Source organism: Schistocerca cancellata, chromosome 2 (assembly GCF_023864275.1).
Source record: "Schistocerca cancellata isolate TAMUIC-IGC-003103 chromosome 2, iqSchCanc2.1, whole genome shotgun sequence".
In the NCBI taxonomy this organism is placed as follows: domain Eukaryota; kingdom Metazoa; phylum Arthropoda; class Insecta; order Orthoptera; family Acrididae; genus Schistocerca; species Schistocerca cancellata.
Window position 1 is genome coordinate 343,637,484 of NC_064627.1, and position 72,089 is coordinate 343,709,572.

Sequence of the window (72,089 nt, forward strand, 5' to 3'; positions counted from 1 at the left end):
CAGCGAGGTCATCGGTCTCATCGGATCAGGGAAGGATGGGGAAGGAAGTCGGCCGTGCCCTTTCAGAGGAACCATCCCGGCATTTGCCTGGAGTGATTTAGGGAAATCACGGACAACCTAAATCAGGATGGCCGGACGCGGGATTGAACCGTCGTCCTCCCGAATGCGAGTCCAGTGTCTAACCACTGCGCCACCTCGCTCGGTTCGACACGCCGAGCGCGCTTCAGTAGTCTTCTGCTCGAAGATCCTCGGACCAGCGTGCCTGATCGGACACCAGAGAGGCACTGCTGTCCGCGAAACCTGCACGCATGACTCATTGAGCCTGGCCTGTTTGTTGAGGAATCTCTTCCCTATTCTGCACAGTCCCTGGGTGGCCATGGGAGATGTGTGATATTCGTATATGATACTAATGGAAATCATGGTTCCGATTCAAATGTTGCGCCGTGTCGAACGCACAGCTGTTTTCCTCGGTGTCAGCGACACTGTTCTTTGTTGTGTGGCACTGCTGATGCCTGCGTGCGGCTCCAGCAAGACATGTGACTGGCGGGGACGCCGTCGTGACTGTGCTGGACAGGCCCAGACGGTGGCGAACAGTCAGGTGGGCTGAAGTAGAACAGACACATCTACCGGAAGCGAGAACTGAGTCTGTGGTAAGGCCAGTGGCACGCTAGTGACAGTTAATGTGGAGCGCAGAGAGCTGTGGCAATGGCCGAGCCTGGAGGCTCGGTCTGTGCTTAGAAATGGACAATCACGAGGAGTTGCTGGAGAGACACAAAGGTAAAAAATCCGCGGGAAGCTAAATCCAAGAGAGTCACAGCGATGGCGTGGGGATCGACACCGGACGGACACAGAACGGGTTGCGCTGTCCTGTGGACAACAACCTGCTGGAGTGGGTGCTGATTCCTCCGGTTGCACTCACGGTATTGCAGGAAGGCGAGGAACGGCTTTAGCAGACTGAAAGATCACAACCAGATGTTGGTATCCTGGTTGTCTTTTTTTAAAGCCGGGTCACAGTATTATACGCAAAGTTGCATTAAATGAAGTCAATTATAGCTCACTTGGGCGGAAGTTTTAAGTATTAAGTTATGGCTTGATGTGGCAATTGCATTCAGGGCCTTGGTAAGGAATATCGTGTCATGAAGGAACCCAATTACTATCAGTACGCGTATGGTATGTGGTTCTGCAAAAATTAAACGTAATTTAAAACGTTGATAGAACTTTGGATTTGTTCCCTACTCTGGGATTTTTATTTTGCTTCAGTATGGATCTTGTTATTAAACTAAACTGGTGGTTCATTAATGTGTACTGCAATTTTCTATAACGTCTTATGTGAATTAATTCTTTATGCAGTGTGTCTGCTTTAACTTGTGACACCCGAATGCCTTCAAAACGACTCATTGCAAAAAACAAAGAAAAACAAAAAAAAGACATGTTCTAGGTGGAAAGGGGAGATCTCTCTGTACTACAACTGGTCACCTCCCAATGCCCCCGCCAGCGTGTGCGGCTCAACATCGTTCTTTCAAATGCTAACCCCACCCCCACATTTTATTGCATAAAATACATACGATTTATTCAAACCATTGTTTTCCATTCGCGACAGATGGCAATTTAATCGACGAATTTCAAGTGTGCCTGTTTTTGCAGTTAAGAAACGACGCATTAGATTCTACATTTCATTTATGATGTAAATGTAAATATTTATGTTTGACCATTTATTGTGAATCACAGTCATGGTAAGAGACAACGAGACTGACCGATATCGAGCAACCCGATGGGAACAGAAAACTATTACATTTGTGTCGTCGTTCCAGGATTGCACTTAACATAGTTCCTAAACAGAAACTGAAATGGCTAACCATACTGTCCTGTACAATCATGTTTGAAACATTAAGGTAAATTTCAAACATAAACATCAACCATTAGAACATAAAGACTTACATTTACATCGTAAATGAAATGTAGAATCAGATGCGTCGATTTTTAGTTTCAAAAACAGGCACACTTGATATTTTTCGATTACAGCGCCATCTACCACAAGTGGAAAGCAATGGTTTATTCGAGAAAGAATAGGCAGCCTCAGTTCCAAATGGTTTTTCAATTTGTGGCGCGTTTCACTCACACAGGAGCATCATCAGACAACTGGGGGATAAACAAGTTTCCTCAGTACAAATTTGTGAGCCAGGCATCAGCTATAACGCTACATTGTCAGTTAAGCAACTCGGAAACCAAGACCCGAGTTACGAAAAGAGTGTAACGAAAGTCAAACCCACCGGCTAAAAAAACTCGACGACCGCTGGCAAGCGTACAGAACGTCCCGCAGTCACCAAAAATGACACGTCATCCAATAAAATATACAGGGCACATCCACCTACGAAAATAATAAGAATATGTTTCAAGGCGAAGAGCGGTAAGCGGGACTAAACATAAGAAACCACGTAAATAAGGGTGGAGATACGGAAACTAACATCGTGGGCTAAGAGACGCTGGCTCACAGATTATGTGAGTAACGTAGGGAATAAAATCGTACAAGAGTCACATGTTACCTGTGTTTACGTGTGCTCGCTCTTAACACAACGCAGAGCATGTTTATAACATTGGCCAGGTGTATAAAGCGTCCTTGTGTCACACGTTTACAGCTCCTACTTTTTTTGAGTCATCTGTCTTCTGGCCGGTTTGATGTGGCCCGCCACGAATTCCTCTCCTGTACCAACTTCTTCATCTCAGAGTAGCACTTGCAACCTGCGTCCTCAAGTTTTGTTGGATGTATTCCAATCTCTGTCTTTCTCTACAGATTTTTGCCCTCTGCAGCTCCCTCTAGTACCATGGAAGTCATTCCCTGATGTCTTAATAGATGTACTATCATTCTGTCCCTTCGCCTTGTCATCGTTTTACAGGTACTGATTTCCTCTCTTATTATACGCAGAACCTCCTCATTCCTTACCCTATTAGTCCATCTAATTTTCAACATTCGTCTGTAGCACCACATCTCAAGTGCTTCGATTCTCTTCTGTTCCATGTTTCACTGCCATACAATGCTGTGCTCCAAACATATTCCTAGAAATTTCTTCCTCAAATTAAGGCCTATGTTTGATACCAGCAGACTTCATTCCTGCTGATGATGATGATGATGAGCGTTTGGCGTCATTGGCCGGGAGGCCCCCCGCGGGGCAGGTCCGGCCGCCTTGGCGCAGGTCTTATTACATTCGGCGCCACATTGGGCGACCTGCACGCCGGATGGGGATGAAATGATGATGAACACAACACAACACCCAGTCCCTGAGCGGAGAAAATCTCCGACCCAGCCGGGAATCGAACCCGGGCCCGGAGGACGGCAATCCGTCACGCTGACCACTCAGCTACTAGGGCGGACTTCATTCCTGCTACAGAGCTATGAACCAAAGTGACTTGATACCGTGCTAACTGGATCCGCCAGGCGAGAAAACAGAGATTGTGTGTACAGAGTAATGATAAATTTAGATCGATAAAAACAAGCAAGCACAACTAAACAACATCAGTGTATAAACCAAAGCTACTTGTGCATAAAAAGTAGCATCACAACCTCGAAGTAACCCTGGTTATGGAAGGTAAGTTCATAGAGCAGGACTGGGCTCTTAAAATACGCTCTTTTCGAAACTTCAAATTCTTCAAGGATGCTCATCTTCTTGCCTTTTTATACAACATGCAAAATATCGAGATCATTTATGGATTGTGGGCGGTGGCTAGAAGTTTTGAAATGTTGCGCGATGGGAGAATATTTTTTAAGTTGCACTTTCTTTCAAAGATGCTCGTTGAAACGGGCTATAAAGAATATTGTGTGCGTCACAATCAAGACAATTTTACATAATCCCTGTCTACAGAAGGGGAAAGACTTAGGTTTCTCGGTGTGAGAAAGCGGGAACTTCGTCCATACATTTCTAGAGAACACAATTTCCTAAACAGTTTGACTAACTTGTAACGAAAGGGGATAGCTAAACGCACATCAGTGTCAACCGTTTGTGGTTTTGAACTTGTGGCCCTAAGTTCCACTCGTTCCTGGTATTCATTTTATAAACGACGCAACAAAGACGCTCTAAGATTATTTTCATGTGCTATATACGAAAGGTTTCTAATTTCAGCCCACCCAAGGCAGTACAAGTTAAGATTTCTTAGGTCGGCGATTTCTCCATGTTTGAAGTTCCCCTCACCTTGGAATCTATTGAAAAAGAATTCAGCAACGTTTCGTAGCACATGAAAACGGTTTTAGAGCGTCTTTGGTCAGTCGTTGTCTCAAGTTAAATCAGACACCCTGTGCATGTAATCGGTTACTGATCTCTTCGACAAGTAGTTGGATAGTGTAGTGGTAGTTGATGTCTAAGCGTGGTTGGTCGATTACAAGGGGACTTACATTACTACTGTCTTAGTAATTCGGTTAGTTAGTAGGAGCCAGGAAATTAGTAAATAGTTCTGATTTTACTCATTTTTCTGTTATAGATAAGTGAATATTTTCCGGTACAGTTACTTATTGGCATAACTACCAAATGCCATACACAGTAAACTGTTAAGTTTTCGTTTTGCTTCCCTGTGTGGGGCCAGATCAAATTATTTTGTATTAATTATTGTTTTGATTTCAAAAAGATATTGTATCTTGTTCAAGCCCTGTTCAAGTTTATTCGAGCCACAAAGAATCTTTAGTTTTTTTAACAGTATTTTCTTTCTTATTAAATTGCTTTTTACATGACAAATGTGTCCCACGCCTGCACGACCCCCCCCCCCCCCCCCCAGCTCGAGCACCACTCCACCCAAATCCCACGGTATGGTGTTCCCTTGGTCATATTTTCACACGCAGTAAACGTATGGGAGAGAATTTCACTGGTGTTGGTAACAGATGTCTACAGGGCGCACTGTTCATGAGGAGACGCTTCCATCTGTCTGGGTCCACAAAGCCTCCCCAGTTGCCTCCAAAACGACAGCTCGCAGATGTGTTGCATTCTACGCGTCATCAGTTGTAGTTACTGGCTAAGCAAGCGATCAGAATGAGGCAAACCTTCATGTTTTGTGTCTCGCGATAGGGTTTGAATGTCCGAAAGACGTCACTATTATGTATGCCAGCTCGGCGGGCAACTTCCCACGATGCAACCCTTCTTGCTTAAAGTGAACTTACGTCGGGGTATAGGGGCACAGAGTAGCGTACATACGCTTCTTTGTCCCGTTAGAAAATGGGGACACAATGGGTTTTAGCCATTGTGCTGAGAAGCAGATTCACTTCCTTTACACAGGTGACTGGACGGAGGCTTTCCTAAGCTCAAATAGTATTAATATGGAGGTTTCTGATTTAAAAAAGAAAAGCAAAACAGTCGGGAAAGTGGTGCAAAATTTATTTGAGCAGTTTACTTGAAGTCCCCCTTATCCTGGAGGTCATTAGAAATAGAGCAACAGGCCAGTTCAGGAAGGATGCAGCAAAGGTGAGGCAGTGACTTTCATTCAGAAACAATGCCGACATACGACAGCACGGGATTAGAGAAAAAGACAGATGGATAGTGGGGATTTGAAAACAGCCTCTCCAGAATGCGAGAGAGTTTGCTACATTAATTAGTAATTTCTAATTTTGTATGTGAATCATTCAAGACTGAACAGTAAAGTCATACAGTTCTATCCTCTGATGTAAGTTAATAACTTAGCAATCATGTCACGAAGTAATTACTCACTTACAGCAATGCATTTGTGCTGATACATGTTGTGTTGATACATTATACAATGTGCACATGTGAGACTGCATCTAGCACCAATCACCCTCAGTAAAGCAACACTGTAAAAAACTGAGAGTCCAGATTATGGGAGAGTCGAACATACAGGACGTTTGGGTCGTAAGTGCAGATATTTTAGTTGCTGACAGGGGACACTGTTCTGTACAAAAATACCTCTGTAATTACTTCACTTACAGAATAATAATTATAGATATTAGAAGTATTATGATTTTATGTTGGTTAGTACCTCCAAGTATATGTGACAAGGGCGATTTGTTAGTGCTTATTTCCCCTGGACAGCAGATCACATGAAATGTAGATGCATGGACACAGAACGGTTAGCCTATACCGACAGGCGCAGTGTACTTGATGGTGTGCTGATACGATTGTGCAGAAAACATCAGGCAGGAAATTATGTGACGTGTTTGTGGGAAGATTGTTAGAAACAGAGAAAAATCAACTAACACACTGAAGTGGATACATATTAAGGTACTAATTATTGCACTATTTTCACTTATACCCCTAACAATCCCTACACAGGGTGAAGAAAAATTCACCCACTCGGACCTCACATCGCGATTGCTGACATACTGGCAATACAAAAATGTCTGTCACAAAATTTCGTCTTGTGCATATTTCGGGCAGTAAATCGACGTTAAGGATTTGCAATCTGGCAACACTGTAATCACATACGGTAGCTACCTCTGTCAGCAGATAGAGCAATGCTGTGCAGCTGATGCAGTGGATAGCGTTTTGAGTTAGCATTCAGGAGGTCGAGGGTTCGATTCTAGGTTGATCCTTATTTGTTTTTATTTGCTAAAAGTAGGGTGGTACGGTATCTGGCGTCTTAATCGCCAGACAGCGATTGCAGTGGATCGTCTACAACACGTTTGCAGTTATGTACTACGAATACAGAAATGTAAGTACAATCGTTTTAATTGGTCAGCTTTTAAAAAGGCCTTTTGCACATGGTGGAGGCGCATTGTTTCGTGCCACTGCATCTACTAGATTCCAACCCTGTTTTCTGTGTATCCTCCCCCAATGGTCCTATCGAAATTGTTTGCAAAGCACGTTGCTAGTCCTACTGGTGACGTACGGCCCTAAAGAAATGTAATGGACCTAAACGTGGCAAGAATAATAGTTTGTATTAATCGATGGGACCACTGGGGGAGGGTACGCACAAAACAAGTTTGGAATGTAGTGGATGCTGCGGTGCAAAACAATTCGCGTTCACGACTTGCAAAAGGTTTCACATGCAAACGGTTTCTTTAAAAGATGAGCAATGAATACGATTGTATTTCCATTTCTGTGTTTGTAGTATGTAACTGCAGAAGTTTTGTAGAAGACCAACTGTTCTCGCTGTATGACGATTAAGACGCCAGATACAGTATCACGCAGACTGCTTTTAGGAAATAAAAACAAATAAGCCTCAATCCATGTTCGAATCCTCAACCTCCTGCATGCTAATCCAAAACGCTACCCACTGCACCAATTGCACAGCACTGCTGACATATGCCGTACACGTGATTGCCAGATCTCCAATCCTTAACGTCCATTTGCTGCCCGAAATAGGCACCGAATGAAATTTTGTGACAGACATTTCTGTTTCTGTATTGCTAGTATGTGAGGAATCGCACTGCGAAAACAGAGTGCGCAAATTTTTTTTTTCACCATGTATACCGCAGAAATGCTAGCACGGTATATGATGAAACCACAGTCTTTGACAAAAATCTTGGCTGCTGCCTAAACTCCGCTATAACAAGGTCAAAGCTGACCTTTCACGCGACAGTAGCTTGAAAATTTTCAGAATTCTACGTACAGTAATCTGCGTAAGCTGACAATACCGTAGCCAGTGACATTTGAAGGAGCAAATTCTTTCTTTTCGCTAGCTCTATAAGCCAGTAATTTATTTTTCGTCTGACAACAGATTTGTCATTATTCTTGCAAGTCATAGCTAGATCTCTGTCTTTGATGTGATTGTTGACGATGAGACATTCGTCTTATTTCAATCTTTGGTAGCTATGGAACATTAATGCCCCTCTCTTCTCTTCGTCATTTGCTATGAGTGAAACAAATCTCTAAATGTGATGATCCTTAAAAGCAGTTCAGAAACAGGCCAAACAGAAAAATGTGGATTAATTGACTTTAAGGAAAATATGTTGCAAGTGCAATTCAGTACAGGCAATGCATTAATATTCAGAACTCCAACTGTACCTTATTAAATAATATTTGAAAATCGCACTGTGTCTCCACTCTTTGGAGCTGGTTGTATTCATTATGTGACCTGCACACAGTATGGTCCATCGTATCATATACTGCTCCTAAGAATGGGCACGTGTCTGAGAAGCTTCTTGCAGTTGTCTTCCGGGAAACACCCTGAGAAATCCCTGTAAAGATGCAAAAAACTCATTTTAAAAAGTTATTAAAGAACCAGACAAACAAAGTTATGCACAGAAATACGGAAAAGTTTTCCTGGATTGTAATTTTAAGGCCCGTGGTAACCATTCCAAAATTTCCGCGGAGTGCAATATCGCATATTTTCCTCTCCACCTCGAGGCAGCTTCTTTCCGCCTTTCACTTCCTAGCTCGTCCAGACGAAACGAAGTTAAAGTCTTTCTGTCCCTCAGTATTTCAACTTGTGCTCGTTCATAAAAGAGTTAATCGCCTTTGAAATGAAGTGCGAGTGGAAGTTTGCTGTTTTGTGAGGGTATTCCTCGCCGCGCTGGGCGCTTACGTCTGCATTCACCAACAGCTTAAATGTAAACCTTGTTACAGTTAGGGCGTGTTTAACACTAGTTATACGACGAGCTGTATTTTTCTGTTAATGTGACAATTTTGTTTTCGTTTAAAGCTCTATATTGACGAGTTGAAAAAAGTGCTGCAACCTAAAACTTTGGCTGTCGGGGACAGTTCTCTTACCAGCGGAGACATCCGATTATGCCTATCGCCGCAGGGCTTCAATGTGTCCGCAAAAGGAGAAAAGCTGCGCTTAATTCCTGATGTAACACAACAGTATAGTCTGTTCAGAAGTTACAATGGTTCAAATGGCTCTGAGCACTATGGGACTTAACATCAGTCCCCCAGAACTTAGAACTACTTAAACCTAACTAACCTAAGGATATTACACATCCATGCCCGACGCAGGATTCGAACCTGCGACCTTAGCGGTCGCGCGGTTCCAGACTGAAGCGCCTAGAACCGCTCGGCCACAAAGACCGGCTCAGAAGTTATATTGCGGTCAAACTCCGCTACAGTATGAAGGATTATTGTTTGGGTAACTCGTCGATGTTTCTGCTCATTTGATGCTGTCCTTGTGACAAACTTTTTCAAAAGGGATTGTGTTTCTAATGACGCCACAACTTTACAGACATTCGTCATTTTTCATGAAACTGAAAGTGATCATGCCCATCGGGAATTTATAAATCTAGTACTTAGCTGATTGTATATTAACTTCGTTATCTCCTTCAGGATATGACTGTTGTCTCAGGTTTATCCTGTATAAAGAAATATGGAACTTTCCAAATCGTTAACCATCAACTTCGGAAGTAATAGTTTCCATCGTCTCTAATAACTTACAATGTTCCAACTACTCGCTACGAGTACACAAACATGGTCGACGTTACATAGTCTGTTCTCGACAAGCGGGAGAGATCAGAGATACTGAAATTATAGACAAAGAAGTTAATTATTCACACTAACGACAATGGAAGTGCTTAAATTGACTTTGCACATATATTTTACGCAAATAATGCAACATTTAATGAAAACATTGTTGTAAAAAATTATTAAAACTTATTGTCATTTTATTGCTAATTAACTTGAAAATTGGGTGCTAGTTCTGGATCAGAGTCGAAGAGCGTAAATGCTATGCTCATTATAAAACCACTCTTTGATCGTACAAGACAATCGAGTGCAATACCTGTATTTTCCTTTTCTCTACGTTCTTAATATAACTGATCGTTGAGTATGGCCACCGTGCGTAACGATGGTAAGTCGCATGACAAAGCTGTAGATTAATTATTATTTATTCATTCTAACGACTGAAAGTAATCACAATAAAAGTGAACACAGAACAGAGCTCTCTAAAATCCAAATCAAATTGCAAAATTATGCTGGAAACTGAGGGAGGTACCAAAAAGTGTGGAAGACTATGGAGGAAGTTGACCAAGCTCTGCTCATCCGAGCAGCTTGTAAAATCATAGTTGAAGATACAACAAGATGCCACAAATTATAACCAAATGAAGCAACACAAGGTGCTTGGAAAAGTAAACAAGAAAAGAGCTTCTCAGAATTCAGAAGAGGTGTTCATGTTACCACAACTGCAACACTTACATTTCCCCAAAATCAACACCAGATTCTGGAGCGAAAGAACTGGACCTTCCCATGCTGATCTAGTGGCATCTTCGTGTCTCGTCCTTTGACGTTCGAGCGGAACAGACGAAAACGTCGTGATCAAAAAATGGCTCTGAGCACTATGGGACTTAACGTCTGAGGTCATCAGTCACCTAGACTTAGAACTACTTAAACCTAACTAACCTAAGAACATCACACACATCATGCCCGAGGCAGGATTCGAACAGAGACCGGCGTAGTGATCAACTATTCCCTGGGAATGGCAGTGGCAGCAAGGCACCATCCATTCAGGGCTAGGAAAGGCACAGACTCTGCTTTACGTCTGTGAAAAATGGCGCAGCGCCCAGAAGACCTATGCCCTTCCTAATGGAATACATTGACCATCTCCTGCTGACAGAAAGGACTCAGAGACGACACCCAGAGAACAACTTTACAGTGAGAAAGACGTAAAGCTATCCTCCTATCAAATGTGCCCAGTGCACTCTAAATAAAATTAGCCACGAAATGGTAACAAAAATGAATCAGTATCACTTAGCGGTATGTGACAGTTATGTCACAGACTCCAAAATAATTGTTCTATTTATATCGAATGAAAGCAATAGTTTGTAATGTACATTGTTTTCGTACAATGAAGTGATAAAAGTCATGGGATACCTCCTAGTATAGTGTTGGAGTTTTGTTCTGCATAGTACAGCAGCTCAACGTGGCATGGACGTAACAAGTCGTTGAAGGTCACATGCTTACTTTACAGCCGTCCTCATTTACGAAAGTGTTGCCTGTGCAGAACTTCGTGCAGGAACTGACTTGTTGATTATGTCCCACAACTATTCGATGACATGAATGTCGGATGATTAGGGCGGCCAAACCTTTCACTCCAGTCGTCCAGAACGTTCTTCAAACCAGTCGAGAACAATTGTCTCCCAGTGAAATGGTGCATTCCATAAAACTTCCATCGTTACATGGGAACGTGAAGTCCATGAATGGCTACAATGGTCTCCGAACATGGACCAGAGGACTCAGTCCATTCCTCGTAAACGCAGCGTACACCATTATGGCGCCTCCACTATTTTGCACAGTGCCTTATTTACAGTTTGGATCCATGGCTTCATAGGGTCTGTAAATCCTACCATCAGCTCCTACCAACTGAAATCGGAACTAACCTGACCAGGCGACTATTTTACAGTCGCCTAGGGTCCAACAGATATGGTTATGCGCACAGGAGAGGCGCTGCAGGTGACACTCGCGTCGGTCGTCTGCTGCCATAGCTTGTTAACGCCAAATTTTGCCGCACTTTCCTAATGGATACGTTCGTCGTAAACCGCACTTTTATTTTTCCCTTTATTTCACGCAGCGTTGCTTGTCTGTTAGTACTGACAACTCAACACGAACACCGCTGCTCTCAGTCGTAAAGTGAAGGCCGTCGGCCACTGCGTTGTCCGAGGTGAGAGGTAACGCCTGAAATCTGGTATTCTCGACAGCCTCAAGACACTGTGGGTTTCGGACTATTGAATTCTTAACGATTTCCGAAATGGAATGTCCCTTGTGTCTAGATCCAAGTACCACTCCGCATTCAAAGTCTGTTAATTCCCATCGTGCAGTCACAATCGAATCAAATATATTTTTACACGAATCATCTATTTCAAAATGACAGCTATGGCAATATACTGCCCTTTTACACTCTGTGTATGCGATACTGCGGCCATCTGTGTATGTGCATTTCTCTATCCTTTCAATCAAAAATTCGACTTACACAGTGTTATAATTTTTTTTTACAAGTAAAGTCATCGATATCCACTGGCATGGAATGGTTCTTAATATAGATCAGGCTTGATTACATGGCTGCCTTCACTTTTTCCTCTCTTGTGCTAATCTTTTTATTGCTACATAACTGTCACATCCAACTTTCTCTGCAATCTTTCCAGGCTTTGTCCACCCCTGCTATTCTCACCTTGCCTGCCCCTTCCAGCGCCAAGTTAACTATTCCTCGATGGGGTGACAGATGTCGCTCTAACCAATCTCTTCTCCAGACGAGTGTCTCTCACAGACTCCTTTCCTTACCTGTTTTTTGTAGTACTGCTTCATTTCGTACTTACACAGTCCATCTAATTTTAGCGTGGCACCGTATTTCAAATGCTTCCAGTTTTTTCTTATCCACATTTTCGATGGTCCACATTACCCACCCATGCAGTTATTTGCTCTAGACTTGCACTTTTAAGAACAAATGGTTCAAATGGCTCTGAGCACTATGGGACTTAACATCTATGGTCATCAGTCCCCTAGAACTTAGAACTACTTACATCTAACTAACCTAAGGACATCACACACACCCATGCCCGAGGCAGATTCGAACCTGCGACCGTAGCAGTCGCGCGGCTCCGGACTGACCGCCTAGAACCGCTAGACCACCGCGGCCGGCTTTTAAGAACAACTTTCTCGTATCCACAAGAAAGAGCTGCTGCTTTTGACTATCGCTTTGTTAGTCAGCATTGATTTACGTGAGATATATTCGTTGCTTCGGACATCCTGTGTCCTTTTTCTTCTTAGACTTGATAGTTACTTTACTTCAACCACTGTCACGTCATCGCGAAATTTGATGGCAACCCTTTCACTCCCGCTGGGACGTTTTATCCCACAACAAGTTACTAGAAAACCAGTCGGAACTTTCTGTATTTTTTTTGCTTTTTACCGTGTGTAAAATTGCTTTTTAACTGTTTCACTTTGTATTACAAGTAGGGGGATCCCATTGACAGTCACAAGAGACACTCATATTTGCATGTAACAATAAAGAGCTTGTCATTTGGAATAATCTACCGTAATGTCAAATATTCGTTTTCTTCTTCCACCAGTTTAGGCCTTACGGCCCGTTCTGGGCGCACATTGTCTCCCCAGACCTTCAGACATCCAGTTTCTCAGTAGGAATGAATTCCATCGCTCGCTGAGGTATCCTTGCTTTCGCTGGACCATTTTTTCGTTAAATGGCTGTACCCCAGTTCTTTCCTTATTTTTCAGTTTTTATTTTTTATTCTCTTGTGTAACCTTTCACAGGTCTAAGGAATTCCTTTCTGATGTTTCAAGCTGTATTAGGTATTTTGATCTTAATATCAAACTTTCTGCACCATAGGTAGTGCAAAGATTTTATGAATTTTCATTTGGCGTTCTCTTGGTGTTGATTTTCTTATTTATGTCTTTCTAGTCTTAAGATGTTATGTCACTCCTAGATACAAGAAATGAGACGCTTGTTCTCTTATTAAGTTACAACTGATTATCTTAGTTGTTATGAGATACTCTCCTAAAAAGGTAGTTTTTTATTTTTGATGTTGATGTATTCAGACAATAATTTCGGTTTATATTTTTTAATTATGATGTAATTATTCTTCACTGCCATGTACGTCAAGTATTTGTAAGCATAAATAAGATCCAAGTGTTCATCCGAAAACATATACCATAAATCAAAATACAGGATAATCATTCATTTCATTACCACTGGACATACACGTCTTACTTGAAAGTACCAGTGTGACAAGTACGAGAGCGTATCAAAAAGTTTCGATACTGGCTCTGTAATATGTCAACAGATGCAACATATGCATGAGGATCGTCTTAGAACAATCCACAACATTGCTGTCATTGACAATGTGTCTTACGGAACACGCATGATTTCGGCGCGTTGCTGCCAAGTTCGTCTCCAAGCTGCTGCCTCTGGAGCAGAAGGAACTTCGTGTTTAAGTCTCTAGACCGCCAGCGTGCCGTGGATGACTCGTCCTTCATTCCAAGGATCATTACGGGCAACGAAACGTCAAAGGTCACCTGTTTTCCACCACTGCGGCGATCCAGGAAAATCGCAGAAGGTGCTTGACACACTTCGAAAAGAGGGCTGTCACGACATATCTTAGAAGTGGCAGAAACGCTGGGCACATTGTATTGCTGTATTTGAAGATGATTGTGTGTACTTTCTTGTGAGTAAGCTAGTACTGAAACTTTTTGATACTTCTTCTTATGTCCAACCCCTACTCGCATGGTACACGGAACGGCGGGAATATTCTTTTCGTATTGTTATTTCTGACTACAACATTTAAGAAAACATATAAGTTAACGTCTTTTACTCAAAAAAATGATGGGGAAAGGTTAAAAGTTGCGCGGGATTAGCCGAGCGGTCTTAGGGCGCTGCAGTCATGGACTGTGCGGCTGGTCCCGGCGGAGGTTCGAGTCCTCCCTCGGTCATGGGTGTGTGTGTGTGTGTGTGTGTGTGTGTGTTGGTCCTTAGGATAATTTAGGTTAAGTAGTGTGTGAGCTTAGGGACTGATGACCTTAGCAGTTAAGTCCCATACGATGTCACACACATTTGAACATTTTTTTTTTGGTTAAAAGTTATTTCTATTATTACAGTTTTCATCCTCTGTTTGATTATAATTAAGCCATATTTTGTCCCAAGCATGCTGTCCAGTCCTTTTCGCAGATCCCTACCTTCGTCAGCGAACCTTACCATTGATATCTGTCGCCCTTGCAGTCTTATTCCTCCTCCGAAAATGTTTCACACCTTCCACTGCTTCTACGATGTACAAGCTGAATAACTGTGGTGGTAATTTGTAAAGCTGTTGTACACCCTTCTTAACAAAAACTTGTTTCTTAGAACTTTACGCTTTTGTTATTCCCACTTGGGTTTCGTGCTTCGGTCACGGCGTTGTAAGGACTGTGAACGTTTTATTCCACATTAGACTGCTGAAGTCGTTGTCTTGGTTAATTATGCAAGGAAGGTATCCTGATTAATTTCTCTGTTCCTTCCAGTAGACAGACCATCGGCAGCGCTGCATCTCTGGTAGTATTCACCTTCCGGAAACCAGACCTTCGGCCTGACGTTTTCTGTTCTAGATACACGTGAGCCAACACGTGCCACTGCCCACGGCGAGGCTGAACGCCGTCTGATTGTGTTGCGCAGGTGACGCAGTAAGAAAATATATTAGCGGACCAGAGACGTATAGGACAACATTCTAGCGACAATACGGGCCGCAAATGGGGAAATGGGAAATACCGTGTGGCTAGGGTCTCCCGTCGGGTAGACCGCTCGCCTGGTGCAAGTCTTTCGAACTGACGCCACTTCGGCGACTTGCATGTCGATGGGGATGAAATTATGATGATAAGGACAAACAACACCAACTCCCTGAGCGGAGAAAATCTCCGACCCAGCCGGGAATCGAACCCGGGCCGTTAGGTATGACATTCCGTCGCGCTGACCACTCAGCTACCAGGGGCGGACGCAAATGCGGAGACCCACTGCTATAACCAAATTTGTCAAAGAGGTGAGTGTTATGGCCAGGCGGCAGAAACTACGGAATTTGCGACCATCGTGAACATCCATAAAGTGGTTGAGTTACGACGAAACCAAGCATAGCGGACAAGGCATTGGACGTCCACCATCATTACAGAAGGCATGGCCGCTCTGTAAAAGAGAACAGGCGGCGGTCTGTGGCAGATCACACTACAGAATACACCGCTGATGCTGGCACTAGTTAACATTAGAAAGACCCAGCTATAGTAAGATACATTTATGATGTCACGCCCTGTTTAGTTCAGTGGTCATCATCAGGTGACACTAATTCTCTCATAACTGTGCCGATATCGTGAATCAGGAATTGATATCGACACAATTCTCTGAGAGTTTGTTACGATGACTATTGTCAGTGTAACCTGACATATCTTAACACAGCTGTGGTGGTTTTTTTTAATACTAACAGGGGTGGAGAATAAGGTGATAAAGATTATTTGCAGGCACAAATATTTCGGAGCAGCTCTGCAGCAGACAACCCAACGACATCGGCAGTTAAGACTTCATTTGGCTCGGGATCCACTAGATTGTGGATAAGATGGAAACTTCTCGCTTGGTCGTATAAATAATGTTTCCTTTTACATTATGTCAATGGTTGCTTCCCGCTATACCGCCATCCAGGTAAGCGGCCACTCGAAACAACCTCCACGCCGCGGACCCAGGCCGATGAAGGAAGCATTATGCTACGAAGGACATTCGTCTTGGCTTCCCACGAGACATCTGGTGCTAATAGAAGGCACCATGAAAGCTGTGGACTAAGTGGACATTACTGCGAACCAGCTAGCTTGATGCCTTCCCCAACGGGGACGGCATCTTCCAGAAGGAGAACTGTGTCACAAGGCCATAATCATGCTACAGTAGTTTGAGCAGCATGATGGTTAACCACGTTCATGTCTTAGCCACAAAATTAGCCTGATCTAAACACGATGGAACCCATCAAGGATGCTATTGGCGTTAAGCCCCACGTCCAGACGCCACCGCCCCGTAATTTACCGGAATTTCATGATAACTGCGTAGACATCTGGTGCCGAATACTTCCGGAAAACTACGAAGGCCTTGTTGAATCCACACCATGCAGAATCTCTGCTACACTGCGCTTGAGAGATGGAGTTAGACACTATTGATAAGGTGGTAATAACGTTTCAGCTCATCAGTGTGTACTTCCCTGGTCAGCAGCGTACAAGCATGACGTGTCTGAAGAAAATAACTATAATTAACACATTTTTGCGCATTTCCCTCCGCCGGCAATGTAATGACACTTTCTAGAATTCTAATGGTGGGATTAATTTGTAAGACTGAAATATTCGAGATTCTGAAAACTGAACACATTTCAACACCTCATAGAGGGGACTATACGATATCACTTTCGAGAGTATTATAGCGTAAACAGTAACTTGCAGAATTATTTAAGCGCTGCCATCCACAACAGTAGGATATTCTTCTTGATATGGAAACTGATTTAAACAATGGAAACTCTGAGAAAAATACATCCACTCTACTTAATTTTTTAAACATCCGCAAATGGTGCAATTTAGGAACGTGGTTCCCTATATTGTATCATTACGTGACTTATTGCACTATTCTTATGAATTATGTCCCTGAGCTTAGAAATATGTATTATTCTAACGAAATATTTCATATTTTAGTTGCACCGCAATTTTTTCATTTCTTTCTCTACATCTGCACAGTTTGTATGATTCCACATTTTGCGTTGCAAAAATCTGGTCATTTCTACCTTCGTTTCACGAATGAGTTGCTGTTTTTTTTCATGGTCCGCTCGTCATCTCAAATGTCCCTGGGCTAGTCCTTGAGTTCTTGGTTCAAATGGCTCTGAGCACTATGGGACTCAACTTCTGAGGTCATTAGTCCCCTAGAACTTAGAACTAGTGAAACCTAACTAACCTAAGGACATCACACACATCCATGCCCGAGGCAGGATTCGAACCTGCGACCGTAGCGGTCTCGCGGTTCCAGACTGCAGCGCCTAGAACCACACGGCCACGTCGGCCGGCCTCGAGCTATTGCTTGAAGTTTACACTGAGGTGACAAAAATCAGTGGACAGCGATGTGCACATACGGATGACGGTAGTATCGCGTACATAAGATATAAAGTGCGTAGGCGGAACTGTCATTTGTATTCGGGCGATTTATGTGAAAAGGTTTCTGACATGATTATAGCTGCACGATGGCAATTAACAGATTTCGAACCCGGAATAGCAGTTGGAGCTAGACGCATGGTACATTCAACTTTGGAGATCGTTAGGGAATCTCACCACGGATAACGCAGTGAACGACGACCTTCACTTAACGACAGAGAGCAGCAGTCAGTGCTAACAGACAAGCAACACTTCGTAACGTATCCGTTAGGACAGTGCGGAGAAATTTCGGGTTAACGACCTACAGCGAGTGCAATTTTCTAACAACCAATAGGACATCGCCTGCAGCGTCTGTCCAGGGGAAGTGACCATATCAGTTGGACCCAAGACGATTGGAAATTCGTGGTACGATCAGATATGCCCAGGTTCCAGTTGTAAGAGCTGATGGTAGGGTTCGAGTGTGGCGCAGACTCCTCGAAGCCATGGAAGGCATTTTGCAAGCTGGTGGTGGCTCCATAATGGTGTGGGCTAAGTTTATGTGGAATATACTGGATTCTCTGGTCCAACTGAACCGATCATTCGATGGGAATGGTTATGTTCGGCTACTTCACCTGCAGCAATTCATGGATTTCATGTTCTCAAACAACGCTGGAATTTCTATGGATGACAGTGCGCCTTATGAACGGACCACAGTTGCTCGCCATTGGTTTGAATGGCATTCTGGAGAGTTCGAGTTACTGGCTTCGCCACCCAGATCGTCCGACATGAATCCCATCTAACATTTAGGAGACATAATCGAGAGGTCAGTTCGTGCACAAAATCCTGCTCCGGCAGCACTTTCGCAATTATGGACGGCACAGAGGCAGCGAGGCTCAATATTTCTGCAGGGGACTTCAGTCCGTGCCATGACGAGTTGCTGCACTATGCTGAGTAAAAGGTAATCCGATACGGTATTAGTAGGTGTCACATGACTTTCGTCACCTTCGTATGTATCATGGATTCGACGGTATTTCTTGGATGGCTCTTTCAGCCCACTTTTTGCCTGTTATGGCTTCTCCCCCACTGAAATTACGTCGCAATCTATTCAGTTCTGCAGTGTCGAGCGCAAGTTTTCTTACGTCCGACAAGCTGAAACCGGACACCATCTCTTCAAGTTTAAACATATACGTATTCTTCCTTTTCATTTTTAACTTTCTTGGAAAACACTTTACTGCGGTCAAAAATTCTCATGTCCATTTTTGGGTTATTGTTTTTACTTTCTGAGTACTTCTTAAATTTTGGCTTAGGCGCATTTTGTAAGCATGCATATTCATTAAATCCATAACACCAATTTAGATACATGTAACAATAAACTGAAACGTCATTTGTAAATATTAAGTCGCACTAAAGTTGCTAAACGCCATTCTTAAAGATCAGTATGTGAGGTTATCGGAAGCATATGGGGGCACATTACAAACAATGTCGTCATTTTTCCTTCTTCTGTTCCCTAACAACCAATCACAACGAATACAGATTCATGACTGAAAACTAAGATTATTTCATGAGACTCTTTCATGTATACTAATCCATAAATAAAACTGTCTTGCCACTTACCTTCGGGCCGGCCGGAGTGGCCGAGCGGTTCTAGGCGTTACAGTCTGGAGCCGAGCGATCGCTACGGTCGCAGGTTCGAATTCTGCCTCGGGCATGGATGTGCGTGATGTCCTTAGGTTAGTTAGGTTTAATTAGTTCTAAGTTCTAGGTGACTGATGACCTCAGAAGTTAAGTCGCATAGTGCTGAGAGCCATTTAGCCACTTACCTTCTAACAGTAATTCTCATCGTCACGTACGCATAAATTTGGATGGGAACTGTAACAAAATCAATGCTCTCTTCAGACGCTCTGTTCCTCAACACACAGTACTGATAGCTGACGATATAATTCCATGTAGTTCACACTGATTTCACAAAATGTCGGATGGTACAACAGCCATGAATCTTATAGTAGTGTAGGAGCCGATATAATAAAGGAAACTTCCCCTATTCGTGGTAGTAAGCTTACACACACTTTCCCTGCAATTATTTCCCCTACAGACATTCTTCTGTATCAACGTTTGCCGCTGCAAATGTGTCTAACATGTCAACGTGAAGAGGTGAGAGAACACCACTATTTCCCTGAACTGACTGTGATGCCAGTTCGCCGCGCTGTTATGTCAGTCATCGCCAGCGTTAGGAATTATCGCGTGGTTGACAGCCACTCTGCAGGCACTGGGGGCTGGCATTTGGCCCTGTCAGCCGCGGCACGATTCTCTGTACACAATACACGGGCTGACGGGCATAGAACAGCGGCGCACTTGTGCCGCTGTTTCTGAGGGTCTAAGAGGTCCGAGCAGATGTAATTTTATGTAAGAGGTCCGAGCAGATGTAATTTCGATGTATTGCTCATGCGCTGCCTGCGATATGCAAAGTATAAGAGAATCGCTGACCAGAGAGCAGTGTTGACTGAGTAGGAACTGTGTAGCTGTAGCAGCTAGTGGTTGGTTGTCAGCGCTTGTCTGCAGTCTGCTCTGGTCTGCTATTGTGTATCATGTTGGCTGGGCCGGTCGCGGTGCAGCGATGCCGGAGCCTGAGTATTATTGAATAAGGTAAGAAGCAGCCTCGCGCATATCTAGTAATGTTATGTGAACTCCCATGTAAATCTTTTAAAATGTCCTAATAATAATCTTTGTCATATAAAGTAATTTCTAACAAACATTCATTTCAATTTAAAGAATTTACTAATTTCTTCAATCCATGATAATTCCTATTGTTGCAAAAGATAAATCAGTTGCTTCATTTCATAAATGACAAATCTATCGGCCAGCATTGCACAGGGTTGTGCCGGAAAAATTTTTAGGTAAGAGCAGATATATTCGCCGTTCTTATTGAGGTAAGAATTTTTGCTTTTTTATTCAGAATGATCTTACAGGGCCATGACGCAGCACTGCTGTCGTCCAAAATTTACCAGGTTACTGAATTTATTTTTTATTACGAGGTTTAGGAATTTTTCTGTTTCAAGCTTACATTAGATGAGAAAAGAATTTTGTGGGTACGTTAAATGTGAATGCATTTCTGTACGGAGGTTATAAATGGGAACCAATTTTGTTCTGAGGTTACACCAAAATTACAATCATATTATTATTTAATGAATTTTCTTCTCAGGTTACACAAAAATTAGAATCAGTATTCATATTATTATTTATACTATGTTTTGTGGGGAGGTTACAAGGGTTCCTTTCTTCCGTGTGTAGTTCACAGCAAGGGACGCTGTGTGACGGCATCTGAATACTACCTGGTCCGGTATGAAAATGGTGCGTTCGATGACGATTACATACTTTGCATCATTATGAACAAAGAGTGCCCGGTCTTTACGTACAATTACGTGGAAGCTAACTTCAAACAGGTGTGTATAAGCTGTCAGATGGTAAGAAAAGGGTTTAGCGGACACTTAAAACATAAACAATTTTTGTCACTCGAGAATATAAAGCAATGTTCGTGTCCACATGTTATTTCCCAGAGCAAGCGTCGAAAGTGGTCACAGAAAAATGAAGTGATCCACAGATGATACGGCTTTCGTTACGATTATTAACTTTATTGTCGATAGCTGTGTAAGAAGTGAGAATAGCGATGCAAGGTAAGATGGAAAAGCTGTTATAATGGTGAATGTTGCTGTTTTTGTAGGAAGAAAAGGAAGAAAAGAGATACTACACGCAGAGATTAAGTAACTGAAGAGTGATTAATTGGTGTTTTTTTATATTATAAATTTTATACAACACAGTTACATGACCACTTCACAATATTACAACCGGTTTCGAAAGCCAGTGGCCGTCTTCAGACAGTAAATAGATGTAAAGTGGAGATAAAGATACATTACAGAATCTGTAATATTTACCAGTCTTTCCTGATTTTATTTATCGTTATAATTATTCGCTGCCTACTACCAAGAACGTATTGACAACCCCACTGTCAGAATTCCAAGCTTTCTTCATCCTAGGGAGTTGTGGATACGGTTTGACAGATAGCGGACTCTAGAAGGTACGTCCACAAATGTCGCTTTTGCACTGATAGTACATTTGACTGTGGTGATGTTCAGACAACAAGCCACATTGTAAACGAGTGTCCTAACAAGCGTTTCCGTGGTGGGATCGAGAGTCTACATCCGACGAGACGCTCCACTGAACTGGGTGTTCAGACATGCGTGAGGTGTCTGCGTCCATTAATTTTTATTTAGTGCAAATAGCTGCACATGTGTATTGCTTTGAAATGTGTATTGGACTTTTTTAACTGCGTACGATTGTAATAAATGATCTATTGACATCTGGCCTCACGATGTAGGGGTAAAAAGCCTGAATGGAAGCGAGAGTTCGTTGGATCTAATACGAGTGAGATTACTTTGCTTTAAGTGTGCGTTTTAGCCTAGCCTTCACCTCTGTCAAGTGAAGACGCACAGGACTCGACACGAGGATCTCATTCCACTTAAACTGCAGGCCCCCTTTTACCAACAGTGTTACTGGGTTAGATCCAATTGAAAGACTTGCACTAAGCCGCAGAGCCACGCTGAATTTTTTATCAACTGACGGTCTGAAAACCCCCACTTGCTGACCGAAACTTAATACGACTTTGATGATGAGTAAAGATACAAGTCTACTTACAAGGGAACTTCCCCATCGCTCCCCCCTCAGATTTAGTTATATGTTGCCACAGTGGATAGACCTTGAAAAACTGAACACAGATCAATAGAGAAAACAGGAAGAAGTTGTGTGGAACAATGAAAAAAAATAAGCAAAACATACAAACTAAGTAGTCCATTCCCAAGATAGGCAACATCTCGGGTAAAGTAAGCTCAGATGCGCCGTGGTCCCGTGGTTAGCGTGAGCAGCTGCGGAACGAGAGGTCCTTTATTCAAGTGTTCCCTAGAGTGAAAAGTTTAACTTTTTATTTTCAGTTTATGTGACAAACTCTTATGTTTTCATCACTTTTTTGGGAGTAATTATCATATCCACAAGAAAACTTAAATCGGGCAAGGTATAAGAATCTTTTTACCCATTAGCCAAGTGTACAAGTTAGGTGGGTCGACAACATATTCCTGTCATGTGACGCACATGCCGTCACCAGTGTCGCATAGAATATATCAGACGTGTTTTCCTGTGGAGGAATCGGTTGACCTATGACCTTGCGATCAAATGTTTTCGGTTCCCATTGGAGAGGCACGTCCTTTCGTCTACTAATTGCAAGGTTTTGCGGTGCGATCGCAAAACACAAACTTATTACAGTGAACAGAGACGTCAATGAAGGAACGGAGATATCATAACTTTGCGAAAATAAAGAAAGTAAACTTTTCACCCGAGAGAAGAGCTGAACACAGGACCTCTCGTTCTGCAGTTGCTCACGATAACCACGGGACCACGGCGCTCCTGAGCTTACACTAACCTTGATGTTGCCTATCTTGCGCATGGACTACTCAGTTTGTGTGTTTTGCTTATTTTTTTCATAACTAAATCTGAGGGGGGGGGGTGCGATGGGGAGGTTCCCTTGTTAGAAATATTTATCACGGTGATTTGATGATTACCCGAAGGAAAATGAGAATAATAGTACAGTAATATCGGACGGTATGAAACAGGTTAATATCACATAACGGGGAATGGTTTGAACTGGGTGTAAACGATAACTGTTCACTAAGTACCGCATGTGAAGTAGGGAAAGTCGAGACGAACAGTTCGTTAGACTTGTGGTCTATTAAACTCTGAAATAATCTTAAATACATCTACAAAAACCAACTACGCTACAGTGCATGGCCCCGCCCGAGTTTTTTGATACCGCGCAGCTCTCTCACGCCAGCGGCTTAGTTGTGTACTTCCAATTGTAAAATTAAAGTTTGTGTAAATTTTACCTCACCATTTTGTTAATTTTAGCCTAGTCTGTCCGTCTTACTATGAGGCAACTATGCTTATAAGGGCTACGTTTCGATCGAGTTAGAAGCCGAATTAGTTTTTGTTCCGTTACCCTCAGGACAAAGGTGAGCATATTGATATTAACGAAAGCTGGTAGCATAAGAAGGCGAGTGGATATTAAAAATATCGCGTCGTGTTGTAGGCGCATTTGAGGTAGTTCCACGGCTTGATAGACCACAGTAGTCTTACATCAAAACTTTTCGTATTGACTCCCTGTACACTACTGTGGTAGGCTCAGTACCTTTCAAAGAAAAAGATAGTAACTAGCCATTACTGATAATGCTGCTTATTTAAGTAACTGGCGCCGTAACCGATTTCAAACCGACGGGTTCATCTTCAGACGGCTGTTCATAAGACGCACATTTGCTGGAAGTTTACATACGTTTTTTGCTCTTTAATCTTGAGAAAGTGGTGCCCTACGTTAAAAATCGATGTTTGAAACGGCCTACTTAACGTAACTATGCTTCACAACGATAAAACACAATGTAAACAAATATTGGTTGCTGTCTTTTTCTTTGAAAGTATCAATCTAAATTTTATACACAGCCGCAGTCTCGCAATGTCAGTTTTCGGCAAAACAGCGTTCAATTATCATCTACACGCGGTATATTCTCGCTCTATCATTATTGCCGATACACTTGCTGATACATGACACATCCATGTTCTTTCAAATCCATCGAGACTAGTAAAATAAATAAATACAACGTTTCAATACAAAATAATAACAGAAGAGAATAAACAGATGTTAATATCCGATGTGAAATATTTACTAGCTGACGTCCCTATTGCCGGCCGGAGTGGCCGAGCGGTTCTAGGCGCTACAGTCTGGAACCGCGCGACCGCTACGGTCGCAGGTTCTAATCCTGCCTCTGGCATGGATGTGTGTGATGTCCTTAGGTTAGTTAAGTTTAAGTAGTTCTAAGTTCTATGGGACTGATGACTTCAGAAGTTAAGTCCCATAGTGGTCAGAGCCATTTGAACCATTTTGACGTCCCCATTTCTTCCGTGTTACGCAAGCAACAATCTCATCATTATAGCTCATGATCGAGTTGGTGTTTTAGATAAGAATAAATTATTTGTAATGGGCTGATGACGTTAATTACCTATTCCACAATGTGTAATTTGTTTATGATATCGCCATAAACTGCTATCAATATGTATGTGATCAAAACCACTGGTGAAAATTTAACGCCAGGAGTCCAAGAAACTGCTAGCATTTTTCTTTTCTTTTAATTTTAGTGAGATATTATATTCAATCAAAGTTCATTTATATAAAGTTTACAGATTCTGCGTCATAATGAAATGTCATTAACATCTCAGTAATGCCCGATAGTTCTAATGATTGAAGTGTTAAAGCCACCAGCTGGGGGGGGGGGGGGGGGGGATAAATTATGTTACAATCAAGAAACTGGTTTTGTTACAAATAATGCACATACAGAGTCTAATGAATGAGCTCCACCTGAATACATCTGCAGTAAGTACTGAACGAGGTGGAACGAGGTGGGTCAACTGCAGGAACGTAATGACGTTATAACAGTTTCAATTTTCCTAAGAACCAATTATTCAAGGACCAAACTTAATCTCATAGTTGTTACTCTCTACATCATTTCCTAACACATGACCTTGAATCGCGTACACAAAGGCAGTATCATCCTCCCGTCAAAAACGAAGATGTAAAATTTTATCCCTAGTGTGATAATAATAGACTTACTTCTTACTTGATAAAAGGATAACGTTGGCATGTAGTCTGGTCTTACGTTATAGTGTGTTGATGTATCTCATTTCACAACAGCGAACGGCGCGTCGTTGACGTTGACTACACGTTAATCTTAGGCCACATGTGGAAGAAGGCAGCACTCTTACAATGGCGTGCGTGCGCTACAGTCACGACTGATTCGACCAGCTACCTATTCGAGGTGTACACATTCCGCTTTTGACCTGCCCGTGCTTGCCTGTTAGCCAGGCAAGCAAACTGCTGCACGTTACCAGCAGAACTGGCGGGCTGCTTCACTCACGTCCAAGCAAAGCTATTCCGAACCCTACCACGCTGAAAGAGGCATGCTTGCCTGACGTTTCCCGCGACAGTGCTGTACGCTTTCATTGTAGTGTAACGAGTAGGGTTCGGAAATTAATGAAAAGTCTTTTTTATCGAAGTATGACGAGACGAGGCTCAATGAAATATTCATTTTGCGTCATTGTAGGCCATGAAACTATGGATTTTATTCGTCCTAGGTAGTAGTTCCGTATGACATGTAATACTGGTCCATGATATTTTGATTGTAATTTATGCTGTCGCAATCTATGGAGGTTTCCTCTCATTCTGAAGAAGACTGGTTTAAATCCGTTGAAACCACGGTTAAAATTAACTGAATATCACCTACGTTTAATAGCGTACTCACGCACTGGCGATTATGTGCTGGAAGATATATTAACCTGCTTACTGTCATTATGCTTGCAGTAACGTACTTATGCACATAAATAATTATTTTCGTACGATTATGTACTGATGGTCCTTTAAGTGTCTCGATGTATGTCAGTATATTTTATTTTGTATTTGTCATTTTCAACATTTTGTTCTACACTTATTTATTCTCATGGTGTCTTTCTGTAATAATTCTGTCAGTAATTTCAATGTGCTTACGTTTATTGGCTGTTTATGTCACCAAGCGTACTTGTTGACCGTCGCTTGCTCCTTGGAATTTGTTTTCCTGGTATCCATGTTCGCCACTCTTCTTCAGCCGGCATGTAGCTCTTAATGTGCTCTGGCATTTTATGTGACTGATTTTGCTGATGTGACAAGTCCTTGATTTTATGGGCCTTAACTCTACAAATGGATGTACAGCTCGGTGCCGACACACTTCATGTGTAGATGTTAGATCGTTTTACTGACTGACTGTCTGCTAATGTGAAGTTTGTAAGTGCTATTTTTCGTATGTTGGTATTCATCATGTCGTTTCTGACACGCCTACACTTGTTGTAGGCAGTAGTTTCTGCATGACACGTAATACTGGACCATGATGTTTTGATTGTAATTTATGCTGTCGCATTATATGCACTTTTCTTGTGCTTCTGAAGAAGACAGGTTTAAATCTGTTGAAACCATGGTTTAGGTTAATTGAATACCATCACTTATTGCAACTGGTTGGTTGTCTTATTCACCTGCTATCATATTTTACGGATGGTCTGAAGACATGATTCGCCGTTACAAATATTTTAGCATATAAAAATAAATGTTAGTAACATAATCCTTAGGATTCAAGATTCGCACGAAAGGTTTCCATACACGTGAAGTATGTTCTCTGACTGTTTCTTACAAAACCGTGTATGTATTTTACTATCTCTCTTCTCTTTGACACTTTCAGTGGTAGGCCTATTTCATTGTGATAGGAATTTGCTGATGACATTGTGGTTCTGCTAGGAACACCAAAGGCTTGTGACATCAGCTGAACGGACTGGGTAGTATTTTGAATTAGATGAAAACCAATAAGAGTGATACAAGTCGGTGGAATGTGGTCAGCTTAAATCAGGCGATTCTGAAAGAATTACGAGGGGACTTCAATTTCACATTATTAGATCAGGTCAAGTAAACTTTATTGAAAGAAGAGCCACGGTTCAAAGTGACAAATATAAATGCTATTTTTCAGCATAGTCATCAACTCTCCGAAGACAACAGTCGGAACGTTCTGCCAATTATTCGATTCATTAATTTAGACAACTTTGTCCGTGGAGCGCAGCCCTCTGATTATATTTTGGTTAAAAAAACAGTCGAGATCACAGTAACATTTGTCTATTATGACCGGTTTCGGCTTACGTTGAAGCCATCCGCAGATGTTTTTTGGTTCCCTATGGCTGGTGCTAGCGGCTTTCTCCCGCGATAAATTGGTTCAGATGGCTCTGAGCACTATGGAACTTGCCATCCGAGGTCATCAGTCCCCTAGACTTAGAAGTACTTAAACCCAACTAACATAAGGACAGCACACACATCCATGCCCGAGGCAGGACTCGAACCTGCGACCCTAGCAGCACCGCTCGGCCACAACGGCACGCTCTCCTGCGATACCACGATTGTACACCGACTAATAAGCTGAAACCGGCCACAATAAAGAAATGTTATTGCGATATCGATTGTTGTTATTAACTAATTGTACAGTTCCTCGACAAGTGAAATCCATTCCCTAGTTACGGAAACATTCGAGAACCGCTATCTGAACGTCCTCATCGTTGGAAAATCTAAGGTTGCTGCGAACCAGTTCTCTGATTGTCTGGAAATTATCGTGTATGGTCGATGTCGATGGCTTTCCGATCAGGGTTGGTCAACTTGATAGCACCATTTCACCACTGCTGGACACGACATTACATCTGATCCACACATCACCAGGATTTCACTTTCATCAGTGTGCAACTTAGGCGCTTTTCGCACATGAATCGTACTGTCCTGCGTACTTCAAATGTGGAATACGTTCCTAGTTGCTTCACGGATTTATTCGCAAACTATGATGCACCAGGAAACCCAGAACATGTACTCTGACCTGACAATACGCCATTCTTGTTGCGTAATGCTCTTAGCGTCGGACGACGTGAGTAAATTACTTTCTCAATTCTCCACGTACATTAGGAAACTGAGGCACTAAAGGTAGTTCATGAGTATTGCCATTTGAGTGGAAAAATTGGGGACGATGGTAGAAGTAGGTATAAAATGCAGACTGACAATAGCAAGGAAATGTTGACTGCAATAAGAGATGTGAGAGTGAAAATGGACGATAAATAGTACCGGCAAGAAAGATATAGACACATGAAATACAAAGTAAGAACGCTGAATATCGCGTGGGTGGACAGGATAACCAATGAAGAGGTACTGAATAGAGTCGGGGAGAAAAGACATCTAAGACACAAACTGACCCAATAAGAGGTCCGTTCATATGACAAATCCAGAGTAATCAAGGGATAGTTAGTTTCGTAATGTAGAGAACTGTGCGCGACGGGAGTGAGTGTATAAATTGTAACCTATACGAAGCAGATTCAAATGAATGTAGTCTGCAATAGTGACCCCTGGAGTTGCTGCATTTGAAATGGAATAGTCACATATGGACATACGCAGACTGAAGCGACGAGTGAAAAATTATAACAAGGCTGGGATTCGAATCCCGGTATCCTGCTCACTAGGGCCGGCCGGGTGACCGAGCAGTTCTAGGCGCTACAGTCTGGAATCGCGCGACTGCTACGGTCGCAGGTTCGAATCCTGCCTCGGGCATGGATGTGTGTGATGTCCTTAGGTTAGTTAGGTTTAAGTAGTTCTAAGTTCTAGGGGACTGATGACCACAGATGTTAAGTCCCATAGTGCTCAGAGCCATTTGAACTATTTTATTCCGTGATAAACATCGATAGTTATATTGCCCTCATAAACATTCAATTGATTTGTGGAACGACATGTCATAATTACTTGCAAGGCCAAAAAATGGGATGTAGCTTATGGGAAGAACGTAGGAATTTTGTCATGCAGGGAAAATGCTGGGATAGACTCTTTATTTTGAATGGAAGACGTAGTATGCAGTTAGCACGAAAATGCTATGAGACGAGGCGGCAATTTGGGTGCGCCTTAATAACTTCCAGATACTTTGAGCACACGTTAATTCCAAAATCGCCTTTAGAGTTTCGACGTTGCGTCAATTTCGATGGTTTTAAATACAATACAAAACTACACTGGTATCTAAAGATGTTTTAATATTTTACGTTTCACCATTGATTAGTGACATAGCTTAATGAGTACAATATGATTATCTAGCTTACTAAAGCTATGTCAATCATACAGAATTGTTCCACGGATAGACATTCGTAGACATTCTCAATCACAAGAAAAGTGCAACTACTACCAAGGAAGAAATTAGAAACCTAGTCGACTAAACAGCTAGGCGGTGCTGGATACGTGGTCCATGCTTCGTTTGTTTGTTCGCAACTACAGTTGGTGGTGGTTGTAAGTTCCTATGGGTTCAAACTGCTGAATTCATCGCCGGCCAGTTTAGCTGAGCGGTTTTAGGCGCTTCAGTCTGGAACCACGCGACCGCTACGGTCGCAGGTTCGAATCCTGCCTCGGGCATGGATGTGTGTGATGTCCTTAGGTTAGTTAGGTTTAAGTAGTTCTAAGTTCTTGGGGACTGATGACCTCAGATGTTAAGTCCCATAGTGCTCAGACCTTTTTTTTTTTTTTTTTTTTTTTTTTTTTTTTTTTTTTTTTTTTTTTTTTTTGCTGAATTCATCGGTCCCTAGGCTTACACACTATTTAATCTAACTTAAACTAACTTACGGTAAGGACAACACACGCACACGCACACGCACACACACACGCACATGTCCGAGGGGGGACTCGAACCTCCCACGGGGAGAGCCACGCGAACCGTGGCAAGGCGCCTGTGACCGCGCGGCTCGGCTCGTAACTACATTTTTTCATCGTTACGTCGTATAAGAGAGTTTCATCAGTAAATAATTCATGGAAATCTCTTTACAATGTTTTACAAAAAGGGATGTTTGTACAAAACACTGCGTAACAGATCTTTTGATTAGTCGAAAATAACACATTGGAAGTGGTAGAAGCTTCCACTTGTATCTTGATTGAGGATATTTACGAGATACAACACATGTATTGAAGAATTTACATGACTGACAGCATTGGTAAACCTGAAAACAAATACTCATTGTATCATGTCTCTAATCAATGATGAAATGTAACATATCTTCAAATCTTTTGATACCAGTTTTATTTTGTATTACATTTAAAATATTTGAAAATGACAGAATTTGGAAAAGCATAAGGCAATTTTGGAAATAATGAGAAGTGTGGTCAAGAGATCTGAAAGTTATTACATACGAATAATTTCCGAATTTTAAGGGAGGTGCTGCAGTTATCACAAGAAAGGAGATGACCTTTGTGGAGATATAAGTAATTTCGGATGTCTTAATAGAGACGCCCATCTAGCCATAGTTCTCATGAACGGGGGATACAGGGGGGCAGTGAGATTCGCTTTTAGATAAGCCATACCTCTGGCGCAGGTGTTCCAGGTCTTTGAGACATGGGAATCCCATGAGCTGTCACAGGGTAATCTGATACGGAAAGTGAGGAGGAACAGAAAAAGTTGAAGGATTTGGGAAGAGTGTTAATAATTAGAGCAGGTGGAGTACAATGTTTGCTCTGCATGCGATACGGTTTTAAAACCTCGATTTGTTCGTACCCATGTAGAGAACAGTGTTCCTGCAGTACAGTGGGTCTCTGTCTGAAGATAACATATTACATTCCGTAGACGATGAACACGCAGATTAAAATCAACAGCAGTGCCAAAGAGAGAAGCTCTCCAACATTTCTCTGCCTCGTGATGACTGGGTGTTGTGTGAGGTCCTTAGGTTACTTAGGTTTAAGTAGTTCTAAGTTCTAGGGGACTCATGACCATAGATGTTAAGTCCCATAGTGCTCAGAGCCATTTGAACCATTTGAAGCTATCCAACAGTTCATAGGTTACTGACCGAAATGAGTCACGAATGCGGGAGATAGCTGCTTTGAAACAGTGAACTTTTCCTCGGGACCAAAACTGGCATTCTTCATACAGCGAGGCAGCAGAGCGGCGGCAGTCCGCATTCAGCAGGCTGGGAGAGTGCGCATTATTTGCCGCTGCATAGCAGAGCCAACATTTAAATGCCTCTCCACCGGCCGATTAGCCTCGCGTATTCCGAGCTCGTGGCTGCCGCGGCCCGTGCGCCAGCGCACGGAACCTCTGCCGCGTGCCAAATTGCAGCTCGTCGGCGCTCACGGCCTCGCGCTCACCCAAAAGTGCACTGCTGTTTATCTGTACTATCAGCTCTAACCATTCCCATTCTCACATCAGGAGCCCCCTACCTCTCCCACTCTTCAATCTTTCCTTACGTCTTCATTCATTTCTTGGGCCCACAGTCTTAGTGTTTACTCTATTTCTGTTACCTGCGATCCAACCCCCGGCCTCTCCATACCTGCTACCTATCTTCACACTGCAACCCGCCCTAGTCTCGTGGGTTACACTCCTGTTACACTACAGTACCGTGAAATGTTACCTTCCTTCTTGATTTCACTTCTTTTATAACGGTTTTGTTTTGGCCGTAAAACACTCTGGGGTTCGAACTAAGCAAAAGATGAGAAAAACACTCTCAGCGATTTCACGCCTTCAAAAAATTTATTCATTCATACAGAGTATAACAATCAAATCTTTCCTCTGAAAAGTCATCAGATTGCTCTCTGTGCGGGTGCCTGCATTGCATAGGATCGCCGGTACAATGAAAACACAGCTTAAAATATACAGCTATGGCTTAACTTACTTTTAACATCTTCAGTAATGATTCGTCGCCTATTAAAAGTCTTGAAGCCGAGCTAAATAGGTTGAACGGATCACTTTTAATTAATTTACAGGGCACGATCGATCTGCGATCAGGAGAGCCTTCCAGCAGAACTGCAGCACGTAGAAACAATGTTTCGGAAAAATGGGTACAACCAGAAGCAAATAAAAACGCACTCAGACAGACTGCGCCAAGAGAACAAGAAGAAGAAACAGAAGAACACAAGGCATTGGTGTGCATTCCGTTTGTCGGAAACACCTCAAGGAAAATCGGCACAATCCTGGGAAAGCACAATGTAAATGTGTATTCCGACCCCCTGCGAAAACCTTGACTCTACTGGGTTCAGTGAATGTTGACCTAGACCTTCGAAAACCTTTCAGTGCTGAAAATCATACATTGGGGAGACAGTCCGCACTGTAGAAGAGAGGTGCCGCGAGCACAAGCGCCATACTGAATTACGCCAGGCCACTAAATCAGCCGTGGCTGACTTTTGTATATGACTCGCCATACTATGGACTATGAAAAAACAAAAATACTCTGTCAATCCTCCTACTTCTGGGACCACAGGACGATCTAATTAATAAAGACAGCGGCCTTCAGCTTAGTCAGGCTTGGAACTCTGCACTCAGCCTGGAGAGAAAGATGCGGTCCCAGAGATAGAGCACCGCCCCCGACGGCGGCAGCAGGGAGACTGCAGACCCCACCACCTCCAGTAGCCACCGCACCGAGTGCACCAAAGATACCAGGAGAGGAACGGTGGAGCGGGTAACGGCTAGTATATATAGGGCGCCGAGAGGAACAGCACAGCATTCGTCAGGAACCACCTGAAGATGGCAGCGTGTACGTCTGCCGAAATATTGTGGAGAAATTACGACGCTACCCGGTCGGATACACGAGAACTGTTCAAATTGGAAATACGCCGGGAAAACGTCAGATCGGAATTTAATTTCGTTGTTGTAGAGTACACAATATACTCTGAGGTCAGTGATACTCATAAAAATAGAATTTGTTGTGAAAATAGTATATTAAGGAAAGTTGCGGTGAACTAAAAATCGTGGAATCTTAACTATCCACGGAATGCTAAAAGAGAGTTAAACTTGGGTGTGCGACATCGTTTAACTGGTTACTGACAGTCTTCACAGAAAAGACGGATTTTTTAAATCAATTATTTATGAGAAACTGAAACTAGTAACGAGGTAGATACCTAGCGCACGTGCAGATTGCTTTCCAATAGGGCTGAGCAGCTCACAAGTGCAATTGAAGTGTTGAATACTAAACCCAACTCTTAATTAATACGAATGCATCACAAGTTGCAATTTAAAGGACACGCAAGTTGCGAGTTGATCGGAAGCAGGACTGCACAGCTAAGAAATTGGGACCCTTACTCAAACAGGAAATCCGTCACCTAAGGCTGCAGGCCAACGTCTCGGCGATTGGAAATCGGACCTCGCGGACCCACACTCGCTCTACGCCCTCGCTATAACCACACACACTCTCTCTCACCCTCGGGAGAAGCCTATCACGATTATCACCCTGACAACGCACGATTTCTCTTTCCAGCACAAATCACAGAGGAGAAACTGCTACAATTCTTGAATAGTGCCCACTTTGAATTCCTTAGCTGTCTGAAGGTTGGCACAGCGACTGCTATCTCGCCGCTCATTGGGCAAACAAACATAGTGGTGGGTGGCTGCTGGAGCTCACAGAATACGAAAAGTTCTCATCCTGTGGAAGCTGAAAATGGCAGAGTCGCGTATGTAAGTGCCCAGCAGAGGGAGCAGGTTCGTCACGCTTGCAAACACTTCCTGGACCCAATGGGACTTCCTGACTTCAAAGGGCACGCTCTGTCTTACCGACAAACAAGAACGGCCACAGGCATCCTGAGCGTTCTTAGAATTTCGTGGCCCTTGACAAGCTTAGGGAAAGAGTCCTGCATTCTCAAGCTATCAGTCCTCCCAGGCACTATGCTGAGTCGCCTGTGCTGTTTAACGGAAGAGAAAATTGTAAATTGGCTCCCACAATAACCACATGTCTCCTTTCTCCCAACACAGTTAAAGAAACACAGATATTTTCAGATATAATAAAGATGACGTACGATATCCAACAGATCAGTTATGTTACAACCATTAACCTCACCTAACCTCAGTATACCATTTCCCAGTTGTGAGCATATAGTGTTCACAATATTCATTTTTTTCTTTCTTTATTGTTGCTGATACAGTTGAGCGAACGTCCATGCAACGACTGTGCTCATGTCCGTAGTCATTAACCTTTCAGGCCCCCAGTGAATAAGTATTCGAATGCGTTACTGGACACATGGTCATTAAAACTTACTTTACTTGTTTCGACGAGTGCTGCCATCCCTCAACATCTACGTCTACGTGATTACTCTACTATTCACAATAAAATGCCTGACAGAGGGTTCAATGAACCACCTTCAAGATGTCTCTCTACCGTCCCACTCTCGAACGGCGCGCGGGAGAAACGAGCACTTGAATTTTCTGTACGAGCCCTTATTTCTCTTTTTTATCGTGATGATCATTTCTCCCTATGTAGGTGGGTACCGACAGACTGTTTTCGCAATCGAAGGAGAAAAAAAAAATTGGTTCAAATGGCTCTGAGCACTATGGGACTTAACTTCTTTGCTCATCAGTCCCCTAGAACTTAGAACTACTTAAACCTAACTAACCTAAGGACATCACAAACATCCATGCCCGAGGCAGGATTCGAACCTGCGGCCGTAGCGGTCACGCGGTTCCAGACTGTAGCACCTAGAACCGCTTGGCCACTCCGGCCGGCTCGAAGGAGAAAACTGGTATTTGAAATTTCATGAGAAGATCCCGGCGCAACGAAAAACGTCTTTGTTTTAATGATTGCCTCTCGAATTCACGTATCATGTCTGTGGTAAACTTTTTTGGCACCCCTGTTTAATTATGGGAACTGAAACAGTTGTTCTTTTTAATGACCAGACATGTTTCAGCATGTTCCTGCTATCATCCTTGAGTATTTTTATTTAGTTATGCAAAATTTATACTTATTTTAATGTAACAGTAACAGGTCTAGAATATTTTATGTCTGTCATGATCACTGTCTTACTTCCTAGAATCTTTGGTTCTGCAGAACATTTTTTTATTATTGTGTAGCATTTCATCTGCAGCTGAATGATGTTCATGTGAGTTTGATAGGGGAGTTAACAAATCACTTTGTCTACAAACAAAATTTTGTTGTGCGAAAATACGTCACGACTGGATTTTGCTGTTACTGATGGTTACTCCATTCGCACGGTCATCTGTTTCAGAAGTACACGAATAAACAAGATACACGTTTTTCAAGAACCACAGTCACAAGTTACCATTCTGAACTCCACAAAACGCATAGTTTATGTTTCTGCTGTGTGCTTTGTCCCTGTTGATTTTCAGTTTTTTCTGTGCTCTGTCTAGCATATGATTTAAACTTTTCTCTCCCTCAATCCATGCCTCCCTCAATCTCTGTCTCTTCTCCCTCTCTCCCTCCCTCCCTCGTTCCCCCCCCCCTCTCTCTCTCTCTCTCTCTCTCTCTCTCTCTCTCTCTGTGTGTGTGTGTGTGTGTGTGTGTGTGTGTGTGTGTGTGTGTGTGTGTGTGTGTGTGTGCGTGCGTGCGTTCATTTTAAGGTACCACGTAAGTTCAGATTCAACCACACACGTCCCTTTTTTTTTAAAAAATAGTTTTTGTGTTGCATCTACAGACCCAGATGACGTGGCTTGGGCACCGTGTCATCGACACCATCATCATTCAAAAATGTTCAAATGTATGTGAAATCTTATGGGACTTTACTGCTAAGGTCATCAGTCCCTAAGCTTACACACTACTTAACCTAAATTAACCTAAGGGCAAACACACACACACCCATGCCGAAGGGACGACTCGAACCTCCGCCGGGACCAGCCGCACAGTCCACGACTGCAGCGCCTGAGACTGCCCGGCTAATCCCGCGCGGCCCCATCATCATTACCATCTAAGTCCACCCCTACGTGACTACCCTGCTCTTAACATATAAGTGCTTGGCGAAAGGGTCATCAAACCACTTTCAGCGAGTTCTGATTTTTCTTATTGAATTGCGATTTTCATTTCTTCGTATGTGTGAAGGTGGGGGTGGGGGGGGGGGGTGGGGGGAGCGAGAGAACTGGTGATCGTGGTGATCGTGGAAAATTCTCGCCGAAACGAAAAAATATTTCATACCTTAATTTCTGTGAAATATTCTTCGCTGCGGCTTTCTAAATGCAATGCGGCTGTGCATCTGTCTGGCTGAACTTTTTAAATGCAATGTTTTAAATGTAATTTCGAATGCAATCTAGGAACTGTGAATGAAAACATTGTAGCTGTAATTTTCTCATACGAATTACCGCTGATTATTATTTTCTTGCTGTAATATGTAAAATTCCTGTACTGGAAGTAGCACTGCATAGCTTTGTTTGCCAGTTATGTGACGGATTGTGACGGCATTTTTCAATCTGCTCCCTTATTTTAGGAATTGTTGATTTCATCATGACAAGTAATTACGTGAAAGACGGCAGTCAACAACTTGCTCATCAGCAAGCAAAACTGTACGATATTAACTGAAGTATAGGAAAGCCATGTGCTGTTCCTGATACTAACATGAACTGGATAAATATTCACTGCTGCCCAAGCACAACAAAGAATTGTCTGTTATGGCCCTAAAATTGAAGCCTTACCTGGACAGCGGAAGATTTGTTCTGCTCTGCGTAGCCTCAGGTGGATCTGAAAATAAATAACGCTCCTTTTGAGGTGCGCTGCTATGCAATGCCCCTTACATGAATCACGCTAAGTGTAAAGCGTGCATAATTGTTGATGAACAAATCACGCGGTTATGCGGTGAATATCCTGATTGGCAAGAGGATTTGTGGGACTTCGACAAAAAGTAAATCACAACCTATTTCAAAATTATGCTTATACTTTAGCCAAGAGAAAATAGTTAATCAGCTAGCCGGCCGCTGTGGCCGAGCGGTTCTAGGCGCTTCAGTCTGGAACCGCGCTGCTGCTTCGGTCGCAGCTTCGAATCCTGCCTCAGGCATGTATGTATGTGTGTGATGTCGTTAGGTTAGTTAGGTTTAAGTAGTTCTAAGTCTAGGGGATTAATGGCCTCACATGTTAAGCCCCATAGTGCTTAGAGAAATTGGAACCATTTGAGTTAATATTTGATTGCAAATACATGCATTTCTTATACGGCAGTGTAGTTGACAATTGGATGCAAGCAAGGAGAGAAAACGCTATCCTTGTATTACTTCAGTTTTGTTAAGAGGGAAGTAAGTTCTTTGATGCCATATATATAAATTGTGATATAACACAACAGATGACTGGCAATCGTGAGATACCGACGAAATCAAAGGTTGACTAGTCATGAATTTAGTCTCCAAATAACAACTCGCGATATAAATAATTAATTTACCCTAAGAATGTTACCCGACCATTAGTTACCGCAGCAAAGGAAGCAGTTTTGTTGCATGTTATCTTAGCGTATACGATATCGAGATACGGCGCCCGGGAAACCAGTCTGCTCACAATATAATAGCCAACGCTACAATTATGTAACTGTCTTAGTTGGCAAGAAGAAACTGACATCATCTGCATATAATATTAACTCTGGTTGCCAAAGAAATTTACTCCGTCCAAGTATTCAGGACCAAAACTCCGGTGGCAAGAATCACAAAGCTACAGCCATGTCTCATAATACACGCACCTTGCAGGATGACCTCTCACTTTTTATATTGGTGTTACGTGGGTAACAGCGTCTCGTCCCTCTCCGGTGAGCCAAAAGTCAAAAGTCGGAACTAGTGTTAAACGCTCTACAGTAGTGAGGCTTCTGGAAATGTAGAAATATAGAATCATTATAAATGGAATCATCGTAACCGTGATCGACCTATCGGGTGTAGGATAGGTGAAGTAGGCGCCTGTCTGCTCGGCGACTGCGGTGGCTGCTGGAGCGGGTGGTGGCTGCGCCAGCAGGGGGCGTGGGAGGGCCCCGCCCTCTGCGGGTCGACCTTGTCGGCGTCGCTGTCGCCGCGGCTGCAGCTGCCGCGGAACCCGAAAAGTGCGCCAAGGCCGGCGGCCGGCGACCGGCGGGTGCGCATCATTTGCATTGGCACCGCGCCGTGGCCCGCCGCAGCCGTCACCCACCGGCTCGGGGATTAACGGCGTGCCCTGTTCTGCTCACTACAAGTGTACGCTCTCACAGTCATGGGCCATAGGACTAACGCACTCACTAAATTCGATGTTCGCCTGACACCAGAACTGATTTAAAGTACGGTTCTCGCTACCAGCTGTGTTCAGGCCTTCGTGTGTCTGGCGTTGCAGGAGGCGAACAGTACTGAAACACCAACAACAGAATATACTTCCATGTCTAACACGATAAGGTTGACATCGAAAGAGCTTCTGTTGCCTTGGAATGGATACGTACATGTCCTGTACGGTTTTCAAGTGTACCTGAATCCCTCATTACTGAAAAATAGTTTCAAGTTCAGGTAATGACGGCAGACATGGGTAATGATCCAAAATCGACTACAAAGTCTCAACAATACTGCGGGTAGTTGACTGTGCCGGCTAGGTGAGATGCGACAGTTCATCCTCGTGCTCGACATTCTTGGGCGATTCAGGTTGTGTCAACAAGAGCCTGCCATCTTGGAACACAGCATTACCATTGCGGAACAAACAATGTACCGGAATATGGCTGACAAGAGCGTCACAGAACCCCCGCCATGTTCCACTCTTGGGACGTAAACTCGGGCAGAAGTTGGAAACAGTATGAAACAAGGTTCGCCGAAAAACGCTCTTCCATTGCACTATAGGCCAGGTTTTACGGCTTCAGCACTACTTTTTCCTGTTACGATCATTTTCATCACTGATGGATAGTTTCCGAATTCCAGCTCGCCCTGCAGTTCCAAGGAGTATCCTTGGTGTGCGAGTGCGACATTCAGTTCTGCTGTGACTTCTGCACCTGCCGTCTTTTTATTTTTCGTCACAGTCCTCTCCAATGACCGTCTGTCACGATTGTACGACGTACACTTTCACCCTCGTTGTGACTTAGCAGTTGATGTTTTCCCCTCTTTCCCTGTATGCAGTGTAAATATTCGATACGGTACCTCCTGAAACACCACAGACTTGAACTACCTTGGCTACAGAACCACACACTATACGAGCAACAACAATTTTCCCGCGTTCGCATTGACTTAGCTCCGACGTAATGCACTCGCAACCTCACAGGAGGTCGTTCTGATCATGACTGTCACTTTCAACGTATTGAGTAGACTGCAACGTGTTGTTGTGGTCTTCAGTCCTGAGACTGGTTTGCTGCAGATCTCCATGCTACTCTATCCTGTGCATGCTTCTTCATCTCCCAGTAACTACTGCAACCTACATCCTTCTCAATCTGCTTGGTGTATTCATCTCTTGGTCTCCCTCTACGATTTTCACCCTCCGCACTGCCCTCCAATACTAAATTGGTGATCTCTTGATCCCTCAGAACATGTCCTACCAACCGATCCCATCTTCTTGTCAAGTTGTGCCACAAACTCCAGTTCTATTCAGTACCTCCTCATTAGTTATGTGATCTACCCATCTAATCTTCAGCATTCTTCTGTAGCACCACATTTCGAAAGCTTCTATTCCCTTCTCGTCCAAACTATTTATCGTCCATGTTTCACTTCCATACATGGCTACACTCCATACAAATACTTTCAGAAACGACTTCCTGACACTTCAATCTATACTCTATGTTAACAAATTTATCATCTTCAGAAACGCTTTCCTTGCGCGATTGAGGACATTCTTGGTGAAATTCAGCAGCGCAACCTACAGGGTTGATTAACATCCGAATTTATATTCATGCATGCATTCCTCTCTTGTTTTCATATTTTTATCCAACCCCTGCACCACTTAACACTGTTATCCAGTTCATTTCCTAAAGTTCTTATTGTATCGTAGTGATCGATGCCAGAAACAGGCCTGAAGTACGGCAAATCTGGCACTATTATCAAATCAAATACACTGCTGACCTTCAAAATTGCAACTCCATGAAGGCGGCGTTCTTGAACGTGAAACTGGCGTGAAATGTATTACATGCTTAGATATGCAAGTGATTCGCATTTTACTGCAACCGCATAAAGCAGATAGTAGTAATGTCATCAGTCATTTCGCGTCATTGATATTAGACCGCGCAGTCATAATAAGGGGCAGAGTTCGGCAATTGATTACTAATTATATATATATATATATACATATATATATATATATATATATATATATATATATATATATATATATACACACAAAAAATCAGGAACAACGTTTATCATTTAGTAGGATTAGTTGCCTTCATTATTCATTTATGTTTCGATTGTAATATACACAATTAAGAGATCCTAAGATCTGCTTGAGGGGGTAGTCAAACAGGGCTAAATCTTCATTTAGCGTTTATTTTTTTCCGTTGCGCACATTCATTTTACACCCGCCTGGAGTAGCGTCATGGAAAGTAATTATTCAGTTTTGAAGTTAGTCCCTTTTTTCTGCTAGAACTTGAGAATGTGGGAGACTTGTGTGCTAGCTATACTTGATTTCGCTAAAAATTTGTGTTTCCAGTATGAATGTTGGTTTGGCAATGCCTTCTGTTCTCTAAATCTGTTTCGTCTTTCAGTTGTTTCGCTGTAATTTACTTGAGTGAGTAATTTTTCCCCCAGATTAACTGATTTTTTGTAATATTGATACTTCTCCTGGACTTGTGTGTCGTGTCTAACATGCATTACCAATCTGATTTGCATTACGGATCGTAATTATCGCTCCATCCCACAAACCTCTTGCTGACTACATTTATTTGTGGAGCATGTTGTCTTCTAATATCTTTTCTATGTTCTGCATGGTTTTAGCGTGAATGCGAAATCTGTTTGTAATTCTTTACCTTTATGTTATTCCTTTTTTATCAAGTCGTAATGATTTACAAGCCCACCAGCAAAGGTATCGGATTGTTTGTTGTGCTCATGTGATTATTTAAGGCAGGCACCATGTAACGGAACATATTAAAGGCTTTACTGTACCGAAGTATGCGATACCCTCCAAATTCAACCAGTTTAACGAGTATTTATGATTATAGAAAAGTTATTGTGTATGTTAACAATGATTGCGTAACATGTCTCCATAACAATCAACCCATTAAATTATACTGAATAACTAACCCACACAAAAGTTAATATCACTTGATCACTGATACAGCAAAGGTCATCATGTAAAAACACTGAGTTCATCTTAAATAATTAATATGAAGTACGAAAAATAGTGTACAACTTAGGTATTTTGGATCTCCTTAAATAAAAATCACCCAGTGAAACCTATTTGTTCACTAGGAGCGGTTTCACTTAGTATTCACGAAATCAATCCTGTTTTAGACGAAAACCAATGTATTTCTTAATAATTCATGTTAATTACTTATTTATGCAAATTAGAGAAGTCAATTGACAAACTTCTAGAAAACGGAATTTTTGTAACAAAGAATTATTCTGTCAAGTCAACAAATCTGTCATTTTAATAACATGTTAAATTATGTCACTCGATGCAAATTAATAACTTCTCTGCACAAATTGTGATAACAGATGTACATGTGACTTGTAAACTATATCTCTTTTTAGTAGTTCTTTGACAATGTTATAAATACGAGCAGCAAGAAGGGTCGAAAGAGCAGTCGGAATGACACTTTGGTACAGTGTGTTAGTGTGTTATTGTTTGAGGTGGATAAACAATGCAAAGAACATGTAAAGGAAGTTGTGTTGTGTCATAGTCTTTGGTGGACAGTGGAATTAAGATGGCCACCAGAGAAATAAATATTTGAAGTTTACATATTTGTTGGTTTCGTTCACCCTTTATCATCAAAAGCACATAAAACAAAACACGGGACCTCATGTTTTTAACCCTAGACAACCAGATTTAGAGCCAGCATCAACATCGAGACACAGCAGCGATCCAGCAAGCAGCAGTGATTACTACAATGCATTGTAATGGCGCCAACCTAACATCAAGTGCTAACAAGCTCCGTAAATGGGAGTGAAATAGTGCGATTATAGCAATTAGCAATATCTACGACCAGGCGACCATTACAACCATCAATCATCATGTTTTGATATAAATATGTAGTGCTTTCCTAATTGCCTATAGTAAAGTAAATGCCGAGTCCAAGTTGAATTGAATTTCACTGTTGCTGATGGCAGTTCATTTCGCATATGTCAATCTTTGTTGCATAGGATACATCCTGCAGCGTTTTATCTTGGTCAAATGTATGCAGGTCCATTCATTTATTTGGTTATTAACTAAAGGTTTATTTGATAAAGTAATCAACCTAGAAACAAACGGGCTGTTTTGTTAATAATAGCAATCATTATTTACTTTCAGCCTGCCACACAACAAAATATCTAATATTTTGAATGTGCACTATTTATTGATGAGAGGCTTATCCTCTGGTTATTAAATTCCAGTTTATACTTTTGAGAGAGGTAGTTACGAGGTGCTGGAGTTATTCTGAATTAATCTTGAACCTCACCCACCAATTGCACCAGAGGATCGTTTAATATATTAAATTTAAATAAACTATTCCATACCATCGATTACTTTGTTTAACGGCGACCCTAAAATAAATTTCAGTTAAATTCTACTTGAATTCAATCTATATTGAATATGTCTCTCAAATGAGTAAATTCCCAAAGTATATACGAATTTCATTCTGAATACGCACTGTACACATTGCGTGCCAAATTCCGCAGATTGGAACTAATTTTCAGCATAGTGTACGTCTCTCCTCGGACGCGGATTAATTGACTCACACTGGGTCTGAGTCGCAGTCCGGAAGGGGGCAACTACCACCGTTTAGAATGAGAGCCCAGCTGCAATTTTCCTGTGGCATAACTCACTGCGGGCCCATTAACTTCACGCAGCGAATGCGCTTATAAATACGTAACTGATACAGATCGCAGATCAAAGATCCAGGTGCTAACTATCACCCTGCATGCGTGTGTTTTCTTTTGACGTACAGGGGGTATAGATCAAGCTTATTTTCTGTAGACTCAAAATCAGATACGCTGCACTCCGAGAGCGAGCAGTTGATCATATTACGGAACAATACACAGCATTCGATTTGATAGTATCGAGCGTAAGTAGAGACAAATAGCATTGCCACGAGAATTTAAAACAAGTAAATAGAAAATTACTTCAGATTTTTGTGCTGTTAATGACACTACAATACTGCTTATTACCAATCATAACAATAAATAATACTTCTCTGGACCAAATTAAAAACGCAATATGATATAGTAAACACTGCAGTCAGTAAGAGGGAGACATATCCTTGTAGAAATAGTTTTGAGAAATTTTGTCTTCGCTCTATTCTCAAAACGATCGGATTACCCATATTATAATGTGGCATGCATCATCGATGCCAAGAGCTTGGGGTGTGATAAGCAGTACGCTTCCTAACATTGATAATACTTGACAAGATTGCTTGGTGGCCTGAAATTACTGCACTTGGACGCGTCACACAAATACACCTGTCCTCTTTCTTATTTTTTTTTTTTTACATCAACATTTAGATTGGTTTGATATTGTTGTAATCTTTTCTACCTCGTGCAAATCCTTTCATTTCTGCTGAACCGTGACACACTACACCCTCCACGGCAAATAGACTATTATTACTTTACAAAGCAGTTACCCTCCATCTCGTAAGGATTTTTGCCTTACCTAATATTTTTTAGTAATTATTCTTTTCGTACTTTAACGATCTTCACAGAAACCCATTTTTATTGCTTGCAGCTTCTTCCTGTTCTCCATATTTCCAATTAAAAAAAAAAAGATTGCTCAAAAGGTAGTGCATGGTAGAATAGAATGGTTCTTTCGACAGGGTTTAGCACTTACGAAGTACATAAATTTTCTCCCAATGGCTGTAAGCTACGGTGTGCAGTCATTTCATCTTACTTAGGACTGGTCCTATATACACTGTGGTTCAAAGCTCCGGTGAGTTAATCGCCGAGTAACGATAAAATCTGTGGCGACAGCCCGTGATCAGGATATAGGCCCGACTGTGGGTATACAGGCCTTGTTCGCTGCGAGCCCAGCGCCCTTGCCACCTATACCACAGGAAGATATTCCCAGTACTCATCTGATAGCAGGCTAAGTGGATCCGGGACCTCCTGCAGTGACTGGAACGAAGAAAATTCCCCATCTCTATGCGGGACTGAATCCGCGACTCCAGGGTTGGGGAGTAGTGCTCTACCCTCCAGAGAAATTTATTCTAAATTTGATGTGAATAAATGTTATATTTGCGAGACCATTGTTAAAGAGATTTCTCTTGATTTGTAATGCACCATAGAAAAGTACAGGATGACAATTACTCAACTATATGAAAAAAATCTTAGTTACGAACTACGGCATTTACACACTATATTCAACATGTAGACATGTATTCGGATTTAGATTATGACATGTTCAATATGCCTGCCATCATTGGTGATGTCTGGTTGGTTGATTTGGGGGAGGGGCCAAACAGCGAGCTCATCGATCCCATAGGATTAGGGAAGGATGGGGAAGGAAGTCGGCCGTGCCCTTTCAAAGGAACCATCCCGGCATTTGCCTGAAGCAATTTAGGAAAGTCATGGAAAAAACTAAATGAGGATGGCAGGAGGTGGCTTTGAACCATCGTCCTCCGGAATGGGAGTCGAATGTATTGGCGATAATGTGGCGCAGTTGAATAGCGACGTTCTGCATGACCCGCTGAAGTGTTGGATGATCGATGCTGTCGATGACCTCTTGAACGGCTGTTTTCAGCTCAGGCGCCACAAAAAGAAGTCGCATGTGTTCTGATCTGGAGAAAATGGCGGCTAATAGAGTCCCATGCCAGTGGCCTCTGGGTACCCAGAACCAGAATGCGGACCCCAAAGTGCTCCTCCAGGACGTCAAACACTCACCTGCTTCGATGGATTCCAGCTCCGCCTTGCATGAACGACATATTGTCGAAATCAGAGTCAGTTTGGATATTGAGGATGAGATCATGTTCCTAAACCTTCGCGAACCGCTCGGTAGTCACCGTGCCTTCAAGGAATATCGCAGCGATTATTCCGAGACTGGACATTCACATCACACAGCTACTCGTTGAGAGTGAAGAGACTTCTCGATCGCGAAATGCGGATTCTCGGTCGCCCAAGTGCGCCAAATTTTCTTATTGACGAACCTAATCAAATGAACGTGGGCTTCGTCTCTAAACCAAACCATGCATGCGCATACTAATTCCCATCATGCCCCGCCGCCAGCCGTTCAGTTTGCACGAACTAACACAAACCGCTATAAGTTACGACGATTTTATTTCATACAGTTCAATAATTGTCACTCCGTATTTGTAAACTAAAAATAAGTTAGAACGTATGACGCTAGATTCTGCGTGCTGTTTCTTACAAGTGGAACGACCCGCATCACTGACAAGTTTCAGAAGAGCATTCATTAACATGCAAAGACATTTATGAAAGTCAAATCATGGCATGAAGTTGAACAGAACAGTAGAAAGTTTTTTACTGAAACGTGAATTTTCGTACCAATTATAAAATCATTGCAAGACACTAAACAAATTGACAGCAACAATAAGGAAACTTGTCTTAACGAGACAACGAATTCAACGGGTGGGAAAGGTTGGAATAAGTTCAACCGCCAACCGTTAATTAAATTGAAATATTACGTCCTTGGCGTGTCTGCACGCGGGGCAGACTCAACTCGCGTGCGTATGTACTAACGAGAGGTTGGCTAGAGAACTTCCTTCCGGCTATCCCAGAAAGCCTTCATTGACAGGCGGTAGTGGTTATTGGTTCAAAAAAATTACTAAAGAATGCCGCGAGACTTATGTTTCTAGATACATGTCAGTCCCGAGTGTTGATGAAAACGACTTCAGTTGTAATGTGTACAACATTAGTAAATAGGAAAGGAATAAAATTTAACAATAATCTGTTACATGTTTAAGGCTAATGCAAAGCCATTGTAAGCCACCGAGAAGCGATTAGAAGCGGCGCTCGTGGTAATGCAGGCTTTTACATTCAAATTTGGAAACAGTACTTGGGCAGCAACGACAAAATTCTAATCAGGAGGCTGAGCTGCATCACGAACTGAGAGACATCGTAATTCGTTAAGTCACAAAGTAATGACCAAAGCAAAGGCTCCTACTGCAACAGGAGGAACACAGGAAACACCAAGCTTCCAGACGCAGTCACTGTTCAGAAATGACACTTGCTCGGTTAACTTAGCCGCGAGAGATACACTATGTGAACAAAAGTATCCGGACACCCCCCAAAACACACGTCTTTCATATTAGATGCATTGCGCTGCTACGTACTCCATCAGTAGTCATTTCACGTCGTGAGAGAGAGAATCGGGTGCTCCACGTAACACACGAACTTAGAACATGGTCAGGTGATTGGGTGTCACTTGTCATATGTCTGCACGCGAGGTTTCCACACTCCAAAACATCCCTAGGTCCACTGTTTCCGATGTGATAGTGAAGTGGAAACGTGAAGGTACACGTAAAGCACAAAAATGTACAGGCCGACCTCCTCTGTTGACTGACAGAGACCGCCAACAATTGAAGAGGGCCGTAATGTGTAATAGGCAGACATCTATCCAGACCATCACGCAGGAATTCCAAACTGCATCCGGATCCACTGCGAGTACTATGCCAGAGGTGAGAAAACTTGGAGTCCATGGCTGAGCGGCTGCACATAAGCCACACATCACGCCGGTAAATGCCAAACGACGCCTCGCTTGGTGTAAGGAGCGTAAACATTGGATGATTTAACAGTGGGGTGACGCATCACGGTACACAATGTGGCGATGCGATAGCAGGATGTGGGCATTGCGAATGCCCGGTGAACGTCATCTGCCAGCGTGTGTAGTGCCAACAGTAAAATTCGGAGGCGGTGATGTTAGGGTGTGATCGTGTTTTTAATGAAGGGGGCTTGCACCTCTTGTTGTTCTGCGTGTCACTATCACAGCACAGGCCTACATTGATGTATTAACACCTTCTTGCTTCCCACTGTTGAAGAGCAATTCGGGGATGGCGATTGCATTTTTCAACACGATCGAGCACCTGTTCATGATCCACGGCCTGTGGCGGAGTGGTTGCGCGACACTAACATCCCTGTAATGGACTGGCCTGCATAGAGTCCTGCCTTGAATCCTACAGAACACCTTTGGGAGGTTTTGAAACGCCGAATTCGTGCCAGGCCTCAGCGACCAACATCGATACCTCTCCTCAGTGCAGCACTCCGTGAAAAATTGGCTGCCATTCCCCAAGAAACCTTGCAGCACCTGACTGAACGTATGCCTGCGAGAGTGGAAGCTGTCAACAAGGCTAAGGGTGGGCCAACACCATACTGAATTCGAACATTACCGAAGGAGGGCGCCACGAACTTGTAAGTCATTTTCAGCCAGTTGTCCGGATACTTTTGGTCACATAATGTATTAGAGTTCCCAAACGTGGTAATCGGGCAGATCTTGTGAGGTGGCTGATGATGAAAATCTCTGTGTTCTCTGAAGCCTGGCGTTGCAGCAAACGGCTCCCTCCCGCTTGCTACCCCCAGAGTTTGCCCGTGGCCATCCGCCGAGATGCCTCCCCCCCACGTTCTCCTCGGAAACATGCCCAACGTATTCAGGAGCCAATCGGCCACCACCTATAGGATCCGCAACACGGGGTGCACGTCCAGCACGTACGCCGAACTCAAAATTAATCCTTTTGCGCGCTCCGCCGTCTTCGCCAATGCTCACGTGCTCATTGCTTCGCAAGCCGAGTGCTCCACGCTACGAAGACAAACCTGTACGGGGCGCGGCGCGACCTATCGATTCTCGCAACGCCTGAGATAGAAGAAAGGGACTATTCAAAGTGACAGAAAGTGAAGCCCTAAGATAGTCAATGAAGAGCATCAGCAAGAAAATGTATCTAATCTTAATTTTGATGGGCCAATGCTAGTTAAAAGTTCTACACTGGGCTTCCAATAGTTCCCCATGTCTATCCAGGGTTTATGACTCTAGAATCTGGGTTTCTCCAGAGAGCCTAAATCAAGTGATTTATGTGTTTTTGTGAATACTGCTAATGCTAGAAACAGTGCTAATAAGCTCCTCGGTTACTTAGGTGTTACATGCTGAATCAAAGAGCTTATCTCTAAATTGGTTTGCACAAGCAGAGAATTTAGATGATACCTTTAGTTTAATTTAAATGGTACTATGTCATGAAAGTGACTCGTTGGCTCTGTGAGTAAGTGTCAGACTACCAGTCGAAACATCTGCAGTCAATCCCCATTAATCCAAAGTAGTTTTTCCCAGTTATCGATCATTCCTCTTTCGACAATGATTTTTTAATGTGAAAAGTGTCAAGTTTCTCTGTGGTTCTGTGATTAAGTGTACGTGCCACAATAGTAGGCTAGGTAAGATATTTGAAACGTCAAAGGAAGGCAAGACTGTGCCACAAACAACAGAGCTATGCCTACTGATGATGAGCTAAAGTTTTGATCGTAGACAGCTTTATCTTTTACCATTTCAAGTGGTGAAGCCATGACTTCCTACTAAAGAATCGGCTATTTTCTTCTCACTAAGTAAAGCAGCCCTACACGTCTGAGTGTGGGTCTGCAGTTGCGTTTTGTCTGCCACAGCTAGATAGTAATAATTGATACTTTAGTGTTCTGGGCTTCCTCACACTCTGCATTGGCAGATTTATCAGTGGTTTAGCGTGAATCTTCGTCCGTATGGTGGATAATGGTCAACTATCGTTAAAATATAACTACGCCTTAGCCTATATCAGATTGTAGTAATGATATACGACATACAACTGGCGTCACAAGCTGTGATATGGTCGCGAATCTACCAGAGATCATGAAATTGTAAAATAAATTTCTTTATTTCCGCCCATGACCACAAACTCGGAATACCGGTTTCGGTCAGCAATGACCATCTTCAGATCTGTTTTAAATACATGTTCTAATATAGTGGAGCCATAGTGATATCGTAAAAAAAGTCTTATAATTAGTGTGTTAATTATTTGGAGCAAGTTTTAAGTCGATATTTTTAAGCTGAAAGCAATTCCTCTGTTGTCTTTTCATAAGTAAAACATTGCTTCAATTTCTTTTTAGATCAAATCTTACGAAGTGCCTTTGGAGAAACTATTTACTGCCATTTCTTCAGAGTTTTGAATTCGTTTAAAAGCCGTTCACAGCTAAATGTTGTACTTGTCTGGATGTATTTATTCGTAATCATAATACAAAAGTGTCAAATATTCCGTATGTTCGTTAAACAGCGACTACGCATCAAATTCGTTTTAATACACTTTATCGAATTTGAGACGCCTAGACGAGATAATGAGTACGGAATCCCACTTCTCAGCTATGTAGGTACCTGGAACACCACCAGAGTTCCCAGATTATTTCTCTTTCATGATTAGGGAAGGAATATGATAGCATCAGATTAATTTCCGGTTGCACATCTGCTCAGATTTCAAGCTAAATCGATGCCACAGATTCTCATTAAAACAGGGAAACGTATCCCTTCATTACGCAGAGCTGAAATCTAGGCCAAACTATTAATCCAGTACTCTTTACGTCAGAACGCTATCGATATACTGAATGCAATCAGTATCTTGAAACGGGGTGATAGAAGCAACCGCACTCGTTGTGTGCCTTTGCTATCAGTGGTGTCACAGAACTCCTGGCTACCACATCGTATTGGATGTAACACTGTGTAGCGATAACTTACACACTGTCTAAATTTCAATCTTTCTCCTGTACATAAATGGTGTAATGTGTACTCCATTATATGAAAACTTGTGATCTATTGTAAGTGCAATTGTTTCGTTTATTTTTCTACAATTCTCAAAGTATTCCCAGTTTAATTAATATAACAAAAAAAATTAAAAGAAACTGGGGTCAGCCTGCCCAAACGCTCTATCGATAACCGATGAGGTGAATATTTCAGATTATATGTTTTTCCAGACAACACCGTGTCTTCAAAGACCAAAGTATGAGCAATCCTTTACCTTGAACGATTCTGTTGGTTTCTCTTCAGGATGACGAATTTATTCCAATTAGGAAGGCGCCGCCTGCGATCCTATTTTTCTATGCAGTTGTTCAGTTTTCTGGTCCTGTCTGCAGTTTCCCGTAACAGGTAAAGCTTCGTCTTCGACATTCAGTCATGAACTGTAATCCGTGGTCAGCTCCGTTTTGTACACATCATAGAACACTGTGCATCTTTTTTAAGATTGAATTTACGAATGACACGTAGTTGATAGTTTGGGTAATATGTACTACCATGTCAAAGGTATCCGGAAGCTGTGAGTGGGCATTAATATGTGGTTTTTCCACCCTTCGTCCTTACTACAGCTTGACCTTTGGTGGCCTACTTACAGTGAGGAGGTATCTGAATGTAGGCATAGAATGGCAGCCCATATTTCCTCAAGAGCCAAACCAGAGGACGTTACGATAATGGAAGCTTGGGTCTGCAGCGAATACTATGTTCTAACTCATTCCAAAGGTTTTCGGTTGGGTTCAGGAATGTTATTGTTTACAAATCATTGCGTCACAGATGTTACTTGGTGATAAGTGCATTATCATGCTGATACAATCATCTCTCCAAACTGTTCGTCTAGTACACACAGTAAACAATGTTGTCAAACGTCTTCATACTTTTCCGCATTTAACTTTTTCTTAATGGCAATACGAGACCACACCCTAATTACGAAATGCACCCCCATTACGTAACACCACCTCCTGCCTACTTCACAGGCAGTTGAGCCGTGCTGCGGCTCGCGTTGGTGCTGTTGTAGGTTTCCGTCCTCTGTTGGAGGCCAGACAGTATCGTTTAGTTGACACGGTTGCGGTTGTTTGTATTCTTCTTGTGTTAACTGGCGCCACGGCGTTATCGATATATAGTAACTGTGGCCCTATCTTTAAGGTGAAGTCGTTTTTCTTCCGGGTCGTGTGAGTAAGCAGTTCGGTCGGGGAATCCAGAGAAGCCAAGAAGGTAGTGCGGGGAACACGCCGGGACCAGTGGCGGCACGCATGCACTGCCAGATGGAAGGGCTGCGGTCGCGAGGGTACGCGCCCTAGTCGTCAACCGGATCCGGATCCGGACTTGAGTGGATTTCAATCCTAGCAGTGAAACCTCCACTACTGTGAGATCTCGCGATTCTCCAGTGGCTTTGGTTCGTGTCGCTGCTCGCTGTGTCGCCGAGACGAAGAGCAGCGAGTGGAGTGCTCGGAGCAAGGCGGATCTATTTAGCTGTCCTCAATTTTTTGTTACTAATTGCTGCATTCTATGTGTTACTACACTCCTGGAAATGGAAAAAAGAACACATTGACACCGGTGTGTCAGACCCACCATACTTGCTCCGGACACTGCGAGAGGGCTGTACAACCAATGATCACACGTACGGCACAGCGGACACACCAGGAACCGCGGTGTTGGCCGTCGAATGGCGCTAGCTGCGCAGCATTTGTGCACCGCCGCCGTCAGTGTCAGCCAGTTTGCCTTGGCATACGGAGCTCCATCGCAGTCTTTAACACTGGTAGCATGCCGCGACAGCGTGGACGTGAACCGTATGTGCAGTTGACGGACTTTGAGCGAGGGCGTATAGTGGGCATGCGGGAGGCCGGGTGGACGTACCGCCGAATTGTTCAACACGTGGGGCGTGAGGTCTCCACAGTACATCGATGTTGTCGCCAGTGGTCGGCGGAAGGTGCACGTGCCCGTCGACCTGGGACCGGACCGCAGCGACGCACGGATGCACGCCAAGACCGTAGGATCCTACGCAGTGCCGTAGAGGACCGCACCGCCACTTCCCAGCAAATTAGGGACACTGTTGCTCCTGGGGTATCGGCGAGGACCATTCGCAACCGTCTCCATGAAGCTGGGCTACGGTCCCGCACACCGTTAGGCCGTCTTCCGCTCACGCCCCAACATTGTGCAGCCCGCCTCCAGTGGTGTCGCGACAGGCGTGAATGGAGGGACGAATGGAGACGTGTCGTCTTCAGCGATGAGAGTCGCTTCTGCCTTGGTGCCAATGATGGTCGTATGCGTGTTTGGCGACGTGCACGTGAGCGCCACAATCAGGACTGCATACGACCGAGGCACACAGGGCCAACACCCGGCATCATGGTGTGGGGAGCGATCTCCTACACTGGCCGTACACCACTGGTGATCGTCGAGGGGACACTGAATAGTGCACGGTACATCCAAACCGTCATCGAACCCATCGTTCTACCATTCTTAGACCGGCAAGGGAACTTGCTGTTCCAACAGGACAATGCACGTCCGCATGTATCCCGTGCCACCCAACGTGCTCTAGAAGGTGTAAGTCAACTACCCTGGCCAGCAAGATCTCCGGATCTGTCCCCCATTGAGCATGTTTGGGACTGGATGAAGCGTCGTCTCACGCGGTCTGCACGTCCAGCACGAACGCTGGTCCAACTGAGGCGCCAGGTGGAAATGGCATGGCAAGCCGTTCCACAGGACTACATCCAGCATCTCTACGACCGTCTCCATGGGAGAATAGCAGCCTGCATTGCTGCGAAACGTGGATATACACTGTACTAGTGCCGACATTGTGCATGCTCTGTTGCCTGTGTCTATGTGCCTGTGGTTCTGTCAGTGTGATCATGTGATGTATCTGACCCCAGGAATGTGTCAATAAAGTTTCCCCTTCCTGGGACAATGAATTCACGGTGTTCTTATTTCAATTTCCAGGAGTGTATTTGTTAAAATCAACCAGCGGTATTTTTCCTGCCTGGCGGCCGCCAACTCCCCAGTGACCTGCCCTTGTAGGTTAGTGTGTGTAACGGCAGTGTACGTTTCCTAGCCTTGCCGCTGTTGTCCGTTAAGGCGTGTAGTTTTGTCAATTTCCCTGATTTGTAGGTCGGATGGTGTTTCTTCTATTCTGGTAGTAGTGGTTCCTTTCTTCTTTCGGAAGCTCTGAACACGTAGTGCGGACCGCGGGCTCCGGCTTTGGCGTGGTGTTCCATCGTTGCATTGGTTATCTGACGTTAGATAGCTTCAGCGATTATCATTAGTCATTTGTTAGACTGCCACTAACCTGAGTTACGATCTTGTGAAGTGAATGCATATCTTGGCTGCCTTTCTCATCGCTCGCAAAAGTGTTTTTGCCTGACCTACTCAGAGGTCGATTCCAGGAGCACCGTCTGTGACTAGCCCTTGTGTTTTATTTTTGTGTTATTATTTTATTACTGTTTTACCATGTTACCATCATTTGTCCCACCTGTTTTCTGAACAGTTGCTTGTCCTTTTGAATTAACCTTGTTTTTATATTTGCTGTTCTATTGAATGTTTCTAAATTTTTGTAATATAATTGCCATTCTCGGCGTTACAGAAAGCTTAAACGGTTGTGCTACCAAGTTTACTATCATTTTGTATCACCTGTTTGGTGATCAGTTACCTATCTTTTAAATATTGCTACTGCCTTTCTGTTTGACAATATGTTTTTTTTATAATTGCCATTCTTGGCGTTAAAGGCCTTCAGCCGCGACTGTCGCTAATTGTCTTAAAATTCTAATGAGGCATTGTATTTTAGCAGTTAACCTTTAAGACCTTGGTGATTAGTTTTGCAATATTTTATTGTGACTGGTAGCGGATATTTTTGTACACCCTATAAAGGAACAGTCATGGAGTTCGACAGCATACACTATGAATAAAATTCATTTAAGTTAAACAATTCTTAATTTATTGCCATTATTTTAATTCGCTGTTGATTTTAAATAAATTGCGTGTGATTAAAAGAAAAGCCAACCAATAGTAACTGATTATGGCCCCGTTTACAATCGTAACCGAATCCTGCCTACCTTGACCACAAGGTCCCAGTAGCACTTCACATAATGATAGACAGCTTCCTATAGTCATTCGCCAAGAAGAAATCGTTCCTCAGGGTACAGAGTGATTTATTATTCCGATTTCAGACATCCTCTGTCCCCAGGCGTCGCTCTTGATAGTACAGTAAGCTACGCTTAGCGTTCGGGAACATTATGAGAAGCTTCTCGATCACTGTATCCTAATTCTTTTAACTCTTCTTTACTGTCTTATCCAATTCCGATGGCATTTTCCGGCAGTTCATGTCACAAACCGAGCGACATGGCGTAGTGGTTAGCGCACTGGACTCGGATTCGGGAGGACGTCAGTTCAAACCAGCAACCAGCCATAAGGGTTCAGGTTTTCCGTGATTTTCCTAAATCACTTCAGGCAAATGCCGAGACGGTTACCTTGAAAGGGCACGGCCATCTTCTTTCCCCATCCTTCCCTACTCCGAAGGGACAGATGATCTCGCTTTTTGGTCGCCTCCAGAAAATTAACCAACCAACCGTATCACAAGAACAGAATCGCGCCACAGTGGTTTCAGGAGCACCATAGCGAACTCACGTTGATCTCTGTCCACGAAATACGCCTGATATGAATCAGATGGAAGAGATCTGGCTCGCTGTCTTGTGCCGACTGTGTGCTCACAAATCCCCGGATCGTAAACTGCGTGACCTGTACGCAGACATCTGGTGCCCCATGTCTCCAAAAACCTACCAAGTACTTGTAGAAACGCTTATCTATTGCATTCCATTGGTGGATCATTACGTTATTAAGCACGTGGTTATAATCTTTTGGTTTATGTGTTTGTGGGAGTGTCTGTATGTAATACATCTCTTCGTTACTGATTCACTTTTGCAGTGCCCACATGCGTCGATTTGAAACATTATAAAATAGTATAGTTAAGGCGATGTACAGTGTAATTCTGTTTCGTCACGTCAAGACCGTGCATACGAGTTCAAAAATTTAAGGTTTTTGGGCCATAAGACAACCAGCCAAAATATCTCTTTAAAAGAGCACACTGTTTGCTTTGCCACGGTGTACATATGCGGGAGCTAGTACCAGGCGGTCATATGACTCTTCGTGGGTGACGTAAGATTTGGTAATGCAGTGTTGCGTATGCTCCAAACAGCTGTGCTGAATACGCGCATTAGTATGGATCGACATGTCTCGGCGGCCTAATGGATATTCAGTTAGCTAGGTGTGGAAGTACTATTAAATTGCCCACTAACAACAAATGAATATAATTTGTAAGTTGATATTAAACTATAAAGTAACCAAAACCAAATTGCAACTTTTCTGATGATAGCCAAAATAATTGTAATACAGAGAGAAATGTGTAAGTATCACTGTAGTAAATTTGTCTGCATTAAATGCATTTACACCTCAGCTGTTTAGCAAATTTACCAAAAAGTCTCTGTATCCAACATCACAGTCAGCATGTATGCCTAACAATCTATGCAAAATAATATCTTAATATATTAAGTAGGTAAGAACTTACCACCAAAACTGCTTCCATCATTACAACCTGTTCCGTGGCACAATAAATTCCACAGAATATATCTTCGGTACAGAAAAATTATAGTGTAACATTCCTTAAAGTAAGTGATAGTAGTGTAACAGTTATTCAGAAGCACTAAATTTTCAAATGAAACGCAAAATTCCACTTTCACTGTGTACCAAACCGTCAACATACAAAGCACATATCACATCCTAATTTGCCACTTACAGTATTAAATTTATTGGAATACCTGTTTCTGCAGTATATGTGTTCCCTTCTCTCTCTCTCTACATAATTTACTTTCTTTCGTTTATGTAATTTAATATAGCACTGTTTAATACTTACAGGTAAGATGAAATGTGTTTCAGTTATTGCATGGTAGATAATGAAGTGAAGCCTAATTCACAGTATGAAAATTTATTATTTCTGTTTTCTTATAAACAATAGAAAGATATCACGGAACTGTTTGTACTATTTATGCGAACTTATTGTTTGAGTCAATTTAACTCGCAACGCTTAATCGGTTGTAACGTATTTAAACACAACGAAAGAAGAAAGAGCTGTTTTTTCCCTTTTGTTTTAACGATAAACTTTATTATCTTATAGCAGCTTACGGTGAACTCTACAGAGTAATAGTAACCAAGAAACATAATTTTTGTGAAATATCAAACGAATGTAGACTTCATTCATTTTTCTAGATTAGCTTCTTGTCAGTGATGAGGTACTGAGAGCGATAGTTGAACCAAACAGACATTACAGTGCACTGTAATAAAAATGCTTGCGTGAAAAATATTATTTTCAATGTTGTTGAAAGCAAAAGTTTTCTACTTATTTCTTTGTGAAACTATAAAAGAAGAATTATAGGTGGAAAAAAGTCGCTGCACGACGGAACGCAAAATCACGTCCTGTCGCTGAACCCAGGCTACACGGAAACGATATAGGACATGCTGGGAAGGCCATAATTCACTCACAGGAACGGAGATATCACGAACTGCTGAGGTAAAAGCCGATCTTCACTGTTGAAAACATGTACCCCCATTTTTATTGCAGAATCAGATTCTACATTAAAAAAACAGCGCCAACTACCAAGAATCAAACGAAATATTTAAGACAAATTGTACGTAGTTTTTTTTATGTAGAATCTGATTCTGCGATAAAAAAATGGGCCTTCCCACTGGAAATTTTAAAGTTGCCTCCCGTCCCACCCCCAGGGGACTGGTGTGGCTCGCTAATTTTAGCACTACCAGATGTCCCCATCGAAAATAATTAACTTTGGATACTACACATTTTTTCGTGTGAAGCTTATTTTTAGAGTTATTCTGGTGTGTCAACTTAAAATTTACACCCTGTATATATATGTTGCACAACTGTATGACATCTATGTTGATATACGATAAGGAGAACGTATGATAGCAGTATAGTATTTGGTGTAAATTATCTTGACGAAAAACGTCATGGATATGACATGTTTCGTGTTAACTTATTATATGAAGATGGTTTTATTAGAGTGTTGTGAGATTGCTGTCGCATATCGTTATGCGAATTAGTATGTTTTTTGGCGCTATTTCGTGGTTATTTTAGTGAGAATATTGGAACTGATGCTTGGGAAGGTAGCATTAAGCCATTCACGCTGGGCTGATGTGACGCCGGGAATATTAAGACTTCTTTTGTCGGCAGAAGGTAATCTGTGAATATCATTAGATGAAGAGCACATCTTCTTTGGGCAAATAGCTGCTTTCATCGAAATCCGGCACCAAACCTCTTTGCGGCTATTGAAAGTTGGACTGGCGCCTGCACGCTTGTGGTCAGTGAATGGCGCAGCTCCCTACAGTCCCCAGAAAATTATTGAACATGACATTTTTGCCTTTCTGTGTGAAACTTCAAAGAGCAAGACATAACGGGACGATCCTATCAGATTGGGAGAGTCAGTCGCATTTTTTCTAAAAATTTGGCTCAGCCAATAGAATTGTGTCGCTCTAGGCAGTGCTATTGGTCCTTAAGGCTAACGAATCATGACGACACAGGTTTGACTCAGTATCAACTTCGCGTTTAAAAATGTGCGTCTTGTACGCGATAGGTGGGAAGGTTTCATAAATTTATGCACAATCTTCACTTGTCACATTGGCAACAGCATAGAGTCGTCCCCGCCATGTCGAGGTTTTTGAAATGGGTAGTTGAGAAGGTGCAGGGAAGTTATGAGATTCGGCAGCCAGATACAGTCTGTAGAGCTAGTTTCAGCGATCATCCTCGTGACCATCTGGTGCCGTTCAGCACACTTCATTGTTCTTGAGGAAATGTGAGTTCAAAACCTACGGTAGTGTGATCCACTTTCCGTGCAGATCGCTTACTTGTGTGTTTCTAACAAGCAACTTTTATTTAACGATTCGATTTAATGTAAACTGTAATTCTGGGTCATTTAACTTTTACGTGAACTGCGCAAGGATTCCAGTTCTTTATTCTATGTGCAGTGTGCTACATAAATTCTGGTACCTCCCACACTGTTAGCGTCACACTTGATTAATTTTATTGACTATTCAGATAAGTTTTTTGTGTCAGCATCTTTTTAATTTCATGAAACATTCAGAGCAAATAAGACTCCTGTTGTATTCAGACTTAAAGATCCTTTAAAGTGTCCCACAACTTTTCGTGACTAGGTGATCCATCAAATTTAAATACAACCTGTCGTATACCCAAACGGTTAACTTCAACGGGTCAGTATTCTCCTTGTGTACAGTAGCCAAGTACGAAGTTAATTTACTTATTATTTTGTGATAACCACGAACATTGCAGTCACTAGTTTTGTGCTACTACATGTGGTTTTATTAACTAGGGAGAGTTGAGTGCATTATCCCTAGAAAAATAGGTTGGCTTTAATCTATACTAATAATAAACATGTAAAACTGTCGTTTGTCTGTGAATATGCTCTCCAAAACTTCTAGACGAATTTTGATGTTTTTTTTTGTGTCGGTAATGTGAACATAGTTTGGTTCACCGTGTGGGTTTGATTCATCAAAATCTCGCCGCGGAAAGAAATATATTCATACATTTTATAAAAACAAATGTACTGTACGTATGTGTGTATGTTCCACATCTCCGAAAACCGTGGACCGATTTCAACCAAAATTGGCACATATATCATTTAATGTCTGGAAATAGTAGTTGTGGGGTTAGAATCACCTGCCTATGAAAGGGGTTATGGTGAGGTGAAAAAGAAGTGTAGGCCACGACACGCGAATATCTCAATTTTAGTCACCCACCATTTGAGCACTTAGTGACTAGCAACGAACTTTACACACAGTTTCAAAACTTTACGAAAATTTTTCTCGTTTACAACCCCCACAAATTGATGAAAGGAAAAAAGTTTATCGCTTACTACATTCTCTCTGTTCATGCAGTGAAACTGTCGCATCAGGCATAACGTTTTAATTCATTCCTACTTTGATACTACGAGGGTCGTTCAATGAGTAATGCCCCACATTTAAAAAAAAAAGCCATTAATATACATAGACAAACGTCCTTGTTATGCTTTACATTTGATGTTTGTTCTGTGCCCCGGTGAAGTTTTGAAGCGTTCTGGCAGATGGCAGAGCTGTAGTACAGCGTCAAAATAGCGTCTACATACGACTCACGTTACAAGCAGCGTGCTGTTATTAAATTCTTGTGTGAAGAAAAAGAACAGCGTTTGTGTGCTGTGTATGGTGATGCTGTAGATGATGGGAGTACAGATGGGCGATGGATAAAGAAAGTTACAGCCTCAGGAACTGCAGAAACAGAGCTCCATGATCAGCCACGCTCGGGACGTCCTGTCACAGCCACTGCTCCAGATATGCTAAATTGTGCGGATGCTATTACTCGTGCCGACCGGCGCAACACAACTCGACACCGGGCCGCTTAAAGATTCTCTACAGGGAACACACTTTGAAGATGACGAGAGTGTCAGCCATGCAGTGAAAACATGACTACGCCTACAGGACAAGAGCTTTTACCAGCAGGAAATACACGCTCTTCTACAACGTTGGCGTACGGCCATAGAAAGTGGTGGAGACTACTTACAAGGGAACCTCCCCATCGCACCCCCCCTCAGATTTAGTTATAAGTTGGCACAGTGGATAGGCCTTGAAAAACTGAACAAAGATCAATCGAGAAAACAGGAAGAAGTTGTGTGGAACTGTGAAAAAATAAGCAAAATATACAAACTGAGTAGTCCGTGTGCAATATAGGCAACATAAAGGAGAGTGTAGGCGCAGTAGCGCCGTTGTCTCGTGGTTAGCGTGAGCAGCTACGGAGCGAGAAGTCCTTGGTTCAAGTCTTCCCTCGAGTGAAAAATTTACTTTCTTTATTTTCGCAAAGCTATGATCTGTCCGTTCGTTCATTGACGTCACTGTTCACTGTAATATGTTTAGTGTCTGTGTTTTCTGACCGCACCGCAAAACCGTGCGATTAGTAGACGAAAGGACGTGCCTCTCCAATGGAAACCGAAAACATTTGATCACAAGGTCATAGGTCCACCGATTCCTCCACAGGAAAACACGTCTGATACATTCTATACGACACTGGTGACGGCATGTGCGTCACATGACGGGAATATGTTGTCGACCCACCTAACTTGCACTCTTGTCGAATGGGTAAAAAGATTCTTCTACCTAGCCCGATTTAGGTTTTCTTGTAGATGTGATAATCACTCCCAAAAAACTGATGAAAACATAATAGTTTGTCACACAAACAGAAAATAAAAAATTAAACTTTTCACTCGAGGGAAGACTTGAACCAACGTCCTCTCGTTCCGCAGCTGCTCACGCTTACCACGGGACCACAACGCTCCTGTGCTTACTTTATTCTTGATGTTGCCTATCTTGCGCATGGACTACTCAGTTTATATATTTTGCTCATTTTTTTATAGTTCCACACAACTTCTTCCTGTTTTCTCGATTGATGTGTGTTCAGTTTTTCAAGGCCTATCCACTGTGCCAACTTATAACTAAATCTGAGGAGCGTGCGATGGGGAGGTTCCCTTGTTAGAAAAATAGGACATGGACAAGAGATGTTGGTGTACATTGCCACCGAATTCTGACTCTTACCAATAAATACGTTCTGAGAAAAAAATGTGGGGCATTACTTACTGAACGACCCTCATATATTCGCAACACATTTAGCACACAGTATCCACATATGCCGCTGAATGTACCTACAAAAATATATCATTAACAGAGAGAAGGGGAAGAGGAAATGGACATACAAAAGAGAGAGGAGGAGATGGACAGGGAGAGGGGGGACGGAGGTAGCAAATGGATAAAGAGAGGGGAAAGATGATACGGGCAGAGAATCGGGGCGGCGGTGGAAGCGATGGACAGTGACAAGGGGAATATAATACACACCCGGGCAACCCCGAGTACTCAGTTGGCTCACAATATAACCACGAGACAAGTTGTTTTAAATGTATTTCACGCCGATTTGAAAATGTTCTTCCTTTTAAAACTGATCGTCAGTATTACTCATAAAATCAGTTTACGGTGAAAACAAGGCTTATCAAGTGTACAACTGGTGTTTGACGGTGTTAGCGCGTAATCGCCTCGGGACCGGTCGTGGATTGCTAACATTTTGCTTAGTGTGTTGAAGTTGCCTGAACTTTCGTGTTCTTCGGTCCGAGGAACTCATTGTTATCTGGCACTCGTGTAGCTGTGTACTGAAGGACGTGCGAAGCCGGCACCCTTACGGAGTACGCGGGCAGGTGAGGTCTCGGTGCTGGCTGGGAGGCGCCGGCTGCCGGTGGCAGCCGCAGAGGCGTGCGCGCGACGCGGCGCCACCTGGCGCTGGCGGCCGGCTGTCCCCTGATGGACGAGCTGACGCGGCGCCCACCACTCAATCACCCGGCCCTGTCTCTCAAGTGACACGCCTGCTCCAACCCCTGACTCACTTTCGCTCGACTTACTGCCCGGCACAGAATACCTATCCAGGTCGCATACTCCGGAGGCCAGTCTACTCATTTTTGAGTCTTGAAGAATGTTAGGAATTAGCGCCGACAGCTGCTGATAAATTTTCTTTATTCGAGAACCAGGCCTTCATCGGATTCATAAAATCATTTAAAACATCGTACTAGGCGTAAAATCAGTGACGAAAAATCTCCTAATATGACGCTGTAAATGTTTTCATGAACCTGATGATGGTCTATGGACCGAAACGGCCTGTTCAACAAAGAAAATTTATCAGCAGTTCTTGGCGGTAAATCATGATATTCTCCAAGGCTTTACGAGCTGTGGGACAGCACCTACTTAAAATACTGTTGAGTTGCTTTTCTTATGGCTCTCGTTAATGAGAAAACCATTTGGGAAGCGACAATTTGTTTGTATGATCTAAAATTATGTGAGCATACGTTTGGTATAAGCATCACCGTCTCTCCACTTGGTTTTGTGTAATGGGTTACAGAATTCGTGGTTTTCAAATGTATTGTGGCATCTTACAGGCAACTTATATTTTTTGAATAAGATGATCTTCATCAGTAGCATGTGGCGGAACCAGTATTTTACTTCTGAACACGTGATCATATTTCAGGAAAAATGCAGTGTCGACAGTGGGTATGCAAAACTAACGTGTTGGGAAACAATTTAGTTTTGGAAAACAGAGCGATGAGGAGAGGGAAACATACAAGGTAATCGGGTAATGTAAGCACAAAATAGGGCAAGACGACGAAAACAACATGTAGATGAAACTGATGTAGATGTAGATCATGCAGTACAGTTCAGTACGACGAAAAGATTTTTAACTGCCCAGAAGAATATAGGAATATGAAAAATGAGAACACAGTGCAAAGTATTTGCACCATGACGTGTTTATGTAATCTCTGTGAGTTCTGCGTATTCTAGCCTCTGACTGTTGATAACGGGTTTATTCTGGAACGTTTCCGGCCGTCAATGAAGAAAATGTTGGTGCAGCTATGTGGTTTTTATACAGAAGGTCTCTTTCAAGAATTTACTAAATCTAGCCTTCAGCTAGCGTTCATTCCGTCGTATGAGGACCACTGCTCTCACGGTTTGCCAGATGTGTTTTACTAACTTTGTGGCTGGATGTTTTTCCCCTACCACAATGCCCTCACCGCAGTTTTCAGTTCACCTACGGAAGAGTAGCCGTGTGTGCTTTGTGAGTGAGTTGGGTGAACTTCTAAATGTGTTCAAAATATTTTTGTGTGGCATTTTCTGAGCAACAGTCTAGCATTTAATGTTGATCGTGTTGAGCACCATAGCTTATTGGCACTTGTGTTAATTATCGATGAAGACCATCTCCGCTCAGTTGCTACACATTTATTGTGTGACGACCGGTTTCATTCTTAGAACACATTCAGGTTGTTTTCACAGTTAAGTAAAACATGAAATAAGGTTGAAGCTGTAGCATCTTCATGAAATAAGCAACTCACACTGCCAACAGACTTACGATAAAACCTCACCGAATTGTGCCAAAATCGTGATGTAAATGGTGCGGCTCTCGTATACAGTGTTGAAGGCCAAATCCGAAACCATGATCACCAGCATTCTGCCGTCCGCTTGGCGGAAGCGTGGTGAGCAGACACTGCGTGCTGTGTACACTCTACGGTCCGGGCAGGACCCCTCCACGAGAGAAGCAAAATTAAACACTCGGCCTCTTGAGCGCGTTAAGCAGTTGTGCGACCATAATCGTTACAAGCAAAGACAAAGCCTTGAGTACATTAAAGAGTAAAACCAGCTACACAGTTATCCAAAACAATTAAAAAATGCCAGCAAAGGCTAACCAAACAATTATGCACGACAGGAAGGGAACAGATGATAACAGTTTACAGAAAACTGCATCGCCATTCTACAGACATCACTGTAAGTAAATAATTATAAAATTCGGTTGTAAAATAATCATGTAAAATATATGAGAAATGGTAATTACGATCCCACAAAAAGCTCATAATTCATGAACAAGATAGTTGAAAAAGACTTAATATCACTGAATATATGAAAGCGGTAAAATAACAAAACTGTTTGTTTTCGTCATACGTTGTTAATATAAGGGACGATTAGAAAGTTTCCGTTCGAAGGCCGTGCAGTCTAGAATCGGTATGCCAATCAGGCAAAATCGCCTGCGTGCTGAGGTTGTCATTTCACCAGCGCACCAGGTTGAGGATACCAGTTTGGTAAAACACCGTGTCCTGCTGCATGATGAATCCGTAACTGCCAGCTGCACATCTTCGTCCTATAGGGACGGTTGACCCTTAAAGGCCATTTTTAAGGGACCGAAGGCTTGGTGATTGCATGATGAGAGATTAGGACAGTGTGGGGGGGGGGGGGGCGGGCGCGGTTTGCGGGTATCTGCCATTTTAATTGACTTAAAGTTCTGCGTTACATTTGCTATTTGGGGGCGTCTTGTGCCGAATCGCGACCGGCACGGAACTTGACGCACCATTCCACAATGGTGGTTTCTGACAGACGTGCTGCCCCATACACACTCTTTATTCTCTAGTGGATATTTACCTACGTTTTTCGTTTGGCAACCAAGAAAAAGACTAGCACCCACATTTGTCCTGTTTCGATGAATCTGGTGATAACGTGACCATAGCTCACGTTTCCGCATTTACCGCAAGCATTTCGAAAATACACGAATGACACACTTGTTTACATGTCTGTGCTTATATACCCGCACTGGAGTCGGGCTACGTTGTTGCATATACGCTGCAGCAACGCCCTCAAACGAAGTTTTTGACCGCCTCTCTCACAATTACAATCGATATGTGTTAAGTTTGGTACTGTTATTTACAGTAGAAGAGAAACAAATGCTAGAGCTTACACAAAGCCGTACCGTCATTAGAGATAATTACGATATCGATTTTGAAGTGATTACATAAAATGTTAAAGAAGCATTATGTGTGAAAATACAAAAAGATTGTGACTACAGAATAGAAGCAGATATAACAAATATGTCACTGAACATATAAAAGAATTAAAAAATAAACTAACTGGATAGTTCTAGTCATGGATTTCGAACAATTTAAAAAGGAGCTGTCTTGAAGTTCCTACAGATTTGTACACTCCTGGAAATGGAAAAAAGAACATATTGACACCGGTGTGTCAGACCCACCATACTTGCTCCGGACACTGCGAGGGGGCTGTACAAGCAATGATCACACGCACGGCACAGCGGACACACCAGGAACCGCGGTGTTGGCCGTCGAATGGCGCTAGCTGCGCAGCATTTGTGCACCGCCGCCGTCAGTGTCAGCCAGTTTGCCGTGGCATACGGAGCTCCATCGCAGTCTTTAACACTGGTAGCATGCCTCGACAGCGTGGACGTGAACCGTATGTGCAGTTGACGGACTTTGAGCGAGGGCGTATAGTGGGCATGCGGGAGGCCGGGTGGACGTACCACCGAATTGCTCAACACGTGGGGCGTGAGGTCTCCACAGTACATCGATGTTGTCGCCAGTGGTCGGCGGAAGGTGCACGTGCCCGTCGACCTGGGACCGGACCGCAGCGACGCACGGACGCACGCCAAGACCGTAGGATCCTACGCAGTGCCGTAGGGGACCGCACCGCCACTTCCCAGCAAATTAGGGACACTGTTGCTCCTGGGGTATCGGCGAGGACCATTCGCAACCGTCTCCATGAAGCTGGGCTACGGTCCCGCACACCGTTAGGCCGTCTTCGCTCACGCCCCAACATCGTGCAGCCCGCCTCCAGTGGTGTCGCGACAGGCGTGAATGGAGGGACGAATGGAGACGTGTCGTCTTCAGCGATGAGAGTCGCTTCCGCCTTGGTGCCAATGATGGTCGTATGCGTGTTTGGCGCCGTGCAGGTGAGCGCCACAATCACGACTGCATACGACCGAGGCACACAGGGCCAACACCCGGCATCATGGTGTGGGGAGCGATCTCCTACACTGGCCGTACACCACTGGTGATCGTCGAGGGGACACTGAATAGTGCATGGTACATCCAAACCGTCATCGAACCCATCGTTCTACCATTCCTAGACCGGCAAGGGAACTTGCTGTTCCAACAGGACAATGCACGTCCGCATGTATCCCGTGCCACCCAACGTGCTCTAGAAGGTGTAAGTCAACTACCCTGGCCAGCAAGATCTCCGGATCTGTCCCCCATTGAGCATGTTTGGGACTGGATGAAGCATCGTCTCACGCGGTCTGCACGTCCAGCACGAACGCTGGTCCAACTGAGGCGCCAGGTGGAAATGGCATGGCAAGCCGTTCCACAGGACTACATCCAGCATCTCTACGATCGTCTCCATGGGAGAATAGCAGCCTGCATTGCTGCGAAAGGTGGATATACACTGTACTAGTGCCGACATTGTGCATGCTCTGTTGCCTGTGTCTATGTGCCTGTGGTTCTGTCAGTGTGATCATGTGATGTTTCTGACCCCAGGAATGTGTCAATAAACTTTCCCCTTCCTGGGACAATGAATTCACGGTGTTCTTATTTCAATTTCCAGGAGTGTACATTAAAAGAACAGACGCCAATGTTTACCCAACGCTGCACTGTCGTTAGGCAGATAAAGCAGTAAAAAACTGAGACCCAGATTTGGTCTTTAACATTAAATACGATAGACAGACAATTTATATAGTGATGTAGACACAACTAGTTGAAGTTTCATTTTAAGACTATTGGCAGTGTGAGTTGCTTACTTTATTCGTTAAGATGTTATAGTTTCAGCCGAATTTCTGGTTTTGTTTAACTGCACACAAACTGAAGATGCACTAAAAAGGGTGCCCAGTATAAGTCACTCTCTCATACAGTGGAAACGTGACAGCTTGAAAGTCTGGTGAAAATAAAGGGATAGCTATTTTGTCTTAGATGCCAATACTCAGCAGTTTTGAGCGAATATTGGTCAAACTTTCTATGCACGTGCAGCGTATATGCACGTTATTTGGTGGTGCAGTGGTTGGGTGAACTTATGGTCTAGCGATGGCATCTTTGACGAATAATAATGAAATGTCTTCGATTTCTTGTTCACACCCAGCCAACTTCTTAATAAAGTCTCTGGGAACACAGCGTCGAATTTTTGCGCCCGGTGTTCAAATCAAACCTTTTGTTTTTTCCTCTCTCTCTTGTCGCGGAAGTATGTAACAACATTTTTTTGTGACATTGTGAATTACAATCGGATTATTGACAAAAGAAATCAGCATTTCAAATCTTACTTTAATTACTTTTATCATCGCAATGCTTATATAATCTTATATAATTAATCTTAATTGACATTTGAAAATAAACTATGTTCTAGTATTTATTCCTTGCTTTGATCTGTACTTTTATGCTTCAAGAGAACTAGTGTGTTCCCCGTGTGATATCTACCACAAAAAAACATTAAACATTCGAAGCATAAGAATTCGGTGCATCACGATCAAATGGTTCAAATGGCTCTGAGCACTATGGGACTCAACTTCTGAGGTCATCATTCCCGTAGAACGTAGAACACTTAAACCTAACTAACCTAAGGACATCATACACATCCATGCCCGAGGCAGGATTCGAACCTGCGACCATAGCGGTCGCGCGGTTCCAGACTGTAGCGTCTAGAACCGCTCGGCCACGCATCACAATCAACGTGCTAAGTAACGTATTCCACAGTCACCTTTTGCCGTGTGAGTGTAACTACGAAAACATCCTCGTCAGTGTAGCTAAATAAATACCTCGCGACCTGGTGATAATTTCGCGACAACGGCGCATATCGAATCATTTTCTCGAAAACTGGAGCCGACACTTAATTATGAACCAAGTCGTGTATTTTATTTCCATCATTTCTGCTTGTGATGTACGATAAAAGTAGAGCACTTCTTTAATCGGTGAAAGCCATCCTTCACCTGTCAGTAAAAGCGTACGTCGCTGGGTTAAATTAAAGGCATGCACTTCGGCGGAATTAATTTTAATGAGTACGTCGATATTTCCCCCCCATGAACCATGGACCTTGCCGTTGGTGGGGAGGCTTGCGTGCCTCAGCGATACAGATGGCCGTACCGTAGGTGCAACCACAACGGAGGGGTATCTGTTGAGAGGCCAGACAAACATGTGGTTCCTGAAGAGGGGCAGCAGCCTTTTCAGTAGTTGCAGGGGCAACAGTCTGGATGATTGACTGATCTGGCCTTGTAAAATTAACCAAAATGGACTTGCTGTTCTGGTACTGCGAACGGCTGAAAGCAAGGGGAAACTACAGCCGTAATTTTTCCCCAGGGCATGCAGCTTTACTGTATGATTAAATGATGATGGCGTCCTCTTGGGTAAAATATTCCGGAGGTAAAATAGTCCCCCATTCGGATCTCCGGGCGGGGACTACTCAAGAGGTCGTCGTTATCAGGAGAAAGAAAACTGGCGTTCTACGGATCGGAGCGTGGAATGTCAGATCACTTAATCGGGCAGGTAGGTTAGAAAATTTAAAAAGGGAGATGGATAGGTTAAAGTTAGATATAGTGGGAATTAGTGAAGTTCGGTGGCAGGAGGAACAAGACTTTTGGTCAGGTGATTACAGGGTTATAAATACAAAATCAAATAGGGGTAATGCAGGAGTAGGTTTAATAATGAATAAAAAAATAGGAGTGCGGGTTAGCTACTACAAACAGCATAGTGAACGCATTATTGTGGCCAAGATAGACACAAAGCCCATGCCTACTACAGTAGTACAAGTTTATATGCCAACTAGCTCTGCAGATGATGAAGAAATAGATGAAATGTATGACGAGATAAAAGAAATTATTCAGGTAGTGAAGGGAGACGAAAATTTAATAGTGATGGGTGACTGGAATTCGTCAGTAGGAAAAGGGAGAGAAAGAAACATAGTAGGTGAATATGGATTGGGGGGAAGGAATGAAAGAGGAAGCCGCCTTGTAGAATTTTGCACAGAGCATAACTTAATCATAGCTAACACTTGGTTCAAGAATCATGAAAGGAGGCTGTATACATGGAAGAAGCCTGGAGATACTGACAGGTTTCAGATAGATTATATAATGGTAAGACAGAGATTTAGGAACCAGGTTTTAAATTGCAAGACATTTCCTGGGGCAGATGTAGATTCTGACCACAATCTATTGGTTATGAACTGCAGATTGAAACTGAAGAAACTGCAAAAAGGTGGGAATTTAAGGAGATGGGACCTGGATAAACTGAAAGAACCAGAGGTTGTAGAGAGTTTCAGGGAGAGCATTAGGGAACAATTGACAGGAATGGGGGAAAGAAATACAGTAGAAGAAGAATGGGTAGCTCTGAGGGATGAAGTGGTGAAGGCAGCAGAGGATCAAGTAGGTAAAAAGACGCGGGCTAATAGGAATCCTTGGGTAACAGAAGAAATATTGAATTTAATTGATGAAAGGAGAAAATATAAAAATGCAGTAAACGAAGCAGGCAAAAAGGAATACAAACGTCTCAAAAATGAAATCGACAGGAAGTGCAAAATGGCTAAGCAGGGATGGCTAGAGGACAAATGTAAGGATGTAGAGGCTTATCTCACTAGGGGTAAGATAGATACTGCCTACATGAAAATTAAAGAGACCTTTGGAGAGAAGAGAACCACTTGTATGAATATCAAAAGCTCAGATGGCAACCCAGTTCTAAGCAAAGAAGGGAAAGCAGAAAGGTGGAAGGAGTATATAGAGGGTTTATACAAGGGCGATGTACTTGAGGACAATATTATGGAAATGGAAGAGAATGTAGATGAAGATGAAATGGGAGATAAGATACTGCGTGAAGAGTTTGACAGAGCACTGAAAGACCTGAGTCAAAACAAGGCCCCGGGAGTAGACAACATTCCATTAGAACTACTGATGGCCTCAGGAGAGTCAGTCATGACAAAACTCTACCATCTGGTGAGCACGATGTATGAGACAGGCGAAATACCCTCAGACTTTAAGAAGAATATAATAATTCCAATCCCAAAGAAAGCAGGTGTTGACAGATGTGAAAGTTACCGAACTATCAGTTTAATAAGTCACAGCTGCAAAATACTAACGCGAATTCTTTACAGACGAATGGAAAAACTGGTAGAAGCCGACCTCGGGGAAGATCAGTTTGGATTCCGTAGAAATGTTGGAACACGTGAGGCAAAACTGACCTTACGACTTATCTTGGAAGAAAGATTAAGAAAAGGCAAACCTACGTTTCTAGGATTTGTAGACTTAGAGAAAGCTTTTGACAATGTTGACTGGAATACTCTCTTTCAAATTCTGAAGGTGGCAGGGGTAAAATACAGGGAGCGAAAGGCTATTTACAATTTGTACAGAAACCAGATGGCAGTTATAAGAGTCGAGGGGCATGAAAGGGAAGCAGTGGTTGGGAAGGGAGTAAGGCAGGGTTGTAGCCTCTCCCCGATGTTATTCAATCTGTATATTGAGCAAGCAGTAAAGGAAACAAAAGAAAAATTCGGAGTAGGTATTAAAATTCATGGAGAAGTAGTAAAAACTTTGAGGTTCGCCGATGACATTGTAATTCTGTCAGAGACAGCAAAGGACTTGGAAGAGCAGTTGAACGGAATGGACAGTGTCTTGAAAGGAGGATATAAGATGAACATCAACAAAAGCAAAACGAGGATAATGGAAAGTAGTCAAATTAAGTCGGGTGATGCTGAGGGAATTAGATTAGGAAATGAGACACTTAAAATAGTAAAGGAGTTTTGCTATTTAGGGAGTAAAATAACCGATGATGGTCGAAGTAGAGAGGATATAAAATGTAGACTGGCAATGGCAAGGAAAGCGTTTCTCAAGAAGAGAAATTTGTTAACATCGAATATAGATTTAGGTGTCAGGAAGTCGTTTCTGAAAGTATTTGTATGGAGTGTAGCCATGTATGGAAGTGAGACATGGACGATAACTAGTTTGGACAAGAAGAGAATAGAAGCTTTCGAAATGTGGTGCTACAGAAGAATGCTGAAGATAAGGTGGGTAGATCACGTAACTAATGAGGAGGTATTGAATAGGATTGGGGAGAAGAGAAGTTTGTGGCACAACTTGACTAGAAGAAGGGATCGGTTGGTAGGACATGTTCTGAGGCATCGAGGGATCACAAATTTAGCATTGGAGGGCAGCGTGGAGGGTAAAAATCGTAGAGGGAGACCAAGAGATCAATACACTAAGCAGATTCAGAAGGATGTAGGTTGCAGTAGTTACTGGGAGATGAAGAAGCTTGCACAGGATAGAGTAGCATGGAGAGCTGCATCAAACCAGTCTCAGGACTGAAGACCACAACAACAACAACACGTCGGTATTCTGATTTCACCGACAAACAGCCCATCGTGTAAGGAGTGATAGCTTTTCCTACCTCACAAATCGCTAATGTAGAGAAACGACTCCATTTTTTACGTAAGACCGCAAAACATTGTCCAAAGATCTAATGATAGGCTTCTTTCGTTAGCTCTTCCCATTTTGTGACTGTTGTACACACATTATGGCTCTGAGCACTATGGGACTCAACATCTTAGGTCATAAGTCCCCTAGAACTTAGAAATACTTAAACCTAACTAACCTAAGGACATTACACACACCCATGCCCGAGGCAGGATTCGAACCTGCGACCGTAGCAGTCCCGCGGTTCCGGACTGCAGCGCCAGAACCGCTAGACCACCTCGGCCGGCAACACACATTATGTTCCAATTCCATTTAATGGTATACATTTTGCTGGAATCGAGAACCAAATTTCTCACTAACGTATTAGAAACGAACAAATTCTATTGGTAATAGCTTTCTGGAAGGCTTTAACTCGTGTCAGTTGTGATGATCAAACAGTTTTTAACAGTATTTAAATTGCTTACTTCTTTTATCAATAGTTACATTGTATTTCACTGTGTCACAAAAAGTGCTGACGTCACGTACTTTCACGTCAACAAAAGAGAGAAAAAAGACCAAAATAAGATTTATTTTAAACACGAGGCGAAAAATTTCGAAGCTGTGCTCCTAGCCACAGCACAACCAAATCACTTTGATACACACTGCACGAGAGGACTGAAGATGTGGCATCGAAATTTCGCCCGTTCTTTTTCTCGGATACTATTGAGTGTTGGCACCTAAGGCAATAAGGGCATCCCTTTACTTTCACCCAACTTTCACGCTTCCAAGTTTCGACTGTATCAGAAAGCGAGCTATGGTGGGTTCCCCTTATAAGGACGAATCCGGCCGTAACACAACAAATCTGTAAAAACAAAACTGAGGGCTTCTAATAAATCATTAGTATCAGAACTCAGATTTTCAGATTTGCCTAAACAGAGGAGCGAGATCGTTGAACAATACCAAAGATAGCTAATCAACCACATGGGGGTTACCTTGGACTGGCTCGTATTCCTGTCCCGCAAGATAGCGTGGTGAGCGTTAAAGTGTATGATCAGGCCCAAGAAATTACTCCAAATATGACGTGGGTTCGCAAAATTGTTGTGCCAAAAATATGCACAAGTGCACTTTTTTGACACATGAGAAGCGGTACTCTGCTACTGTATGTAAATAAATGTTATCTCCTGTGCGCAAATATACATATTCGTGGTAATCTGATCTCTATTAGCCCTACGAATTTGTGATAATTGCAATTGTTGCGGAGGGAACTAAATGACATTATTATAAATATATGAAACAACTGAATATCAAACTGTGTGAATCCCCTTCCAAAAGTTCCAAAGGCTATGTACAATACTTACGAAGAAATCGTAAGAATTCTGAACTGAGATGAATTACTTTCTTCTAATGTTGAACACACAGTATTGAGAATTGAGGACTGTACTACACATCCCTTCCTATTGTTCCCATAGGGACCGCGCAGGCCCTGTTTGAATAATTACAGCGTGCACAAAGGCATTTAAGCATAATTCTTCCCGTGCTCTAATACGCGAACTGAACAGAAAGAAACTCTGGTATGTGATACACAGTTGACTGCATAGTGCGAA